Raw genomic sequence first — 72089 nt, 5'->3', positions numbered from 1 at the left:
CGGTGTTTAGGGTCTGATATAATAACATTCGATGTTAGAGAACTTCGATGTTATGAATTCGGTGGGCCATGGCTGTGGCTTTGCTGTTTTTAGCATTTGATATGTTGGAGCGTTACAGGTCGGTTCAGGTAAGTGTGCGATTGTGTGTAGGTTAGGGTTAGGGGGTGGGTTAGGTGAGTTAGGGTTAGGGAACGGGTCAGGTAAGTGTGCGGTTGTGTGGACGTCAGTGTTAGGACATGGGTTCAAGTAAGTGTGCGATTGTGTGTAGGTTAGGGTTAGGGGGCAGGTTAGATGAGTTAGGGTTAGGGCGCGGGTCAGATAAGTGTGTGATTGTGTGTAGGTTAGGGTTAGGGGCCGGGTTAGGTGAGTTAGGGTTAGGGCGCGGGTGAGGTGAGTGTGCGATAGTGACGGACCTTAGGGTTAGGGTTGGGTTAAGGTAAGTGGATAGCTAGTACTGTATGTAAAGTTTAGTTTAGGTGTAGGATTTTAAGTGTATGTGTGTGGATGGCTGTTTTTTGTGTGTGTTTGTGCTGTGTGTATGTTTCTCGGAATAGCAAATTTTTTCCAAGGGAAAAAATTTGCTATTCTGACTTTTCGATGTTTTCACACTTCGGTGTTTAGGGTTCGATATAATAACATTCGATGTTAGAGAACTTCGATGTTATGATATAGACCCATCCGTCACTCCCTACTTGCCATATGCAGGGATGCAATTAATATTGTGATCCCATCAGGAGGGATCAATGGTGGGCCACCACCCATGGCATCCCTTGATCTCTCATACCATTGTAATCTGTTGGCTGCATGGAGGATCATGTCAGAAGAACACCGGTGGCAGGCCTCATGGAATTTATTGTGACCTCCATCTGCATTGGTTATGTTGGTGATGATGGCCTACTCTTCATTCCTCCATCCATCCATGTTGTCACAGAGCACCTATAGTAATCTCTTTTTCCTGTGGAATGAAATTGCTACCTATTGGTCTGTTTTCCAGCTCAAAGTCAGTGATATTCACATCCTCATATTCATGTGGGGGTCCACTTATGGAGATGATTATGTGTATAGCTTATGGCACCATAAACAGTATGCATTCTTGTGCAATGCAAACGTCTATGAAACCCTCACTGCGACAGAGACTAATGTGACATATAAAAACTTACAACTATGCCTGTATACATAACAGTTGTAAAAGCAACATAACTTGTGATATTTTTTCGATTCAAACCCCTTTGCAGTAGCTACACAGAGGTCCAAACAGAACAGCATCATGACACAGGAGCCACAATCTGCATGCATTTCTCATTACAGTACTACAGAAACATATTTGTATAACAGAAATGTGCATTGGTCTAGCTATAATGCAACTGCAGCTGAACAGAGAAGTATTCAAAAGCAATCTGTCATATGACATGTCATACATGATGACCTCAGACCAATTCAATCATTACTGAGCAGTGAATGTCACCCACTTCAGCTCAGAGTATCTGTAATTTATCAATTGAACAACTTATTGAAAGTATCAGAAAACCTCAGGATCTGAAAGCATGCCACAGTTATCATGGATCCTGTTTGTACTCAACCAGTAGGTATTAAGATATGTTTTAAGAACAATCAATGAATACGTATCCATAACAGCAAAAGGAATGCATAGTACATAAAGATACTTTTGGAATCCATGCATTTCCATACATACATCACAGAGTGTTTGGAGTCACCAGCAAGCTAAACAGATAATCCATAAATCCATCTTTATGTACTGTTCACTTTTCCTATACAAATCTGTCTGTGCAACTGCATATGACAAATTACTGCATCTCCTTGATGCAGATGTCAACATTTGTATGCATAAAAGTAAATCACACACCACTCCAGTAAGTTACAAACATTTATCATAATGCATACATTTTCCATAAAAGCATAAATCTAAACAGATACATCTGAGTTAATGTTAACATAGGTGTATAATGAGGTAATATTCCTCAAAACAGAAATGCTAGCAGGTACCAATTTACCATAAATGCTACCTATGACTCAGGTATAACTGAAAGTAAGGACAGCTAATGTGCATCAATCAAGTACCATTTGCCCATATACAATTAATGAGGTTGATTACAATTCCAGGTTTTGGAATCCCATTTGTGCATGCCCAGTTAAGTGCTTGAAATTTAGAGCATTAACCAATTTTCTCAGAGTAATGGGAAGTACCCAATAGGTATTGATAAACAGTGCCATGTGCAGCATGTGCCCATTATCTGTCAATGATCTGATAACATGACATAACTGCCACTTTTAAATAGTGATTTTGATACATTTACAGATCAGACCATTGCTACCTGCGAACTGAGTGGGACCTCAGTGAGTAGTTTTTAGATCTGACTACTTTCTGCATTGGAGTATCAACTTTATCAACGTGGCTACTTCTTATAGGCTTCAACATGACCAGGTTCCTAACTGGACTGAGGAGGGGACTACTCAGATGCTGACCATCTGGAGTGCAGCATTGCTCGAGAAGCAGGTCACAGAACTTTGTGATGATGGACATTTGGAACCGGATAGTGCGGGAGCATCAATAACAAACAGGGATCTTCCGGAGTGGAGTGCAGTTCACCAATGCTATAATGACCTGTATCTGAGGGACACAACCTCATGGCACAAAAAATCTGGACAAACCCAAAATAATGGGGAACAAAGCCTCAAACATAGGGAGAAATTTTAAATATTGCTCTTACAAACTTAGAAAATTGTTAGAATAAAAGATCTGGTGCTACCATACATTTTCTGAAGGATATGAAGTTGTTGTGCCATTCGGCTTTTCCCGGTTAGGGGTCGCCACAGCGGAACTCCGGTCTGCTAATGATTGGCAGTTGATTTTTACATACTGAGTTGCCAGCCCTGATGCACAACCTTCAACAAAGGTAGGCCCATTCACGCATGTCTCCACGCAGAAGATGCTCTAACTGAGAGTCGAACCGGACAGCGTCTTACTGTGAGGTGACAATGCTACTGCAGCACCACCACCGCGGATCTGAAGGATATGAAGTCTGTACCTGAAATGCCTGTCATTATTTATTGAATCCAGTCCTCACTGATTTGCCACAAAAATTTACAAAACCACAAGTTTTATGAGGAACAGACCAAAAATATGAGGTAATTATCTGGACATTCTGTGAACATCTGGACAGTTGAAAGGTTTTACAGAGGAGCTTCTTCAGATGATCACCTAGGTTCATCAATAGCTGGTGGATGTCTACAGTAAGTGTTATAATGCTACGTATACCTAAGCATTCTTATGGAATTTAGAGATATAACTGTGCTCCAAATATATCAGATGCATGGCTTTTATATCCATTAAGTAGCTCTTCTGACAACTGGCTCATCTGGATGATTAAGAAGACATGGTGACTGCTCTCCATTTAGGAATGAGTTCTATTCCCATACTGTTAATTTATTTACTAATATTCATAATGCACATAATACTGAACTTTGCAGATGTACATCTATTTTCCAAAATATAACATCATTTCACACATCCACTATAGCCATGTATTGGGACCCGCGGTCGTGGTGCTGCAGTAGCATTGTCGCCTCACAGTAAGACGCTGTCCGGTTCGATTCTCAGCAAGAGCATCTTCTGCATGGAGACATGCGTGAATGGGCGTACCTTCGTTGAAGGCTGTGCGTCAGGGCTGGTAACTCGGCATGTAAAAATCAACTACCAATCATTAGCGGACCAGAGTTCCACTGTGGCGACCCCTAACCGGGAAAAGCCGAAAGACACAAACAAATTATAGCTATGTATTAATGATGCCTATAACATCTAGACTGCTGATTACCATGCCTTTCATAGGTATCTGTAATACTTTAACAGTATCATCTAGTCTACCCGCCTATGTGTGAATAATAACTCATAAATAACTTCTTTACTTCCTTCCTCTTAATAAAGTGAACACTCTTATTACACTCCTGTTTATTTAAGACACGAGGAATGTCTGCCTAGCTACTTACACATATATTTTCATTAATGTGTTCATAACTGTTATTTCTTTAGATTATAATGGCCAATAGCAGTTATGTGTCCGATGTTCCATATTCATCCATTATCCACAGGAATACAGATACACACATGCAGTTGTTAAGAAGAAACATGCTGGCTGGTAGCTTGGCCTGTAAAGAAACAGGCTGGCATGCCTATATTTTGGCATGCTTTTGGTTCAACTCAACATATCATTATATTGTTATGTATGTGTATTTCACACATTGTCGAATATTCTTTTCTGCATAACTGCTTATTAATATTAATGATAATTTTGTGCATGCTTACAAATAACTTGGTCATTTATGGAATTTGCACAGATATCTTCATTATCCATAATTCTCTGTTAACAGCAACTCTTTAAGTACAAGGTTACATGTAAAGGCTGAACAGACTGTGATATTTCTCTGGAAAAATTTTGTGGAATATGATGGAACTGTCTCTCTCTCTCTCTCTCTTACTCTCATACACATATACACTCTCACACATGCTTTATTTTACACTCACTAAATAGCAAAAATGCTGCTTAATGAGTGTAAAATAATGGCTGGCTCACTCTCATTTTAACTGACATGTACACATACACTCACACAGACATAAACACACACCCAATTTTTAAAATTGTCTTTTTCTTTTCACATTTTACACTCACTAAACAGCAAAACTGTTGCTTAGTGAGCGTAAAATAATAGCAGCCATTCTGTTTTCTGAGCTTCATAGTAGCATCATGGTAGCTTGATATGATGCTGTGAAGCATCAGACTCACTTTTCAGTGGGCATTACTTGTCCATAAATAGCCTACTGGAGAACGTTCCTTCTCCAGTCATGGTGCTGATAGACAGTTTGCCCATTCTCTATAAATATGTTCAAATATTTATTCTATAAATATGTTCAAATTCTCTACCAATATGTTCCACGCATTTATACTGGGAGGCAAAGACATGATTTTTTTCTTGTTTTATCTTAGCACCATATAGCCCCTCTGCTCATCCTACTTTCCATAAACGTTGGGTATTACAGTGGATATCAATACTTTGCCCTCTCAACCTTCAGGGTAAATTCATAGCTGCCTTCTATACTCTGACTAGAAGCTTCCATGTATCTAACCACCTCTCCTCCCACCTCATGCTTATCCTTTCCATTCTTGTCCCCAGTTCACGGACCATTAACTGTCCATTTCCTTCTTCTATCCTTCCCCACTGCCATGCCACAATCTGTCCTACTCATCTCCTTCTTTCTAAGTCTCCCAGCTCAGTTATCTATTTCCATCATACCACTCAGCTGTCCAGAGGTTTGCAGAATGTCCAGATTTTTTGCCTCATATTTTTGGTTTGTTCCTCATAAAATATATAGTATTGTGGAATTCATTGAGGGTTGAAGTTGTTAAATAATGACTGACATTTGAGTTTCAGACTTCAAATCCTTCAGAAAATATATGCCAATGCGAAACCTATTACTCTAGCAACTTTCTAAGTTTATAAGAGCAATATCCCTATTTTTGGACTTTCGTCTTCCCATTATTTTTGTCCAGATGTTTTGAGCTAAGAAGTTGAGAGGTATGATCCCCATTCCAATCCCATTTTATAGATTCTTGTTTTTTTTTTTATTTAATTCTTACTTTGCACTTATACATGGGCTAACCAATACCTGACAAACTCAATATGTTATAGAAAACGCATTCCACTAGTAGGTTCCTATCAGCAGACCTTCATTCCCATCATCCACCTTCCATCCCCCTCTACCAATCCTTCTTTCTAGTGACATCTGGTTTATTTACATCAACCACCCCATCTTGACAATTAATATCTAACAGACTGCAATCTCATTTTCACAGAAAATAACATAGTGCTTGCAAAGATTTATAATAACCCTTTGCAGGAAGAATGGGTGTCTATGATACAGAAAGGGTCTATAAATTGCCTCCGGCTAAGAACATGGGACAGTTCACTACCACAGCAATATGGCCCTTGCAAGTACAGCAAGTGCACTGCCCCAAAACACTAACAAGCAAATACAAAAACAAGAGGCCAGCACGCAGTAGTGTATAAAATGTCCTCCATTTATTGAAACATGACTTTCAGGGCAAAAAACAGACCGATTTCGGCAGAAAATTAACTAAGCCTTCATCAGTGTAAATAAAAATACATTTACCATGCTCTTTTATACAACATATATAGTGGAAGAGCCCTACTGATTGGTTGGCTATAATTGTTTATTAAGTCCAGGTGGAAATAAACCCCCCAGTTTAATAATCCATTTCTTTTCTTTCTTATTGAGTATACTGTGCCAACCAAATTTGTTGACCCTATCATCCATGATTCTATCGATAATAGTGAACCTAGTGTTCACTGTAGTGTGTACCAAAGTATGTTTATAAAGCGCATTAGTTTTTTTTTTAAGTCTTATGTTACTCATATGTTCTGATATTTGTAATCTGTCTGGTCGAGAGGTTTGTCCTATATAAAAGGCTGAGTAGAAATATGTTGCTAGGTATATAACCCAATCCATGCCACAGTTTGCCAAAAATTTTATATCAAAAACGGTTCCTGTATTTTTAGTAGTGAAGTGTTTGGACTTGGCCATCCTTGGACAGTGTACACAATGTCCACACAGTTTGCACCCATATAAGAAATCTCCTGTGGTTGTACATTGAGATTCATGACTGTTCGAGGAAAAAGCATTCTTGTAATGGCTAAAATGGGACCCTAAGATTTTGCCCCTATGAAAGGAAAAGAGACATTTGTCTTTAAAATTTCTGATAGCCTATGGTCAGCTAACAGTATATTCAAGTTTCTGTTAACACTATCCAATAATATATTGGTGTTCCTTCCATAAGTTGTCACTAATCTAATATCTAGATGACTGGGACATGGTTTGTCTTTATAAATAAGTAAATCCTTCCTATCCACCATTACGGCCCAATTGCTTGCTGTCAAAATAGTACCAATTGGATAACCCCTAGTCTTGGGTCCTTTTTAAAATCTTGATATCTATCAGGGTTAGAGCAAATCCGTTTAATACGGAGGAATTGCGATTTAGGGATGTTATGTGTGATGTGTGGAGGGTGAAAACTTGAAGCATGTAGAAGTGAGTTATATTGTGGATATTTACGATCTACCTAAGTATCCAAGGTGTTGTCTGTATTCCTGGTAACTACCTCATCCAAAAACATTATTTGTTCCTTATGATAATTGGCTGTAAATTGTATGCCTCACTTGTTGCCATCCAGGTATTCAACAAACTCCTGCAAGTATACCTCATCAACCCTCCAAACCATCCAACAATCATCAAAAAAGTCTCCATATGTCAATTTCATTAAGATAAATATTATGTGTTGGATCATAAATAAGTTGTTCCTCTAGATAGGCCATGAAAAGGTCAGCATAAATGGGAGTAAAGGAAGCTTCCATGGCCGTGTTCTGGACCTGCCAAGACATTTACCCTGATAATAAAAGGTATTCTTGGTGAGTACCTGTTCAGCAAGACAAATAAGAGAAGTGCTGAACCCTGGTGGATATAGTTCAGCTTGACATAACCAATATTCCAAAGCCCGTAAACCAGCCCAATGAGGGATGTTGGTGTAAAGAGATGAAACACCCAGAGTGCATAACAACCAACCCAGCTCCAATTGCATATCAGAGATAATGTGTAGAAACTCAGTTGTGTCCTGAATATGAGCCCAGACCCACTTCAAAAGAGGTTTTTCGGTGCTCGGGCAGAAATTGGGATAGGGGTTCCGTAAGGGAGCCCTGACTAGACACAATTGGTCTGCCCATGGAATCATGTAAATTTTGGGGTATTTTTGGAAGAAGGTATAAATATTGGTGCCTGGGATCAACCACTGTTAGATGGTGCAACACTGAATCCAAAATAATACCCTTCTCCCTGGCTGACCTAAGAAACTGGTCTATTTGGTGTTTAAATCTGGGGCCGGGATCAAGGGACATGTGCATGTAATACCTCCCATCACTCAATTGTCTTTGGGCTTCAGCATATTTGTCCCAATCCATCACAACAACAGCACCACCCTTGTCAGCTGGTAGAATTGCCTTGAAGGTCGTGTTTCAATAAATAAAGGAAATTTTCTACACTACTGCGTGCTGGCCTCTTAACAGTTCACTACCACAACTTAACAAATGGGAAGGGTAAGAGCAAACCAGCCTTGTGATCCACAGGCATAAATAAACAGAACAATAAAAAGCTCATTAGAATGTATAGCAAAACTAAAGACCCTCAAATCAAGGTCAACATTAAAAGGTTAGCCAATCCACTGAGAAATATCATCAAGAAAACAAAGGTTTCCCATTAACTTAGGTTGGTGTTGCAAGCTAAGGATAATTACCAATCCTTCTTTACTTATGTTATGAAGTAACCAAGTAACACCCATCAGTGCTCTGAGCTTATTCATAATGGCAGTACCTGCTCTGAGCCAGTGGATATCATAAATATATTAACAAACAAAGTAATTGCAAACTTCACTCTAGAGTCATCTATCCAAACCTAACAGTCTTGACAAGCCTCATCTGCAAAGCCATGGAACAGGTGATATCAGACCTGAAAAACTATAATATTAAAAAAATCTTATAATACTGACCCCCAGTTTAATTTTTCTAAGTATATGTAAGTCATTTTTAGGTCATTCAGTCTTGGTATTTCAGGACTCAATAAAGCATGTCACAACATTTCAAATGGCTTCTTCAGAGAACAACAGAGCAGGATATCTGAACCTGCAAATAAACAAGATCATGATGGAGAGACAGATATATAATACAATGACTACCCATTCTCTGGAACAAACTTCCTCTCCAGTCATAAAGCAGTGTAACACACTATCTTCTTTAAAGAAAGAATTAGGCAATTGGAGCAGTATTCAAAAATTCACCCCAGTATGACTACCCTATCAGCCCTAGTCGCCATGTGCATTTTATTATTCTAAGTACAGTGATCTAACTGAAGTACCATGTGGAAAAATGCAAAATAAATGCTACAATAAACAACAGCAGATGTAATGATCAATCATTACTACTCACCTTGCGTTTCAGTATTTATCATGCATCCTTTTTTCTCATTGCAGTTTTATTCCAAATGGTTGTATCCCTGTGATCTAGCAGATCTTCTTTCTCTGACCAGTCCTCTGCTTGTACTCAATATCCTTGTTCATAACAGCTGAATAAGTGAACCCCTCAGGCTTAGTTAAGAAGCAGTTATTTATCCCAAACAACTGATCACTATTCAGGTCCCCAGAACCCGACTGCAGTTCTTTCTTTTTACTTTTATTCCTCAGTTCTTGTTACCTAACACAAAATTATAGCAGGCACCTGATCTGGCTCCATTTTGCTCATAATCTCTCCTGTGAGCTTAACAGGCAGCAATATATTGTCTCTTCCTTCACTTCTACTTTATTACTATGATCACCATTTCTATTGTAGATAACTCAGGACAAGCATTTCCTGGACTTCCCATTAGAACCACTTAAACTGAAGTGTCTCTGCTAGTATAGCCAAGATTCAGTGGCAAACCTTCAAAACTTTCACAAGGAAGTCTAGATACTTAACAAGGACCTTGGTTGCAATTTAAATAAATGCCATAGATATGTAATTATATGCTCATTTCTTTATATTGCCTTATCCTTCATTACGATGAAATTTCATTCAACCTTTAAACAACAGTACAATTACCATAATAGAAACACCATAAACAAAAAAAACAAAAGCTCTTGGTGAAGGCATTTTATAAATATTCTGTACATAATGTAGCTTATGAAACTTACAAGCAACTGTTATTTTGTTAAGTCTGGAGGTATATGTTATATGCATGAGCAACAGCAGCAGCATTGGTTTTCACCAACTGAGAAGAATTTATACAATTTATTCTTCAGAGGTTAATACATTAAATGTGGTAATTCAGAAACACTGTATACATTTGTCCATAAATTTAGACTTTTTTCATCATGTTTTAAATCTGAAGAATTTCCGTGAACTCAAAGCTTTCTTGTTGCTTGCTTATCAGCCCAGTGTTTAATGTAAAATTTGTTAAGAAAATAAAGATTGTGGCACTCATGTTCATCTTGGCATTCAATATATGCATGTTTAGAAAGCAAATGAACCATTTCCACTTTTGAATATGAAATGCCTCATTCTTAAAGCTGGCACATATTGAAGACCAGATAAGCTCTATCCCACAACACTTGCCTGAACACATGAAGTGCATTGTCTATTTGTTTGGAACAAAAGTTACACGTAGAATGAATGTGAGTCCAGGAGTAACCAAGTTTATTGGATGTAATGTAATATATTCATTTTGGGCTATCATGACTTCTTGGTGGATACAGTTTGTGAAAGGTAATAGCTCTAATGTTCATTTCTATAGTACATGTCATTTACTCAATATGCTATCATTCTTTCAGGAAACAAAGTCCAATACCTTAACATGTAGGTTGATGAATCGCACTGTTATAGACTGTAAAAATTGAGAGAGAACATGTAGTTTTAAAAAGTCAGGCTAAACTCTCTGATAAATTCTGGTTGATTATAGAGATTGCTGGAAATAATTTAGCAGCATCAACAAGTAGACATTTTAAGAGCAGAAAATAATGAGATTTGGTTTCCATGTGTCATAAAAATCTAAAGTTGAATACAATTTGTGATCTTTTAAAATGTGAAGATTAACAGCTGACCCAGTAGTTCAGGATTTGGGAACTTATGGGGGCAGTGACCTAACATTTGACCAACATGTCTATTATTGTAAGAAATCCCTTCCATAGTGCACAACTTATAAACAAAGGGATTATGTCTAGATCTAGGAATGCCATTGCTGCTCCCCCCTTAATCATCCCTTATTGAATATAATGCCACCTTTGGCATGTATCTGTTCAGACACATGCAACATTGGGAATGCCCACAGAGATACCTTAACAAAAGGATACAAGGCCTAAACAACATGTCCTACATGGACTAACAAGGTCTTGTTACTATACTTGGCATCCTGCAGACTGCTAAGAGGTAACCTGTGCTGGGCATACAAGGTATCCTCCTGTCCATTACTAATGGATTTATAGCACATCAGCAAGGCAAATGACATAAGACATTCTTGGTCTAGAAACCTAAACCTTTTCTGTAACTTCAACAGAATAGTTTGGAGGTACACCAGGACTGCCCCTTGTACTACTAATGGACAAAGGCAGCTCCGAAATACTTTATCCCATGCACGGGTCCAGTCAAATTATCTGTTATGATCTCAGTTATTCTATTTACGCATAATATATAATTACTGACAAAGAGATTGGTGATGCCAATCTATATCCAAATAGGACAGGTTATTTTGAGCATAAAAGGTAAATTGGCTTGACTTTCTCATGATATTCGTAAAAAATATGCTGTACAAACTTATCAAAAGGAAGATATAGGATGCACTTTGAAGTGTTAAACATCTGTGAACTCACATTCAGGAAGTGCTAACTTCTGTTCTGGGATTAATCAGCTTCAGCTACTGCTCCAACAATGAGAATGGTCCATTTTGGATGAAGAGAATAAAGATGTACAGCTCCCTAAAAGATTTATGTAGTGGTGGTTTCTTCCACTCCCAGTCCAGTAAGAGCTAAAAGAGAGAGAGAGAGAGAGAGAGAGAGAGAGAGATAAGAGCCACCTAAACCAAGATATGTTACTCATAGTTATCTGAATCCACAGTGGGGCAGAGGAAGGATCAGAGAAACATCATAATTGAAAGAACTTTTAGTTTGGACAATGCAAAATTGTTTGTTGAACTACATAATCATCTAGAAGGACAGGAAACTGAACATATTAGTGGTAATGTGGACGTCATTAATTTGTTTAATTTTAATTTGAATACCACTTTTGAATTGAGTTTGTTAAAAGGTTTAAAATTTTCCCCTTTGGTCATACCTCACTAAGGTTGTCTTTGAGAGTGATATATTTAGGCTTATTCATAAGCTGCATCTAAACGTGTATTTTATTAATAAGTCATTTAATAATGTGGTTAAAGATGTAATAAAACATATTTAAGTGAGAATTTAAGTGATAATCAATTGCTAGATTTATCAGTTTATAATGATGTGTGGGAAAATGAACTAACTTTTTATTAGTCAGTGGATGGTTTGCTGTTATTGGATGGTGGATATGCTAGTATTAGAATTCTGAAACAAAACTATATAAGTAAATATTTTGTACCTTTCTCTAATTCTACTTTATAAGTTTTTCTTATAAAGTAGTTTAAAGGAAACATTTGTTGTGTATTCCATGTGTAGAAGAAAGTGTTGTCACCTCATACTAAGAGGTTTCTCAGTTTGATTCTCAACCAAGATGCCTTCTGTGTGCAGTCTGCATGCCCTCCCTATGTTTGCATGGATTTCTTCCGGATGCTGTGGTTTCATCCCATATAACAAAGTCATGCAGTGGGTAGATTGAACACTCTAAATTGGCCATAGGTGTGAGTGTGTGCGAGTGTGTAGTATAAAAGAAATAAGGTGGCAGAGCTATCCACCAGATGGCGTAAATCTTGGCTCCGGAGGAATGTCACTGTTGAACTGATACCCTGACTCCATGTGCAAAAATGTGAAAAAGCGGTTGTGGATGGATGGGTGGATTATATGGAATAAGAAACATAATCTTAGCAGGAAATAATCATTAGCCCTAAAGGAGTTTAAAAGTAATGACAAGATTACAATAAAGCCAGTGAATATAGCTTCAAATATTGTTATAATGAATGTTAACGACTATGAAAGAATGCGTCTTGATTTACTGGAGATAGATGAACAATGTAAGAAATTGAATCATAATCTTTCAGGAACAATTTTTGGAACTTGTTACTAAAGAGATAAAATTAAGTTTTTTAGCACCACAGTAAAATAAATGATTAAAAGTGGAGAAACTGATAATCTTTATGGCTGACAAAGATTCATAAGAACAAATGTAATCCTCCTGGTAGGTCTATAGTTCTAAGACTTAATAATATTTAGAACCAGCTTGGCTAAGCATTAAATAATATACTTTTTCAGTGTGTAAAAAAGTTGTATTATTTTTTATTCAACAGTTTTTACTTACTTTATAAATTACAAGTGGTCAAGTTGTGCTGTTAAGAATTTAAATAGGGTTTCAAGCACCAGCAATGCTTGGAGATGATACATGAGTTATTAGTTGACTCCCTCCAAAGCTCATAATTGAGTTATTGGAATTTGAATTATCACATAATTATTATAGTTTTAATAAACATTTCTCTGCAAATTCTGGGAATAGTGATGAGGGTATGCTTAGCTCCAAAAATACTAATTTGATTAATGGAAAAATTGAGGCTAAGTACATCAATGCTTTTAGGACAAAATTGTAACTTAACAGCTTATCTTAGGTTTATTGATTGTTTATTATTTATAGGTTCATAGATTAGTATTAGGCTAATTGCCCTTGTGAGCCATTTTAAGCCTAGCCAATTATTTCTTGTGAGACTCAAACCCTGCACCTTGCATTTGTAAGGCAAATGCCTTAACCACTAGACCACCCTCCGAACTGAAGCATAACATTATTTTCAAAGTTATATATGCATAGGTTCATAGATTAGCACTAGGCTAACTGCCCTTGCGAGTCATTTTAAGCCTAGCCAATTATCCCTTATGAGACTCAAACCCTGCATCATGTGTTTATAAGGCAAACACCTTAACCATTAGGCCACCCTCCCAACCCAAAATGTATTTTATTTATTGACCAGGAAAGTCCAACTAGGAGCAGAGCCTATTTTCAGTGGAGGCCTGGGAGAAATGCTCCATATACATGTCGTTGGAATGTGGGAGGAAACCGAAGTACCCAGAGGAAACCCATGCGAATGCTGGGAGGACATGCAGATTCCGCACAGAAATCACCCCAGCTAAGAATCGAACCAGAGAACATCTTGCTGTGAGGTGACAACATTAACTGCTCCACTACTGCCCACGAAAAATTGTAAAGGGTAGCAGTAATAAAACACTGCAATCTGTGGAAACCTTATAGAATAATAGGTTTAGCTTTCAGTTTTCTTTTTTAATCACATCTCAATAAATATACTATTTGTACATTATTTTCTTTGAAGATTCTAGCTATAAGATCTGTTCTAAAAATTGTAGAAAGGATATCACATCAACATATTTCCTTCGGACTAGTAAGGAATCATCTTAAGATGTTATTTGGTTTACTGCCTTTTTTAATAAAGAAAAAAATAGCATCAATTCAGTAATGATTCCGCACCAATTTGTGTTTTTACTGGTATATAATTTTATCAGATGAGACATTAAAGATGGTTATTTTAAGTTCTCAAAGCTTTGCAGTTAGAACAGGTTCTAGTATATTTGGCATGATAGTTTGTAGCAATTTTGTAAGGCAAAGACTATTTTATGATAGATAAGGCAATGTTTCATGTAAAAATTGTGACGCTTGTAAATATGTGATGGAAGGGGATGTGTGTTATTTAAATGGAAAACATCACAAGTTAATTGATTTATTATATGGAATTCTGCAGAAGCAATTTACTTATTAATGTGTAGCTGCCCTAAAATATATCTTGGGGAAACAAAAATGATGGATAAAAACAAATTTGGAACATGCCGGTGGAATTAGAAACCAAAGGATGGCCAGTCCGGTGGCTAGGCACTTTATGTAACAGCATCATCAACCTCCTGATCTAAAATGTGTAATTAATATTTAACAACGAACACCAGACTACCACAGGATCAAGGATGCCAATTTTCTGAGCACTTTAGTTCACAGGAATGTGAACTTCTTCAGACTAAAAATATACCCTACTAGACCAGGCTTATAATGAAAGTGGCGTGGGGAAAAAGCTGTCAATCATTAGGTCAGCTTATAATGTCACTTCCTGAGGAGTGGTGCAATGGAAATCATTATTCAACAAAATCTACCAATGCAGGTCCTTACATTGCAGATCTGTTTCCCAAACCCCCTTCAACTTTATCTAAAATAAATTAAAAAAAATCAAAAATGCCTAAATAGATCTGTTCAACCAAAAACTAATAAAGACAAACATATTGAAATAAAAAAGAAAATCTCTTAAACTTATCACAAACAATATAATGTTTAAAAGGGCATTCATCGTATCGAAGACTTGATGCAGTAATAATGTTCCTGTATTCTCTTAAGTTTATGTTGGGTCCTCCCATTATAATATTCGGAGCAGAAATTACATGTAGCTGCATAGATGACACCAAAAGTGTTGCAGTTAAAGTTGCCAGAGCAGGGTAAAATCCTGTGGTACTCTTGAATGACCAGATTTGGACCCTCGTGTATGAATCAACAAAAGCTGCAAGCACCACATTTGAACATATGACTGCATCTTTCATTACCAACTAACTTATGTTCCAGCTGCACCTATGTTAGAAGAAGACTTAAAACCTGGGGCTGAATATCCAACTTGGCCAATTCATGCCAAACATCCCTCTGTAAGCTCCATGTGTTGTCCATGACTGACTGGTCCTTACCAGCTTGATTGGAATGGTATAGAATCACTGATTTAACAAAATCCTTCATTTCTGAACCTCAGGTTTTAATCATATGTTGGGTAAAAAAGGCACAAATCTGGTTCTTCTGTTGCTACAGATATACCCCATCACATGGTCCAGTAATTTCAAAGGATAGCCTCTGGCATGGAACATCTCCTTTAAAATGTAACACTCCTTTAGGAAATTGTCATCAACTAGAAAGCTAGGTAAACTACCCCTTAATGATCCTTTTTTTTTTGGGAAAAACCATGCACATCACCAAAATGTAAGAAGTGATTGAAGTAGGTTGGTTTACCATATATTTCTCAACTGAAACCACATGATGTTTTCACCACATTCGCATCCACAAAAAAGTATACACACAGTCATCCACCTGGACTGTAAAGTCCAAAAATGTGGTGGTCGCCTGACAAATGAAAAAAATTCTTCCAAGGTATCTTTGTTGCCATGCCGAATGATGAAAATGTCATCCAAAAATTGATAAGACATTTTAAGAAATGGAGTGAACCTGCTCCTATGAATACACTGCTGTTCCCAGTAACATAATTCCAAATTAGCACATATAGGAGAACATGGCACCCTCTTAATGACCCAAGAAATCAGCTTGAAAATTTTACCTACAAATGTAAAGAAATTATGTAGAACCAGATTCACAAACAAACAGGCATTGTTGATCTTTGTTGATAAATGACCTGCATTGTCTGTGATGAAATCTCTGAAGCAACGTAAGCCACATCTTGGAATATTACAGTGAATAAATCCTTGATATCACTGCTGACCAGAATATCCTCTGTATCAAATGATGATGAATGCAGCTAATCCAAAAACTCTCATGAGTCCTTAAGAACACTTTGAAACCTACCCAACAATGGTTTCAGCTTACAATCCACATGCATAGACAAGAATTCTGTTATAGATCCATTAGTAGAAATAATCAGTCTCATAGGTGGATCAGTCACACATTTATGGTTCTTTTGTATACTGAAGATGACAGGTAAACAAGGTTTTTGGACTCTTAGGAATTGAAATTACTTGGTGGGTTAATGTGTTATTCATGAAAGAGATCCACTGATCAGTCTATAAAACTGATTCACCTTGCTGAGAGAAGCCACCCCATTTACTTTATCATCCATTGCCATGGGAAACATTCTACCAATATATACTATTATGTTTATTAGCACAATGCCACCTCCCTTGTCAGAGTTCATAATCTGTATGTTTTCGCTGTGTGATAATTTTCTTAGTATCTGAAATTGTCGGTGGGGGGGTAAATAGGTAAATTGTAGCATTTCACACTTGGAGTGTAGAAAGTGGCTGTCCTGATCTCTTTGATTTACATGTTTTCAAATAAATCCAAATTAGGATGAAGGTGGGGTGTTCCATACAAATGTCCTAGTTAAGCCCCTTCCAGTAGGATGTCCCTTATCAGAAGAAGGCATGGCTAGGATGATCTTTCTAAAGACACTTTTAATTCTAAAATTGTATCCACATAATTGATGTGTCTGAATGGAATAATTGCAAAACCCCATCAAAATAACTGTTCATGACAGGGATGAATGTAAAAATCACTAAAGTCGAATATATGAAAGTCAGAAATGGAGGAATTAAGAGGTACCAGTAACTTGATTGCCTCTGTCTGTGGCCTGTCCTCCTGTTGTTCCAATAGCCCCCTTGTGTCCGATGGCTGCTGTTGTTGTTGCTGGTCCAATTCACTATGTAACCCATTCACCACAGCAGTGAATACAGTTAAGAAGACTCCATATCATTCTGCTCTTATTTTGGCTATAGTTTTTTCTGTCCCTAAGTAATTTCTTCTCCTTACCAGTGTGAACCCTTTCAGTCTGATTCTTTTTTTTTTAAACAAGAAATATCTTTATTAAATTATCACTTATGACATAGGCAATCATACTTTTATATAAATGAAAACAAACCACATTGACATAATCGTAGTTGCAAGCATTTGATATCACATACCATACTGACATAATTTTAGTTGTAAATATTATAAATTGCTTATAATCTACCCAATCATTGTCAGTCAGACAACACATAGCTCATTCAAATCCTGCTTTCTTTTAAACCTCATTCCTTCCATGTATGTATTGTTTCCACAGTTTCCATTTTTTTCCTTTGCAATTTGCTCCTACCCTTTTCTAAACATCCCAATTCCAGTTGTTTTATCTCTGTTACTGTATTCACTACTTCTAGTACAGTTGGTTTAGACTCAGATTTCCATTTTCTAGTCACTGCTTTTTTGGCAGCTACCATAATTATTAGAATCAGCAAGGCCTTACAATGCCTAGGCAATTCAGATTCTGTATCATAGCTACAAAAAATAATTTCCCTAGTTACAGCAATTTGCTCTCCCAGTATTGCTGATAGAGTACTCTGCAGGAAATCTTTAAAGTCTGCCAACTCATTACTCTCCCAGAAAATCCTGATATTCTCAAAAACTGCATAATATGATGAACTCTTCATATCAAATAACAGATCCATCTTAATTTTGAGATCTGTTTCCTTAATCGTTTTTAATAAAGCCATCTATTAAAACAGAATTATGCTTGATCAAAATATTGAAGTACTCCAATCTGCCTTTTGGAAGAATGCAACAAGTTCCTTGAACAGTGTTGAGTCATGTGAAACTTCATTAGGGAACTTGTGGAACCTCAGGTCCTCTGGCATAGTGTCTTGTTCCACACTAATACAATTATCTATCTGAATCCAAATATTCAACTAAAGCAAAAGTTGAATATTTGGATTCAGAAAGATAATCTATCATAATATATTAGTTCCAATACAAAATATTCTAATAACGCTACATACTCATATGCAGAAACTTGAAATCCGTAATTATAAATCAGTAAGGTGATTCCTCAGTCTTCAGTGTTTCTGCATCATGTCTTTCCATACTAAACATGTAGCCACTTACTCACTTCTGTTCACCATGGAAAGTGTTTAATGACAGAAGGTATCTGGGGAACTGATGATATATTTAAGGGATTGATGCAAAAACATATGTGGGCAGTAGTTCTTAAAATGCCTCAAATGGAAAACTGCCAAACCAAAGAAGACACATCACTTAGTATCATTGAAGCAAATCAATGCCTGATGTGAGGGGAAGATTATTTGTCACAAATATACTGCAACAATAGCAATGCATAGTAATGTTTGTCATTAAAAATAATATTGTGTATAATGCAGTTCTATTAAAATGAACATGTTTTCCTTGACTCCTACAAAAGCCTTAAGCCTTAAGCACACTGCTTACAGAAGTGTTAGTTTAATGCAGAAATGTTGTCAGAGGAATGGTTTATGCTCTTAAAGAACAGCTGCAGGGCATAATTTTGTGGAGCTCCTTAAAATAATACAGCTGAAACAAGGAGACCAGCTGAGGTCAGAGAACCAAACACATGCATGCTGTGATAGAGAGACTGTTGTGCAGAAGTACTCTTCAGAATGGTCACTGATAAAAACATCATGCAAAACACAGCCCGAGGAACTGAGCAGGTGTTCCTTGTCTCATATCAAAGTTTACTGTTAACTACCCATTGCAGAAATAATATTTCTAAATATTGGATATCTTGCAAAAGCTGATTACCTGTGAATTAATGCCATAAATTCTAAATAAACTGGGAGCAGTCAGTTAAAAAATATGATTTATTAAGACGCATCAATTGGTGTAAAATGAAAGGCAGCATCCTTTAATCTGCCAGAACTAAATAGCATGAATGTGTAATATTTAAATATGAGGGGGTCTGCGTAACTCAGGGTAAAGATTAGTTCACATCTTTCTGTTTTTAGATAAAATTAAACACATGATTGACTGCAGCATTTTAATTAATGATGATATATGTTAAATTCAAAAAAATGTACGTGTTAGCAGTCATTTCAGATCAGTTCAGTTCCCGTTTCTCAGATGGGAAATCAGCATTTGTTCTGGCTGAGACACACCACTTTTACAAAAATCAATGCCATATCTAAATCACCTAAGCCCAAGCTCTTTTTAACTGAATATCAGCCTGAGACTGTTCTTAATGTAAAACAGTTAATTTTGTGTGCCACCTGGTCTGTTATTCATTAAACTGGTAAAGAGTGTCAGTGTTTCAGTTACTTGCAAAAAAAGATAGTCCCATTTCATAAGGGAAACCCAGAATGAAGACCAGTAACTTTAACCAGAAATCATGATATGTATTATGCATTTTTTGAGGGGAGGGGGTCCCCTACATCATCCTTATGGCACTCCTACCCAGTGTGCTACATCAACGCCGGTTCTACCAAATACTCCAACCCCCCACCATGATTTGCTGTTTTAATCCACTAAAGCCAGTTGTGGAACCTAAGAGCATCCTGGAGGTCTGGGCCATTCACATTCAGTTGGGTGGATTTTATTTTTGATTATTCCCTACCCACTCTTATCTCCCTCATGATTCCATGGCTGCATCTTAGGAGTGAGTGTGTAATGGGGATGTTACAGCATATCACCCTGCCTCCACAGCAGCTTAGCCATGTCCACCCCCTGTGTCGTCTTGGACCACACCTCCTGCTATGCAATGTCCCCAGTCTTCATCAGCGATATACACAGGAGGCACCTACATTACTGATCTCCCCCCAGGATGGTAATGCCCATCCCTCCCTGCCACTCCATCAATCACTCAAGCCACTAATCAAACCCAGGTTGCCTGGACAATAGTAAGGGCATTACCTCTCTTTGCTTCCAGAGTGTATTATGCAAAGTAATGGAGAAAATATTTGCACCATGTATTAACAATGGAAAATATGATGTTCTCTTACAGGAGCAAAATTTATAATGGTTTTGTAAAAGGTATGCCATATTCTTCTTGAAACACCCAAGAAGCCTATTCTAAATTGCCTTGGCACTTAGGGTTATCAATTGCCTTGGCATTTAGGGTTATTGTTTCATATAATGTACCTTGACCTAGCAAGTGTGTCATCATGCCACAGTCAAGCGATTAGAAAAAGATCAACAGGGGATTTTATTTTTAATTGTCTTCTACCCACTTCTACCTCTCTTGTGATGCTGATACTTGCATCTGAGGAGCAGTATGGAAAAAAAACTGGGTAAAACACTAAAAGAATCAGATGTTAAAAGTGAGATGCCATAGGGATGAGTTCTTGAATGAATTACTTGAGTATATATTTATACTGGAATAAAATACAGGAATGTACATGGTTAAATAAGGTGTTTGGATTAGTTTTCCCTTACTGATACTGCAATGCAACCTAAGGAGGATGCTTCACTCCTGAGTGTGTTATCCCTCAGATGAGACATTAAACCAAGGCCCCATCTACGTGAGATAGTGGTAACTCAGGTAGATATAAAAGACCCCATGACACTGGTCAAAAAGAGTTGGGAAAGTTCCCTGGTGTCCTGACCAAATTTTCCGTGGTCAGTGTGAATATCACCTCTGGCATAGTGGGTCTAACCTGGTTGACAAAGGATGAAAATAAAAATAAGAATTTCATCCCTCATCATTTTGACCATTGCTGACCACTCAAAATACAACCTGAGGTTGATACAAATGTATGCATTTATGTACTGTAAATATTCAGTTATATAATATGTTTTACTAACTTCTGTATCTATATATACACCTAGGAGTGGTTCCCTTGACTCTGATGGTGGTCTCACATAGGATTGGTTCCCTGTTATGATGTTGTCTTACTCCCTGATTGCTTAGACATCTATTTTCATATATGCAACATTTTCTGTCCTTTTTGAACAGTTTCACTGTGTTTATGGCATGCTGGTGCTTGGCGTATGTTCGCCTTTTGATCTGTATTGGACAGTTTGATACTGTTAGAATTTTAACAAAAATTTTTTAATTCCCTAATGTTTTTATACACTACTCAGGATTCTGAGACTAGTCTCAGTTTAGCTTTTTACTATTTTATATGCATTTATTGTCACTCCCATATTCTATCACACAGTATTTTTTACTTATTTTTTACTCACTTATTACGTATATGTTTTGGCCAGGTCTTTTGGACCTTTAAGCTTTGTCTGGGCGTTGACCTTTTACAGATTTTGCTTCTGCTAGGTCTTTTGTGAAACAGTAGTAGTCAGAACCACCGTTTTGGTAGTTCGCTGAATTATCCAAATGCTTAACACTACTATAGGTGAGTGGGCTGTCGTCAGTATTCTGATTGCAGATTTTTGTCATATATGTTTTTATATTTTTTGTCACAGTTTTTCCTTGACAATTTTCCATTATGGGTGTGTAGGTTTATGAAGCCAGATGAGGTTGTTCTCCATCAGGTTAGACTTGAACTATGAGTACTTCAGTATGCTAGCATTTGGTTGCTAGATCATGCGTTTATGTCTGTTAACAGTTGTTGCCATTAGGACACCATTTACTGCCGGACTGGAGTCTGTTGTTTCAGTTGCGTCAGCGAATTTTCATGGTTCAGTTAATGGGAGCGATATACTTTTGATTGTGATCGCCATGGATTGATTGTGTTCTTGGGGGTTTTGTGAATGGTAATGGCGCCTTCCATCCGAGATATGAGGCAAGTTCAGGCCACATATGCAGCTGCTGTTTAGGCCAGTATTTTTAGATTTTTGGCTGCCGCGATTGTTATGAATATGTCATGAAATGTATCAGTAAGATCATGTTTTGCACCTGCTAACAGTAGCAACTTATTGGTGCTTTTTATTTTTAGATTGTTAGTTATTGCATGAGATATACTAATCAACAGTATTGTCTGTGTAGTATATCCTTTCCATACTACATTATACACTTGGTATGCTTTGATGCATATGGTCTGTTTACAGACCGGAGGTCATACACTAAGGAGTTTAGTACATGCTCAGTTGAGCGACTTCGAAAATTGAGTTGGTGCATACACTTCAGTTGTATCTGTGAATTGTTGCTTTGCATACTTTCACTTAGAAAACATCGATTTCTGTTTTATGACTCATGTTTTGTGTTTTGTGTTCCGGTCATGATTCTCTACAGTTTTGTAGTGATGCAAGCTTGGTTCGCCAGCAGGCTTGTATTGTTAGTTTGATAGGTAGGCTTGTTTTATTCATGTACGATAGTTTGCCTAAGGCATTTGTTGCTATCCTTGTCATTTTTTAAAATTTTTCAAGGGATTTTTAATTTGTTTTATAAAATTTGTCAACATTGTTTCTTTAAACCAGCCAACACTGATTGTTAGTAATCATTTAATTAGTGTTTTAATTGGTTAGTTTGAGCGCCAAAAGGCTTTGTATAAAAAGCTGCTTGAATTCATGTTACATTACACCTGAAGAAGCATAGTACAGCTACGTGAAAGCGCTTGTGTGTTCCTGTTCCAAATAAAGAAGCTTTTCACATCAGTGGTTATCTCCGTGTGGTGTCTCCAGTGGATTTTGTGTGTTCTAACTTCTGTATATAGTATAAGTAGTGTCTTACACAATCTCTTATACTAACAACATTTGATAACCTCTTCGTACGTCACATCCTGTTATACTTACTATCATTCGTTGCATTACCAGCCTTTCCTCCCATTTCCCCAACTACTAAACATTCTAACACAACAATACATATGTCCTTATGCATTATTACTCCCTAACAAATGCCCACTAATGATGTTGTGAATACCGATGAACTCCTTAAATAATACTCGACTGTACTTAACTTGACAATGATGAGAAACACCCTTGTGTTTTTACCAAACCAACTGCATATTTTGTCATTGTTTTGGTTCCTTGATTATCAAAATCATTGTATGAATGTTGCCACAAGTGATGCCTGAAAAGGGTACTGGACCAGTGAGCTTACCCAGTAAATAAAATAAATAACCTAAATAGCAATTTTAATAAATATGTTCTAGCACCACTCAAAAGAGGAGCACAAGAATGACTGTACAAATATTAACTTCACAAGACAAATGCCTAACCCTTTATTCCAAGGTATGTTGTGATGTTACAAAAGCATTTTGGAATAGCAGATATAACTCAGAAGTATAAACTGGGTGCAACAACTACATGTAGTTTTTAAACCATACTATGGCACTTTCACCAAAACTGAATCTGTAAAGTTTCTGAAGTAAGTTGTGGGTAAATATTTCAAAGTTAATAAAGGAGCCTTGAGAGATGAGACCACTATTCTTCTTATTATTATAGATGGAGTTAGCTGTTGATTGGAATGGTATATTAGTTAATAAAGGAGCCTTGAGAGATGAGACCACTATTCTTATTATTATTATAGATGGAGTTAGCTGAGGAGAGCAAGGCTATTGCAGTGCTAAAGGCATTTTTGAAGCCATGTTATTAGTCGCACAGAAGACAGTACCTATGTATGTATGTTAGGAGTTGTTTGTACAGGAGCTTTTCAAAGATCTTAGTAAATGGACCTTGGTTGCATATGAGCTGGAAGTATTTAAGTAGAGAAGGAAAGGACACTTTAGAGAGGGGAAGGAGGGAGTGTTTGATGGCTGGGGAGACTAATCCAGATGGAATAGGTGTATAAGTGGGGCATATTTCAGCTGTTAATTTAAGGAAAAAAATGCATAGCTTGAAGATTTGGCAATGGAAGTTTTTAATTCTATCTTTGTTTTGCTTAGCTGTAATAGCTTTGACAAGGAAAGAGGCTGAGTAGGATGCAAGATGATACAAAGCAGGTGGATTATCTGCCTCATTAATAATGAGGTTTTGTGGGGATATTGAAAAGTTGTTTATTTGTTCTGCTGAAGTAAGAAGAACATATTTGAAGTTAGTGGTAAGACTGGAAGATAAGTTTGGGCTTTTTTTTGTAGTAGTATCTATGATGTGCCCATTAAGGTGTTTTATTTATTGCCAGAACAATTTGGCCTGGAGGGTATAGGTTTATTGTCTATGCCTTAAGTAAAAGGCTTTAATACTATTAGTGATAACTCTTGTGTATTTTCCATACTTAAAGAGTATTAGATTGGAGACAATTGGGGAATGATCAGTAATAGTGTTTGAAAGAATGGTGACGAGTTCACATCTGTGCACAATGTTTGCACATATAAGGCCCACAGTAGAATGGTTACCTGTTTGGGATTGGGTCGGTCCATGTCACTGAACTAATTGCTTGAGGTTAAAAGAGGTAACATATTGATCAGTTGCAGCTTTTCTGGTACTATGACACTTCAACTGAATTCACCTGTAATAATAATATCGTTATTAGCTATCTATTTTAGGAACATGGTATTAGAGTGCTGTATAATGGTAAAAGAGGATGAGGGGTATAAATATCTCTTATATGAAGATGTTTGTGCCCTTCAAGTGATATAGGCAGTAATCTAATTTCTGCATCCTATTATACAGGGAGCTTGTGGTCTTATATTCAATATGTGAGATGCAGTGATATTGTTTAAGCAAAAGCATCACACCTCCATTGAACCCGAGTCCTGTACTGTGGTCCAACAATAGGTGATAGTTGCTATGAATGGATTGTGAAGAGCAAAAGTCATTCTTGGACTTCATTTCAGTGACTGACAAGATGTAAGGGTCTTCCAGAGACCGATAGCTTTCCAGATAATTACTTTTCTTGTTTATACTTCCTGCATTAATGCAAACTATTTTAAAGTATCTGTTGCCATGAATGCTGCCTGGTAATATCGAGTGAATCTTAGATTAGGATTCTGGGCCTGGGTTGATTTGAATGTCCTGTGAAGTTGAAACTTTGTGTGACAAAGAAATGCACAATTAGTTAATGTTTTTTAATAGAGACTCATTGGCTTGCAGAAGGCGTATAAGTATAATATATTGATTTATAGTTATAAAAGTTAAACATTTAGTATGTCACAGATTTAGAGAGGTGGCTTGGTAGAATAGTGTTGGAGGTTATCTTTGCAAAAGGTAGTTATTGTAGGGGCGGGTGTAAGATAGATTTTCTATGATATAGAGAATGGAGATTAAAGTAAGGAGGAGTGATAGTGAGAATGTGGCAGGGTGCATTGTTAACAGATGACAGATGGAGTAACCTAATTGCCACTCAGTCTCAGACAGAATGCGTACAGAATGGGGTAACAGATGCCACCTAGGTTATGAAAGAATGTGCAGTGTATAGTCTGGGAATGCAGGAGGAGAGAAAGAAGGCAGCGATAAGCAAAGAGTATGGAAGCATAGCTGCAGTTGATACAATGATAGAAGGAAGAGACATGAGAGAAGCCCACATGGAGAAGTATAGGAGTGGACTATCTGCCACCTAGACTAATATTAGAATAAGAGGGAATAGAAAAAAGAGGGGTGAGCTCCAAGAGATTTGTCTGTCTGCCATTTAGACTAATATTGGGATAAAGGGGATAACAGATTAGAGGAATGATAGAAAAATGGAGCAAACTATCTGCTACCTAGGCTAAAATAGGCAAGAGAGATGAGGGTGCATGAAGGAGAGTAGCCTATCTGCCACCGAGGGTAACACTAGAATAAAATGGATGAGAGCAAAGAGGCATGAGTGATAAGGGAGTAGCCTTTCTGACACCTAACCTAAAAGAGAAATAAGAAGGATAAGGATGAGAGAAAGAAAAGATTAAATACAGGAAGGCTGAGGAGAAAGAAAAGGAGTAATTTACATGCTGGCATTTGGCACAGGGAGCTAACGTGTCAGCTATAACCCTGACGTACCTGCTGTGTGACCTTGAGCAAGTCACTTAACCAGACAGTGCTTGCAGGCAATACAAGAATTTAGGCTAGACTTCTTAATGGTCCATTGTACTGCAAGCATAGTAATAATCCAAGATCTATGAACTGCCACCTAGGCAAAATAGATGTATTTATTCATTTTATTTGCAGTTTGTTAACTGGGAAAGTCCATTGGGCCTAAAAGAGCCTTTTTTCAATAGAGGCCCAGGGAGAAAAGCAACAGAAACAATCTTACAAAAATTAAAAAGTATAAAATCTCACAAAAATATTACATTATATGAGACATAGAAATACTGAAAAATATAAAAGCTCACAAAAATATTACATTACATAAAACACAGATATATTGAAAAATAACAACTTGTGCTAAATGGCATGACATACTTTTCAGTGGGTACATGGGATAAAGCATTTTGTAGTTCAAGGTATGCTATTGCCTACAGTAAGTAGACAAATGAGGAGCTGTTATAGTGAGAAAAGTAGTAAGGAGGAGGTAAGGGGAGTGTAGCAGGTATTAGATTTAGATGAGAAAGATACAGGAAAGAGTGAGCAAAGGATAAGAAAGTATAACTAGAATGAGTTGCAAAGATGAAGGTGGGTAAGGGAGTGTTCTTCAACTTAATTGTCTACAATACTTAAAGTGAGAATGAGAAATAAGGAAGGAATTATAAGTGATAATTATCAATTCTCTATGAGACAGAAGAAAGATTGGTCTTAGAAAAGAAGCAGTGGGGTAACAGAAAAAATGTAGTGGAACAACAACAATGATGTATACAAAGTATGAGAGTATTATGCTTGATTACCTATTTTAAAATTATAAGGAGAATGAAGAGGATTATTAATAAAATAATTTGAAAAATTATTTTTAAGGGGATTGCTCTAATGTTAAGAGATATAATGACAATTTAGGAAGGGGGTTTGATTTAGCAGAATATTTAGCTATAAAATGACTAAGTTAAGAGATTACAGTAATTTTAACATGAGTAAAATTAGTTCCAAAAGGATTTTGGATATTGTTAAGGACGCAAACTTGGGTTTGGTTTATTGGAGTTATTTGTGTGAGAGGAATGGAACAGCAAAATGCTTATGTGAGAAGGGCAGCACTGAAGTGAAGCCAGATGAGAAGAAAGTAAGATGGAAGTAGATGAGAGAAATATGTTACTAACTTGTGTGGGTGTGGTCTATATCTGTGATTGTTTGCTGAGTGGGGGGAGGGAATTGAGTAAGAATCTATATTTAAGGATATGAGGGGTGGGAATGGGGTAGGGTGGATGTTGAATTGCAGCTTCACCAAGCATGGTGGAATAGAGAAATGATCTCTCCATTGTGACTGGAGACCTTCAAAAACAAACAGGTATGTGGCAGTGATGGGGCAAGATGGATATTGGATTATGTGCAGTGATGAAATAAAATGAAAAAAGGGTTAATGTGAAGTCAATTAATAACTTGAAAAGAAGAATGAAAAATGAATACTGCCAGGAGCCTGACCAGGCTGAAGGGGGTAACTCCTCAGTAGAAAATGATAGGGACTACCAGTCACTGGCTCATAAAAATTAAATGACAAAGCAAACAGACCCAGTAGCCATCAAGAACTGTATTGTTTATTACATACGTTAAGCACTTTCGTCCTAGTCACCAGACAAACAGTCAAAAGTTTACTCAATCAATTTAAAATAACATGACTATTTATTTAATCAATTAAAATTCAATTGCATCCATTTGAACAAATAAAAGTAAAATTAAAACGTTATATCACCCTTATTCAAGCACTTTCAAAAAAGGCTATAATCTTAAGTAAAACAAAAATATAAAAACAATAAATGTCAACAGCAAATGTAAAGCACCATTAAGAACATCACATAAAAATGCTGCTTACAATTGCAAAACACTAGCGATAGATGTCACATAATACAGCCCTTACACAAAGTAGAATTAGTTCTAAGCTGCCATTTGAGTTCCTTGTGTTCTAGGGCATCATCTTCTAGACCCCCCCTGTTACCCATACTGACATGATCAATGATATAAAATTTAAAGCTATGACTAATATTAGTACTTATATGTTTATATAATGCATTATGATCATCATGTTTCCTAATATCATACAGGTGCCAATAAATCCTTACCTATGTAAAAACGTAGACATCGCTGGCACTGTGCAACAAATATTACTCCTGGACTGGAGCAATAATATTTTTCTTTCAGTCTTACCATTCCATAACTATTAATTAAAAAATGGGCCCCTGTATTATATACTTGCATTGGCCACATTGGCCATATTTTCTCATGTTACCAATGTTCTCCAGGGAACTTGTTCTCTCTAAAAGGGACTTAAAACAAATATATTTTTGTAAACCACCTTTGGTAAAGTCCCAACCATATTTAAGTTAACTAGCTCAGGGTGAAAAAAGATATCAGTGATCCTCTTACCTAGGAAGTGAGGGCAAGCTGTGCAATAATTTTTTTAGGTTAACTGGCAAACAGAAGACACAAGAACTGTGTGAAGGGGAGGGAAAGCTAGCAGTGTTGGAATGAAGGTAGATTTAGTTGAAAAGTTAAAGTAACAAGCACAGTAATGCACTGAAAAGATAACGTCCATGGCACATGGCTACTAAAGGCAGAGAGAAGTAAAACAGGTAATGGACAGGAGATTAAAGATAAACACTGCAATCGTGTAAGGGCTCACAACTGTCCTGAAATAGCTGCTCGGCACTTAGAGCAGGCAGATTACATGGGAGTGAGTCTTTAGCTTGGAGAACCCAAACCACATTCTGGTGTGTTTATTGAGCTTCAGCCACACAAATTTTAAAGGGGGGCCTTGAAATTCAAATTCCCTGCTTACTCTTTAAAGAGCAGGGTGCTAGGTTCAGATGGCCACAGAGTGAGAAGCTTTTAAGAAATATGGGGAAAGATTTTCTGGTAAGAGGAAATGAACTTACTAAGGGACTAGTTTTGTCTTACATTTAACATCGTACCTGATCATGTTCTCCCTGAGACTTTATACCTAACCCAGCATGCAGTTACTATTAGGTCAGGCAAGTTATTGCTAGAATTAGGTCCCAGTGCATACAATGTGTCATGAATTAAACAACAAACTCTTATTAGACATATGAGGTAATAAATTAAAATGGAAGAATTAGAATGGGCCATGCCACCAGATACAAAAACTCAGTGCATAATCACAAACAGGACAATTGTATAATAACCCCAGTATGCAGTTCAGGAAGAGTATGATTTATAAGAAGCAGGAGCATCTGCTCCAACATGTATGGAAGAGTGCGTATGACTGTAAATCTCTCACCATTTCAGACCTGTCACTACACTGTGGTATGCTGTGTCATAGCTTAAATATTCCTAGTAACACTGCATGTAGAAAGCTAAATACTGCACTGGGATACTCTATATGCATGTGCATTAGAGTGTAGCCTACAGCATCATGCTTACTGCTGTACCAGTACTACTATGCTGTTATAGATGTTGTATCAGAGCCTGGCCTGCAGCATCATTGCTGTACCAGTAGTACTGTGTTGTTATAGATGTTGTACCAAAGCCTAACCTGTAGCATCACACTTACTGTTTTACCAGTAGTACTGCATTGCTATAGTTGTTGTACTATAGTTTGGTTTGTAGAATCATACTTGCTACTGTACTAGTAATAATGTGTTGTTATAGATGTTGTACCAGACCCAAAGCTATAACATCATGGTTACTACTGTACCAATAATATTGTGTTTTATAGGTGTTGTATTAGAGCCTGTCCTGTAACATCAAGCTAACTGCTGTTGCAGTAGTACTGTGTTGTTATAGATGGTTTAACACAGCCTAGCCATGCTTTCTGCTGTACCAGTAATACTGTGCTGTCATAGATGTTGTACCAGAGCCTGGACTGTAACATCATGTTTACTGCTGTACCAGTAGTACTGTGTTGTTATAGGTGTTGTATCAGAGCCTGGGCTGTAACATCAAGTTTACTGCTGTACCAGTAGTACTGTGTTGTTATAGGTGTTGTATCAGAGCCTGGGCTGTAACATCATGTTTACTGCTGTACCAGTAGTACTGTGTTGTTATAGGTGTTGTATCAGAGCCTGGGCTGTAACATCATGTTTACTGCTGTACCAGTAGTACTGTGCTGTTATAGGTGTTGTACCAGAGCCTAACCCATAGCAGTAGTACTGTGCTGTTATAGGTGTTGTACCAGAGCCTAACCTGTAGCAGTAGTATTGTACTGTTATAGGTGCTGTACCACAGCCTAACCAGTACCTGTAGTACTGTGATGTTATAGGTGTTATATCAGAGCCTGGGCTGTAACATGAAGCTTACTGCTGTACCAGTAATACTGTGTTTTGATAGGTGTTGTATCAGAGCCTAGCCTGTTATCATCATACTTACAGTTGTACCAGTAATACTGTGCTGTTGTAGATGTTGTACCAGAGCCTGGGGTGTAACATCATGCTTACGGCTGTACCAGTAGTACTGTGCTGTTATAGGGGTTTTGCCATAGCCTAACCTGTAGCAGTAGCACTGTGCTGTTATAGGTGTTGTACCAAAGCCTAACCTGTAGCAGTAGTACTATGCTGTTAAAGTTGTTGTACCAGACCCTAATCTGTAGCAGTAGTACTGTGCTGTTAAAGTTGTTGTACCAGAGCTTAACCTGTAGCAGTAGTATTATGCTGTTATAGGTGTTGTACCAGAGCCTAACCTATAGCAGTAGTACTGCACTGTAATAGATGTTGTACCAGAACCTAACCTGTAGCAGTAGTATTGTGCTGTTATAGTGTTGTACCAGAGCCTAACCTGTAGCAGTAGTATTATGCTGTTATAGGTGTTGTACCAGACCCTAACCCATAGCAGTAGTACTGTGCTGTTATAGGTGTTGTACCAGAACCTAACCTGTAGCAGTAGTATTGTACTGTTATAGGTGTTGTACCAGAGCCTAACCTGTAGCAGTAGTACTATGCTGTTATATGTGTTGTACCAGAGCCTAACCTGTAGCAGTAGTATTGTACTGTTATAGGTGTTGTACCAGAGCCTAACCTGTAGCAGTAGTACTATGCTGTTATATGTGTTGTACCAGAACCTAACCTGTAGCAGTAGTATTGTACTGTTATAGGTGTTGTACCAGAGCCTAACCTGTAGCAGTAGTACTATGCTGTTATATGTGTTGTACCAGAGCCTAACCTGTAGCAGTAGTACTGTGCTGTTATAGGTGTTGTACCAGAGCCTAACCTGTAGCAGTAGTACTATGCTGTTATAGGTGTTGTACCAGAGCCTAACCTGTAGCAGTAGCACTGTGCTGTTATAGGTGTTGTACCAGAGCCTAACTTGTAGCAGTAGTACTATGCTGTTATATGTGTTGTACCAGAGCCTAACCTGTAGCAGTAGTACTATGCTGTTATAGGTGTTGTACCAGAGCCTAACCTGTAGCAGTAGTATTGTGCTGTTATAGGTGTTGTACCAGAGCCTAACCTGTAGCAGTAGTATTGTGCTGTTATAGGTGTTGTACCAGAGCCTAACCTGTAGCAGTAGTATTGTGCTGTTATAGGTGTTGTACCAGAGCCTAACCTGTAGCAGTAGTATTGTACTGTTATAGGTGTTGTACCAGAGCCTAACCTGTAGCAGTAGTATTGTGCTGTTATAGGTGTTGTACCAGAGCTTAACCTGTAGCAATAGTACTATGCTGTTATATGTGCTGTGTCACATTCCACCATAGTTCGCTGTTATTGACATGCGATTCAGAAACATTTTAGGCTCACTGACCATGACTATGGAGTACTGGACATTTGCATATATTTGAATGAAAGGATCTATTCCTGTTGTTATATCCACTGATGGTTGCTGCATGTCACTGAAGCAGTACCACATGTGGGTGTCACTCAGCATTTGTCTGTAAGACACTGCACTACAATATGCGACTGCATTAAATTATTAGTTTTTGCAGTCACCACACTATATCATGTGGATGTGTAAAATTAATAATTTTTTCAGTCACTCCACTGCAGTAGGCTATTTTAAGTTATAACTTTTTGATGTGTACTTCAGTGTATGTACATGAAATGTGATGTTGTTACACAGCAATGTTTCACGGCACACAACATCACTGGCCATGGCACATTGGTGGGTCTCTTCCTGCTCTAGGAATATGATAGCCCAAAGCTGGACTCCCATAAAAATTCCATTCACCTGAGGATGCTGACAACCTGTGCTTTTGTGAATTAGGCATCCTGACCTTGCTTTGTTTTTGATGAACTAAGATCCTGAAACAATGCAAATTATAACAAAGTATGCAGTTGTACAACATGTTTATTCTGTCTCCTTATATATTTTGTAAATACTGTAAATATACTCTAATGTGTACTAATCTTAGCAAATACCTCACTACAGCTTTTAACAATTGTATTACATCCTGTATAGCATATAGCAATCTTCCTTTATTTTCATAATATTATGTTATGTCTTAATCAATGCTGCATGCTTCTTTATTAAGTTTATACCTTTTGTATATGTGTTGTGACTGAAAATGGTCTTTGCACCAGCTCATCCACCTGGAAACCAAATTGTAATGTAATTAAAATTCTAATGACATGCTATGAAACCACAATTCTGAACTGGTTTGCAAGTACCTACCAAAGAAATTTTATTTTTGCTAAGGGCTGCATCCTCTAAAGTTTAAGCTGTTGATGGGTATATTGTCAATCTAGTAACAGAGATGTTTAAAATACACCTGCTTAGAGAGGAGATTTTTGAGGACCACAACTTGCAAATATACTGCAATTCTATATGGATGATGTAGAAAATCATTTAATTAACTAATGACTTGTGAGTAAAACCTTAATAGAAGGCAAAAATCATTGAAAACGGTGAGTTGGAAGACTGGATACGTTTTGGGCAACAGTTCCCAGGACACAAAGATCATGTAAAACAGAACCTCTCTGTGAATGGATCTTACCAGAAGTAGACAGCATCCAAGTGGACAAATCTACATAAATTTACTTTTTTTTAATTCTCTGTCACATAGAAGGGTCATAAGCAAAATGAAGGGATGGGACAGAAAAAAACTAGTGAAAATGGTGGAAAGATGGCCAGGGTGCAGGACACAGAGGGCAGCAATGAAGAAGATGTTGTCAAAGATAGGAAAGTAGATAGTGGATTGGTACAATGTTTGATCCTGTTACCTGTCATTTTCAATATATTTCACAATGACATCACACAGAGCATTCAAAATCGGAGAAAATTCCTATATGTGTTCATAGGTAAGTACTAGGTTAGCTGCCCTTGTAGACCAGTTTAAGCCTAGGCAACATCCTTTTTGTGCTCAGAATAACCTATCCCATTTGGTTATAGAATAGCCTTACCCATCCCATGGTCACTAATTATATATTATCCCTAATAAGAATAAATGGGATCATACCATAGATAATGTAAGGGAGGACCTATGCATGGGATAAAGCATTTAGAAACCGAGTATGTCCATCAGTTGTAAAGGGGACAGTCCTGTGGTAAATTTTCAGTTTCCCATCCATAGATCTAAGTTGTACTTGAAAATAGATAGGGATGAACTTTTTTTTATGGATGAAATGAAACTTGTGGTAGCCTTGGGGAATATTTAAAGACTTTAAGAGAAACCTGTGAAACTATTAGCATGAGCTGGCAGATGGCAGCTGAGGGCCAGGAATGCACGGTGACCTGAGGAGCGGATAACAAGATTGAAAATTCAGCAGCCAGGTCCAGCAGACACTTACATGTAGCTCCAGGGGCTGTAAATTCCAGGGACACAAAAGTAATTATCCTAATATGTAGGTGATTAGATAAGCCTGAGAATAATGAATCCATTGGTGGATACCATACAGGGAAAAGTAAACAAGAGTGCTAAATGAAGTACAAATGAAGGCCATAAGGATTATAAGAGAGATATTAGAAAATTCATGCAGAGAGAAGACAGATATGTGTGAGATGTTATTCCTGGATGATCAAAGTGAAAAATTATAACTGGGGGGTCTACAAAATCCTTACAGGTAATTGTAAGAATCTGAACAGGAAGAAAGGGAGCATTAGGAGAGGTTCGGAATTCTAACTGCAAGCTCAAGTCTCAGCCAGAATATATGGCCCAATTATTTCACTAGGAGTTTGGTGGACAAATAGAATGGGCTACAAGGCAGAGTAATGAAGATCAAAACAAATGAATCATTTAAAAGGTTGTGAGATGATTTGAAAAGAGGGAAGGGCAGGAGAGAAGGGGCAACAGAAGGGTAAGATCTACAACACATTTGCAGATTAGACATGCCTGTGAATTTGTATGGAATCAGAAGAACTCTGCAAGGCATTCAATGCTCCCCTATTCACGGTCTCCGTTTTTTTGTTTTTTGATCGGGGGGCCAGGAGATATGAGGACCAAAAGTGTTCATACTAAATAGGCTATTCATAATATATCTCCCTGAGACAGTGCATATTTTATTCATATGCTAGTTTATGGTATTTTATTGTATTCTACAAATAAGGTGTATAATGACAGCTGGGAACATATGTCGTATAGGTGAAGATCTTTGAAATGGGTTGTACCCATTGCCATGTGTGCCAGATGACAATCATTTGAAATGTTGGGACCCACTAGATTGAGTCTAGCAAAAAGAAATTTTAAGCAGAAGAGCAACTTTCAAGATTCACTTTTCTCCAGAGTTGCTTTAACCATTTTATGGCTTTTCCTCACTTGGCATTTTGAGTGCAGAGATTTCAATAAGGAAGCATACTAGATAGAAATGTACAGATGGTTAGGAAGAAAGACACTGTTACACAGCAATGCAGCTGCTGGCGATGAAGGTGGTGATGAGTTAATAATTCCTTTCATGCTTTCCTGAGGTCAGTGCTGAAAAGCACTTTCTGCAAGACTTTTTGCATAGGTAGGTATTGATATATAACAGCAGACATTGGAGAGAGGGGTTATACGGAGTATGACTTAGTGCATGCAATGAAAATGGCAGACAACTGAACTGAATAGTACTCATAACCAGCATGAAGTTATGTTCTTTACTTTGAAGGAATAAATTAAAAAAAGGGTATAAGAGATAGGGTGGGTTAAGTATATGGCCGGAGACTAGTGGAGCTGGGGTCTTTAACAGCACAGAAAAGAAAAGAACTGACAGGAGAGACATATTAGTATACAAGGTCTTGTCAGGATAACATAAAAATGAGCTGGGGACACAGATGCAGGTAGCCAACTGTATGGGTTAACTACTGTCTGGATATCCAAAATTATTCTTTCATTGAGTGGGATGTGCTCCTGTGAAATAGACTACATGAATAGCAGGTACAGAAAAAATTCATATAGGTATTCAAGAGGGATGATACATATAAGAAGATATACAGGAGAAGGGATCCTGCAGAAGGTAACCTAGACACATACTCAATGAGGGATGAGAGATGAAAGTGGTCACCCAGAAAATGAAATATCTGAGAAGCAAGCATTACGCAACAGCTGTAGTGTACCCACATCTCAACAATAATCTTAAACACATCAATAAGACTTAGCAATGTAGGAAAAGCTAAACTTTTTATACCCTAACAAGGGTCTTCTTTATCAAAATTAATGAGCTCTCTAAAAGTTTCCTTATCCTCAACAGCTCTTTCTCTAATAGTAATTCAACTCATTTCTAGAAAATGCAAGATGCAGTACCTAACTTCTGGCTAAAAGTATTAACATCTTTACATGAAGATTTATCCATAAGTAGGAACTATTTATATGGGCACCCTGAACAGTCACTAGCATGGTTAACAACAGGAAAAACAATGTTCCTACTTAAGGGTGAACCTGCAAGCTATCTTATAAACTATAGACCAATAACCTGCCTTCTGACAAGGTATAAACTATACACTGGAACCGATGCCAACATAGTTTACAGTCATTTAGAATAAAACTTAATCATGGCAATAGAACAAAAGGATAACAAAAGAAAGTCATATGGAACAAAGGATCATTTGTTGTTAAATAAAGTCATAATGGAGAACTGTAAAAATGTGAAGAATCTAAGTATGGCATGGATAGACTACAAAAAAGCATTTGACAGTATCCCACATTCATGGATAAAATAGTGCTTAAAATGTATAAGATACATCCTGCACTGACTGATTATATTACAGCAACCATGAAACAGTGGCAAACCACTTTGCAGTTAAGCCTGATAAAGGACAAATTATTATTCCAGAGATAAAAATTCAAAAGAGGATATTCCAGAGTGCCTCACTATCACCGCTGGTCTTTTGTCTTCTCCATAACCTATTAAGCTGTCCACTTAACAGATTAGGTCATGTCAACAATTTGGCTTCTAGAAAAGAACATAGTGTAAAGACTTTTCTTTTTCTGTTTGTAGATGATTTAAAATTGTATAGTTCACCAGCTGATGGACTGAAAGCAAAGCTGCAAGTGGTCAAAACTTTTTTAGATGATATAAGAATGTCATTTGGCCTTGATAAATGTGCAAAACCAACCTTTAAAGCAGGAAAACTGTAGCACCAGGAAAATACCATCCTGGGACAGGAATGTGATGTAAAGAACTTGAGCAGGAGGGAGTATATAAATGTTTGGGAATTGATGAAGGATCAACAATAAAACATGAACAAATGTGAACAAAACTTAGTAAGGAATATTTTAGAAGATTAAAATTAATACTGAAAACAGTGCTGACATCTAGGAACAAAGTCAGCATTGACATCTAGGAACATAGTCAAAGCTATAAACCAATTTGCTCTTCCTGTCCTAAGTTACAGTTTTGAGGTGACTGACTAGCCTCAAAAGGTGTTGGATAGGTTGGACAGGAAAATAAGAAGGATGCTTCATGCCCATTTAATGATTTATAAAAATCGGTGTATACCAAGACTATATATTCCCTGTTGTGAAGAAGGTATGGGCCTCCTGAAAATGGATTACATGTATAGATCTGCAATCGTGGGACTGCATACGTGCCTGCTGACCTCACAACACCCTAGTTTAGTGAAAGTTTTGAAACATGAGGAGGACAAGTCTAACATGACTTCCCTGCTTAGTTTACTAGAAGCATATCTGCATCAAGTGGGAAGGGAAATCAAACTAGAAGTAGATAAAAATCAGGTAGCAATGATACAATGGGAGAAAAAGTTCTATTTTAATGCCTCTTTTTTGCATCATGTAGATTCTACACTTACTTTTTGGATGATATTTTCATCCTGTGAGATGGTGAAACTCCTGACATCCCCAATTTTTGCCATATATTAATCAAACAACAGAGTTTCGTGCATTCACCTATGAGAGTAATGATGTGAACATAGATTACCTGCATATATGATTGGCCAAGGACAACACAAACAGAAGATTCATCTCCAAAATTTATAGGATACCCAAGTATTTGAACAGTTGTCTATATTTTGACAGTTTGCACCCTATAACACAGAAAAGGGCAGAGGTCAAGAGATAGCTTGTGAGGACAGCCCAAATGACCATAGAAGATACTGCTTTTTGGGATGAGTGCATATTGCTGAAAAACATGTTTTTAAAATGTGGCTGTCCTACAAAATGTGTAGACAACTTGATGCTAGAGATGATCAATAAATGTGAGTCTCATCATTTTTTGCCAATTCTGGGAGACCCTTTTGTGACCAACAATGGAAGTCAGGAAGTCCTAGATGATGGGGATACTACTTCAATGCCACCCATGCCTGAGACCACAAACACAAAACAGAGACCTTCAGGAATTATTTTATTACAACCTATTCTACTGAAGGTCTCTCTGTAAAAATCAATTCTGGAAAAGAATTGGTGTCTTCTCCTGCAAGAGAATACCATTCTTGATTATGTGGGGCCAGGTCCATGAGTGGTGTTCAAAAGGGGCAGGAATTTCAAAACAATATTAGATCACACTTGGTCCAAATGCCAACATAAGCACAATTCTGAATTTATGGGGATGAAAAGCTGTGGTTGTTGCCCCTACTGCCCCAATATTCTGGTGTGCCATGAAATTGCTTTGAACAACCGGGTGGTTGCTATAAGAAACAGATTAAATTGTTGTACAACAAAGGTGGTATATTGTGCACTCTGTATGTTCTGCCCCTGTTTCTACAAGAGAAAAAGGGGGAGGAGACTGAGGGACAGAATATATGAACATTTATATGAATTCAGAATGAGAAAAGAGACTAATGCCCTCTACAAACACACAAAATGTTACCCACATCACATGTTCAAATTTTGTATTTTGGAACAAATGCCTTCCAACAGTAATGAAAGTCCATGGAACTTATTACTGGAAAAATGTGAATTATTTTGACACCTGCATTTGAATGCCAATAATTGGCCTGACATGTTTCAATAGCATGTTTGCTGAAGTTAAAAGCACTGGAAAGATGAGCCCTAATTACAGGGCTTATATTTTACATATTTTTGCATACTTTTCATTTTCCTGATTTTATACTACACACACACACACACACACACACACACATATATATATATATATATATATATATATATATATATATATATATATACATATATGTATATTTTTATTTTTATTTTTTTTTTCCTTTTCCTTGTTTGCAAATGTTGTCAATTGAATTGACTCAGTGCTACACACTGTGAATTTCCTTGTGGTGCCTCCTTTAAGATGATGCTTCATTTCATGGGGGCCTGGCGGTCATGTGATTGAACACAACAGTTACAAATTTTGTGTGTACTTTCAGGAATATTTATCTGATGAAGTTATTGTATTTTTGTGAATTAAAATTTTAAACAAGATTTTATTTCAAAAAGTTTCTAGATTAACGTTCTTCTGGATTTTACCTGCAGCAGTTTGGTTCCTTGGGCCTTCCATTTGTGCTTTGCCTCGCAAGACCCAAATGTAGTGAACATTTTGTAACATGAGGAGAATAAGTCTATGATGACTTCCCTGTTTACTTTAAGAAAACCATATCGTTGTCAAGTGAGAATGGAAATCAAACCATAAGTAGATAAAAATTAGGCAGTAATTGAATGTACCAACAAACAAAGAAAGAATATGAGGTGAAGGGTCAGATGACAAGGCAAGAAATGTGGAAAATACATAAATACTGTTGTGAGTATAGAAAACTTGAATGGTTAAGGAGAGGTAAATGTAAACCAAAAGACAAAAGTTTAATACTGGCAGTCCAAGATAGTGGAATGCGTACACTTTGGCTTACAAAATCCATTGAACGTGTGGGAAAAACAGACAAATATAGGTTTTTTAGAACAGAATTGCAAACAGTCACATCTTGTGGTTTGTGATATACTAATGAGAGAAGGACTGTATACTGAAAGGCATAATAATGTGGCAAGACTGTTGCATTGGTGATTGTGCTAACATTAAACTGAAGTAGCCAAAAAACACTGAAATATGAGCCACAAAACACTATAGAAAATTATGAAGTTTATATGACATGGGATCACCCACTGTCAACAGTTCAAAAAATAGATGCAAGAAAAACAGATATAGTAGTCCATGAAAAGAAGACAAAAGTAGCATTGATCATTGAAATAGCTACACACAGTGACTACAGTGTCTTATTACAGAGACACACAAAGTCATAAAATACCACAATTTTCAGGGAGAAATGAGGGCAGTGTACAATCCTATTTAGATATGTTACCGATACATGTAACTCCATATGAACTGCAGAAGGAGTCATTACTGGGCACATTGTGGGTGCTGTGAAGAGTACTTCTGGCTAACATCAAAGATTAAAACAATACTAATTTCATAAACTTGAACTGTACTTTGACTTAGGAATGGGGTCCATTCCCATCATGGTATTAGAAACCCAAAAGACTTGGAAAAATTAAAAAGGAAGTATGCCCGGATACATGCCACAATCCCCTCTACCACCAAACAAAGGTAAGCTGACTTAGCCCTGTCTTTCCTCTCCTCCCTGCACCAACTCCAACAGGTGCCAGAGGACTCAGATCACATGAGTCATAATAAGGCCTTTTTTCCACCATACCAAATGGGCTGACGCAAAAATCTCTAGGAATTTGGCTTCACCAAGCTACTGTGCAGTACCATGGATTATCAGGTTTTTGTAGAGTGACAATAAAACATGGATGCAAATGTGCTATTACCAAGCATGAGTTTTTCACTGGCCAACAGCTGCATAATCTATGAATGTCTCCTTGTATTCCTATATTGCTATCTTATGACCTTTCAGAAGAATCAGATCATCCACATGAAGTCTTGTAGTTTGGAGAAACAAATAGAATAGTTAATAAATACAGAGAATATTAAGCAAGTAAGGATTGAATCCTGGGGTGCATTTCTCCTAAACTTACCTAAATCAGACCAAGCATCACCACAAGCAGTCTTAAAGTACAATCAAGACAGCTCTTGAACCACATAAGTGGTCCCACCCCTAGCTTTAAGCTCACCAGTTTAAAAGCCCTCTTCACATCCACAAAATATGGCATCTGTGAGAGGGACCTTCTCCATGTTAACATGTATACACTTTGTTATGAACTTAAAATATTATACTGTTTCCACAAAACTGTACTTAGTCCAATGCAATAGATCATAAGTGGGAAGCGCGACAATTGAAAGAGAATTTCATCAAATCCACTTACGATAAAACAGTTTCTATAAAAACTGCTTTCAGGAAACTTCTGTCTTTACCCCTTTTTACAGTGTTCTGCAACCATTGATGTAGTATATGCTGTCTAAAGTGTGTGTGCAATTTTCTGTCAGATGCTAGTACAGAGGTCTTCACACACAAAAAAGTTTTGTTTGTTGTTTGTGGCAAGTATTTTTCATAGTAGCAGTTTACATTTGTTGGTACTCATTGAGCTTGTCTTGGTCAAGTCAATATGATGTTTATACATATTAATATAATCAGGAAATTCAGAGTGCAGAAGCTTGTTAGTGGGGCTAATTTCAAGATGAGCCAAATATCATTAAAATATCATTAAAACAAGAAGGACTAGTAACTTTAAGTAGAGGGAAATTAAACCAAGTTTGAATGGTGTATTAATGTGGCTCATCTAATTACTAAAGGGTTCGCATCTAGAAATAAAGCAATTATATTGCCCCTGTACTCATCACTCATTAGACCCATCATAGAGTACCTCACAAGACACTTCCAACAGCTGGAAAGACCACAAAAGCACCTCACCAAGAGGATTACTGGCCTCAAACATATGTCCTATGCAGCCCGACTGAAAAAACTCCTGCTGTACTCAGTGGCATATCGCTTACTCAGAGGTGATATCTGCCTGACTTACAAAGCCATGTCCAACTCAAAATTGATAGATATGCTCCACCTAAAGAAATCCAAGTCACTGCGAGCCACATGCTCTAGTGAGCTAAACCTCACCACAACAATAAATAGAACATGCTGGAGGAATAGATTCCTTTCACAGAGACTCCCCATGCTTTGGAACAAAATTCCAAATTACATCAGGCAGAGCATCTCACTCACACTCTTCAATAGAAACCTTGATGAGTGGATGGGTAACAGAAAATACACCCCTGGGATCACTTCATTGGCTCTGCTTGACAGAGGATCAGTTAACTAATCAATGGGGCAGCAAAAGCCGACATAATCTGGCTAGGCTTATAAATGCCCTTGGGCAGATAGCCTAGTACCTACCTATGAACCTATGAACCTATAATAAGTTGATTAGTGAGCAAAGGTTCAATACTTGTTTTTCTGCTATAACATTGAATAGAATCCTAAATGAGTCCATTGTATTGCTCACACAATACAGTTTGATATCTGCCAGTTTGTCTCTGCTGTACATGTTATAGAGAGGTTCTGCACATAGTCTTAGATAGCCAAAGGTAATTCAACTGTGGTATGGATTCTGAGTAAGTGTTTGTAAGGTAATTCAACTATAGTGTGTATTCTGAGGGTTTTAAGGGATATATGGGCACCTTGTAGTATATCTAACTATAGTCACTTTTACCGGAGTCTCTTACATGCACTTGGTAGCGTCTGTTTAAACCTTTTTGTGTTTTTTTTACTGTTGTATTAGTGCGGAACAGGTACAGATCTTGCTACTAGACCCTCGAGCTTAGTATTCTCCCAAAATAGAGGCTTAAACTGTTTGCATGCTTTTTTACTGTTGCATTAGCGTGGAATGGGTAAAGAACTTGTTACTAGACCCTCAGGCTTTGTATCCTCCCAGAACAGAGGTTTAAACCGTTCGCGCACTTTTTACTGTTACATTAACGTGGAACAGGTAAAGAATTTGCTACTAGACCCTCGGGCTTTTTATTTTCCCAGAATAGAGGTTTAGTGTGCTCTTACTTACACATCTGTAGATAGCTTTGTGTAAGTTTAAAGATTGTTAATTACATACATTTATTAGGTAGCGAACAGAATTCCTTAACCTATGAGTTCTTATTTATGCATACTAGACTTCCTAGGCTTAGTCTTGTAACCCTTCTTGTGCCCTTTAAATTATCAAGTGTAAAGCTTGCTGGGCACTGCGAAGGCACACAATCCTTACCACTTTGTACTTGCAGATGATCAGCTAGGAGATATACTTCCTTGCTTCTAAAACCCTCAGGATACTTTGAACTTGTGGCATCAAGCTGTAGGTCTGCCAAGCATTTACTCACATTAGCGTTTACTTTGTTCTTAGATTAGCACTGTTTCAATGTTTTTTAAGTTCGTGTTTTGCTGAAAAAAGGGAATTAGTCTGTTTGTTCACAAATGTTATAGTCTCATAACTGAGGGTTACTGTCTACAGTTATTTACCATTGATTATAATATGGGTCTGGGAACTGATTTAGACTCGTTTGTCTTATTCTTATGTCTGTTAGATATTTGTACTGCAATTTTTATATAAATGTTAGCCTGCATTAATTATAGCAGTGCATGTTAAACTGTTGGAAGTTTCTATATGTGTGCCTCTGCATTTTATTTCCTTTGACATTCCTCTCTGTCCGTATTTTCTCTATGCTAGACACTATCTGGCCAATGTAAACTTCCCAGTGATTGTCTCCATCTGGTTTCCCAAGATCTAGAGAAATTACCAGACATTAAAAACAGTGTCTACCCACTCATCCCAGTGCAGGAAAGAGCCTATATTTCCCCTGTGCTGTTCTGACCCAAGGAAGCAAGAATAGGATAGTAAAGTATGTGTAACCTGTGTCTCACCTCCTATAAATGTGTAACTATTTCCTGAAAATTGGTTCTAGTGTGCACGCCCTGCCAGGACAAGCAGCAGCCATAGACTCCCACTCTGTATCCCCTATATATATATCAGTAGCCTAGCCTCCAGACTCTCCCCCCTGTTCTTTTAATCTCTCCTCTCCCCTACAGCTCTCGTTTCTCCCCTCCTTATATTATAGGGATTGACCACTAGAGGGCAACATAGGACATCCACTACCTAGCAGCTCTACTGTTTCTTAGAAACTAGGTTTTAACCAGGTAATTACCTGTATCTTATTCCACCTTTACCTATCCACACTCTCTCTGTTACCTTTTATTCATCTCACCCTCTTCATCTCTGTTAAGTCCTTTACCTCCTTGCATACCCCACTTTGAACCTACCTTCCACTTTCTCTGATTGTTTTCCTCACTACCTGCCTGTTTCCTTTCCTTCTTGCTCTACCCGCTCCATTCGCCCTGTGGCCTCACTCCGCTCCCCTATCCTACCTCCAATTCCCTACCACCTCCAGTGCATCTAGCCATATACCTCTCTAGCCACTCCCACTTCCCCATTATCCAATCCCATCCCACAACCCATTAACAGTATTCCATCATCCATCACTCCTCCCACTTCATTTCATACTTCACTTATTCACTCTCCACCTTCAACTTCTTCAGCACAATGCCTATTTCATCCATATCAAATTACCTCAAACCCCTACTCCTGATCTCAATTATTAATTTCCTTTTCCTTCCCTATATCCTGTCTATGAACATCTTAGCTACTCTAATTTCCACCAGCCCACTAAACAAACATCCTTACCAGCTTTATCAGCCACCCTTAAACATATCAACATTACATCTATAACCTACTATCTCCTCCCAAAGTATCATAGAGTCATCCATATTACCTATAAACACTACAATGTCAAGAGAATACATAACATATTGTATCTTTCTCTAATTCACACATATAGACTACACTACACCTCCTACTGGATGGTGACATTCATTCAAATCTTTGCCCTACCAATAATAGTCCTGCTAACCTAGTTAGACCCTCTCCCTCTTCCTTTCACACCCCTACAAGGCCTCTTAACTCCATCTTCATAGCTCACTTAAATATACGAAGTGTTAATAATAAAGTGACTCACCTTCATGCCATACTGGATGTACATAACTTTGACATTCTATGCCTAACCGAAACATGGCTAAAACCAGCAACCCAAGACTATGATATAATTCTTCCAGGATATAGTATTTAAAGAATAGATCACCTTAACATAAATGGCGGGGGTGTAGCCTTACTGTACAAAGCAGGGCTCCAATTTACATTACTTGATACTCACCCACCATCAGATACCAATACTGAAATTCTTATCACTAAGCTACAACTAAATACTTGCAAGTCCATCAACATTATATGCTCATATTTTCCTCCAGGTAATAACATCACCTCCCTAGAAAATATCCTTAGCTGGATTTCCACTGACTATCCACAAGAAATCATTCTGCTAGGTGACTTTAATATAGACTGGAATACCTGTAATTCCAATAACCCAACTAACCACATAAACCTACATGGCTTCTCCCAAGCTATCAGCTCACCCACTCGAATCCATAAACCTACCAACAAAGAAACCACCCTAGAATGGATTCTAATAAATACTCAGTCCCCAACATATATGGCAGGCATCCTGCCAGATGACATTAGTGATCACTCACTAACTATTATAATTCGACAAAAGAGTAATATTACCAGCCCTTCATCTTTTAGAACTACTCGCTCCAATAAACATTTTAACACCGAACACTTCCAAAATGAACTGAGTCTATGCAACTGGTCACCCTTAAAACACCTCCAACTAGAGGAAGCAGTGGCATACTTCAATTCTAAGTTCCTAGAAATCTTGGACTACCATGCCCCTTGTTGTACTTTTAGGAACAATACTAAAACTGCTCCATGGCTTACAAAAGAAACTAAGCAAAAAATTCTAATTAGAAACAAATTTTGGGCCAAATGGCATACTTCTAAAGACCCATCTGATCATTTAAAATTTAAACAGCTTAGAAATTCTACTAAAGCATCATTACTATTGGACAAACAAACTTCTACTTTCAACTTCAACAAACCAATAAACAAAGTCCACAGAAATTCTGGTCAGGTATCAATAGACTCCTTCATCCAGGCAACTCTAAGACACCAACCCCATCTGGAATTACCCAAGAGACTCCCAAACAAATTGCTGAGTCCTTTAATATCTACTTTATGGAAGCTATCAAGTCACTTGCTAACTCACTACCTCCTGTATCCTCTAATCTGCCCTCCTCCTCAAATAACTCACCACCTACTTTCCATCTCCAACCTGTGCCTACATCCCTCATCTGTACCCGCCTTCACAAACTCAAACCCTCTACCCCCTCTGCTGACTTCTTACCTGCTAAATATCTTCAGATAGCAGCTTAAGTTATTGCTTACCCTATCTCTATCCTAATAAACAGAACCATAACAGAAGGTACCATCCCATCCATCGGAAAAGTTTCACATATAACACCCCTACACAAAGGTGGCAATTCAACAGAACTTTCTAACTTTCATCCAATTTCCCTACTCTCTCCCATAGCTGAAATCATGGAAAAATGCATCCACCGTCAACTATTAGACCACCTTCTCCAAAATAGCCTATTAGCCATCTCTCAGCATGGCGTTTGACCTTTCCATAGTACCACTACTGCCCTTCTATCATTTTCTGACCACATTAACAAAAAACGTAACAATAACACCCTGTCCTCTGCTATCTTTATTGATCTTTCAAAAGCATTCAGCATGGTAAACCATCAGCTACTGTTGAATATTCTTAAGTCCCTCTCACTTGATACTTAAGCACTACAGTGGTTCAAGTCTTACTTAGATAACAGGCAACAGGTAGTGCTTTGGGATAACACTATCCTCCCACCTTCCTGTCTCCCTTGGTGTGCCCCAAGGTTCTATTTTGGGCCCTCTTCTATTCTCCATTTTTATAAATGATCTGTCTATTAGTATCCCCCAAGCTATATCCATACAATATGCAAATGACTCCACATTAATATCCTCAGCTACATGGCTTTCTGAACTGCAGTCCCTCACCCAAAATGTCTTCAAGCTAGTAGAAGAATGTTTTTTACAGTGTTGTCTCCTCCTTAACCCTAAAAAGACTAAACTACTGCTGTTTACTCCTACACAAAAGTCTGCTCCTTTTGACTTCACTATCAAATCTAAAAATGGCACAGTTATATCTCCTGACACTACTACTAAACTCTTAGGAGTAACTATTGATCACAGCCTTAATTATGATACTCATATCAACACCACAATAAAATCAGTTAACCAAAAACTAGGCTCCCTCTATAAAATTAAACCCTTCCTTACTCCCAATGCTAGAACTACTATTGCTCACACCCACCTTATCTCAACTCTCTTTTATGCCTCTCCTATATATACAACTCTGTCTAAAAGCAACCTCAACAAGCTGGCAATCTCCTACAATAATATTGCCAACTTTGCTACCGGCTCCCATTACAGAACCCACCACTACCAAAATCTGAATCAACTGGGTTGGCTGGAATTGCATAATCAAATTTTATTTCACCAACTGATTATTACCCATAAAACCTTTTATCATCCAGGTAACACACCAGTTCTCACAAATATAATCAGCCCATATAAAAATCTTACAAACCTGTGCTCAGCAAATAAACTATTGGTATCTAGACAAAAACGTAACAATAAAGCAGGAGATTCCCTTTTTTCTAACACTGTGGGAAAAACCTGGAACATACTTCCCGGTGAACTCACATCTCTTTCTTCAACTACACTTTTCAAAAATAAACTCAAATTATACCTTACAACCCAATGGCTATGTCCCTGTACTAACCCTGACTAAGATTTTTCTCTTCCTGTTATCCTAGGCTATAGCACCATTTACTACTCACTTTATAGCCACTTTAAGACCCCTACCTTCTAAGTTGGACTTATTGTACCCAGGAAAGACTGTAGTGACATCTATCTGACTTATTGTTGAGTTACTGCCCTTCAACTAATTCTCCCAATCTTGTTTTTAACTAGTCTGTTCTCCTGTGCCTTACTTATAACTTTGATTTGGAATCCCCCGTATCCTTCTGAATACTTTTTTCTTCTTGCAGTGTTTGGTTAAAAAAAAAAAGAAAAAAAATTATACAAGGGGGGGATTATATTATTTGTTTTATTTTTATCTATCATGAATGCTAAGTTACCATGTAACACCTAGTTTGTCTGAAAAGAAATCTGTAACTGAAGTTTAATGTTCTGTTTGCTAGTGTCTTTTATGTGGAGCTTTTCTCCCCAGGCCTCTACTGAAAATGGACATATATCCAGTTAGACTAGCCCGATCAACAAATGTAAAATAAATAATAAAAAGGTTAAGATATAGACTATGGGCCAGCTCTATGGTGTAGAGAGGCTAAAGCTCTAACTATGGCTCAGGTGACACAGATTTGATTAGCAGCTTGGGTGTCTGAGGTACTAGCAGGGAGGGAGGGGTAATTGTGTCTGTCCCAGGGAGGACAGAGTTTGTCTACATGATCCCTGTGGGAAAGTGTGATCCATAGAGGGAGTTGCTCTCGGATGCAACTGATGAGTGCAAGGAGAGCATACTTCTCAACTGTACAGATTTTCACCTCATATTTTTGGTCTGTGTTCATAAAATTGTGGTTTTCTGGCAAATTAGTAGCAAATCAGTAAAGACTGAAATTAGAAAATAACGACAAATATTTGAGTTTCAGACTTCATACCCTTCAGAAAATTCATGCTAATGCAAAACCTGTTATTCTATCAACTTTCCAAGTTTGTAAGCGCAGCACTTAAAATTGTCCCTATTTTTGGGCCTTTGCCACACTTTTATTTATGACTCTGTCCAGATTTCTTGCTCTAAGAGGTTGAGAGGTATGAAGGAGAGATATCCAAGGGTAGGCCATATGTGAAAAAAATCTCCCAGTGGAAACAATCAATGGCACAACCACCCATAATGCTCTTAGTTTCCATGCTAGTTCCAACATTAGTAGAGAGATAGTCTAGGGGCAGTAGGAGAGGCTGGTAGCCTGGCAGTGGATGAGAGCACTTGGTTAGCTGGAAAGAATGAAGAAGAACGTGAACAGAAAAAATATAAATATATATATATAGAGAGAGAGAGACTAGGAGATTATCTGATACAGATGGCCATTTCAGAAAGGCTGTATTGGAAATTGTCATCTCTTTTCAAGGAAACTATATACTTCTTTAACAGGTGAAGCTTTAAGATAAAATTCTGGCTATTAGAGTTAATCATCACAATATCTGCAGAGATGTCCACATAGCTGATCTGTGTTTGGATATGTGAGTATATAGTAGACTTATCCAGTCAGTTTCAGAACATTGGTTTTGCAGTGGTGTTTATTTCCAGGGGAAAGCATCATGAATCTGCATAAGCTTTTTGAGATAGATTGAATAGTGGAGGTATATCTTTTAGAGAGTGAAGCAATTAGAGGGAAGCCATCTTCTAGCTGAGCCAGTAAGATGCATTTGCTTATGGCATTCCTCCAGGGTCTGGAAAGAAAAGGGGAGAACTTGTCATCTCAAAATAGGAGAGTTGATTAGTATGTGTGCAGTCCAAGTGGAAATCAGAATTTAGGAAGTGGCTCTAACAAACCCCTAGGAATTTGAAAGAAGTAACATTTTCAATAGTGTTATTCTGATGACTGAGGATTTGTGAAAGTCTGGAGCTAGAAGTAAGCTTTTCACCTAGTACCAAAAGGCATTGTTTTTGTTTTAGAGGAAATAATCTGTCATTGTTTAGAACTGACCTATTGAAAAGGGTGTGAAAATCATCCTGAAGTTCAAGTTCAGGAGAAGAGACATAGTGGTTGGAGTAGAACAGGACCATGTCATCAGCATAAAGCAGGAGAGTAAGTTGGGATAAGTCAAAAGAGAGTTTCTTACTGTAGATAAAAGGGCTGATGAAGAGGTTGATGAACTGGCATTCACTGAGAAGTGGTGGTTAGAAAGGTAGTTTTTTATCCAGGGCAATGCATCATTGCTAGTGCCTATTTCAGTGAAATGGTGTAGGAGAACGGAGTGACCAACAATATCAAAGACTCTGGTAAGGTCACTAAAATGGCTCCAGTAATTAGGCCTTTGTTCTTCTAAGAAGAAGGTTGTCACTGAGTGTCCAGATAGCTGTGGATGCACTGCAACCAAACCAAAAGCTTTTCAGGGAGAAAGATCTGAGAATTCAGATTGACAGATGCATCTCCTTTGCCCATTACATGGTGACTTTAGTCAGGAAATCCTTATACATTTTACATTTCATGTTAAAAACTCAACACACACACACACACACACACACACACACACACACACACACACACACACACACACACACAAAATGTAAACAAAAAGTACAGCTAGTCTCAAAGACTTTAACTATAAGGAGAGACTGAAGTCATTGACCTTGTATTCAGTGTTACACAGGCTGTTGAAAGGAGACATGTGCCTAGCATACTATGCCCTTGGGGATCAAATTATTTTCTACCTCATTATCCTCGACAGATGATTTTATGCAGCCAGTACCAGAACAAAAGATCTCAACCTTCCTCAGTAAATGAATAAAACTAGATGGAGAGATACAGAAACTGTAAGGGTAAATCCAACGGCTTGAAAATACGGACACCAAAAATTAGCGCTTTCATTCACTTTTATTTCCTTGTAAACTTCTTCAGAAATGATAACACTCCACTCACATCCTTTTTTATATACAAGTTAATTAATCACATGGTAAATGATCTCATAAAATAGATGAGTTAATTGATTCTCTTAAAAAACACTACAATAAGATATAATTATATCTGAAACAAGAAACTTGATATAAGAAATTATTGTAAAAATAAATATATGTATATACTTATTAAATTTAATACTGTTTCATTTGTAAAAAAAACACTTTAAATTGATTGTTTCATTTAAACCAGGAGCAAATTCTGCTCCTAAATGCAGTTGCCAAAGGGATTCTTTACATTCTAAAATGACTTTAACATCACCAATAAATGATGGAACACAATCCATTACAGAAAAAATAAATTTCTTGAAATCTTTACAAAGCAAAGAGTGTTTAGCCAAAGCATTAACTAAATCTTTTTTCTTTATGGCTAAAAGTTGTTCACTAATCCTTTTTCTAAGGCATCTTGTAGTCATGCCTATATAGAAACTAGAACACGTTGAACACTGAGCAATGTAAACCACCTTCTGGGTACTACATGTATAATAACTATTGGACCAATATGTTTTGTTTAGATGTGAAACATATATTGAAGAGGAATTGCTTATAAACCTGCACTGTCTGCAGGCATTACATGCATAGGTACCCTTAGCTAAAATTCTTGGACCTTTATTTTCATTTCCTACTTTATTTGTCCATTCTAACATGTTTTTAATATTTTTTTGTTTTTTTGAAAACAAATTTAGGTCCTTCACCTATAATATTTGTCAATTCCTGATTTCCTAACAAAATTTTCCAATTATCCACTATTATCTTTTTTATGCACCACATTTCATTTGTAATAGGCAAAACAAAAGCAGAAAAAAATTCTTTGACAGGGCAATTGACTCTTCCATTGTCAGTTGTCCCAAAATTGGATGAATGAAAAACAAAATAGGGCAAGCTTTGTCTTTTCTGAGTGCTATTACTTCATTGGCTATAATTTGTAACCACCCTGAGCCATAGCCTCTGGAAATAAAAAAACTTTTTAATAATCTTCAGTTCTTGAAAAAACATAGCATCCTGTGATCTCAACCTTCCTCAGTAAATGAATAAAACTAGATGGAGAGATAGGTTCATTGCCCAGCACATCCTTTACCCTGGAACAGACTGCCCCTGCATCCCAAGTAGTGCTATTCAAACTCAGTTTGCACAGTTGGATGAATTACCTTAAATTCACCCCTGGATTTACAGGTGCTATCCTCCTTGGAAAAGATGGTAGAGCCTGAGGGTGGCTGTTGGGAAGATGCCCATGGCCTCTGGTTAAACTTGTCTTGTATATCCTATGATCCTATATTTTAGAAGGCTGGTTGAATTCCCCTATGGTAATATAAATTGACTTGCAAAGACTGACTTTAAGATAGTAATTGATTAGGGCTGACTTGCAAAAGGGTGGTTATAAATTACAGTGATGCATTTATGGTTGAGGTGGGTTAGGTTTAGTGTCTTTGCTTATAATTCTCTCTCAACAAGGCAGCACCTCAGGCAACATATTTACTGCTGCATATCTACTGGATTTCAATTAAATATTTACCAATATATGTGTCTACATATATCTATATCTATCTATCTATCTATCTATCTGTCTATCTATTTATCTATCTATATGTATGTATATATATATAGAGAGAGAGAGAGGGAGATACAGAGATATACATTTAACAGTTTTGCCTTAAGAGATGATATCCACAGTAATCATGATAGTAGTTGGAGTGACCCTTTTATAACAAAAGGTAATGCAGGACATGCATATTCTAAGTTGGGTGTCTCTTGTCAAAATATTTTAGAGTACAGCACAAACTACAAAGTAGTACTAGACTAATTACCTCGTGGATCTTTTTTAAGCCTAGCCATACTTCACTAGGTGAGAATCAAACCCCTATCTTGAGTCTGTGAGGTAAATACTTAAATCATTAAGCCAATCCATTAATACTCAACTGTCTTGTCTGCACAAATATTTGCATTTAGAATTGGTGGCAGCCAATTACACAGCAACTGTTATTTTAGGCAGCAGGATGGATTCTGAACTGGAGTTGAGCATGGACTACGAAGCTTACTGTTGTTGCAGGGATATTTATGTAAGGGTGAAAGGTACCCAACCACTAGGCATGTGTTATACTTCAGGCATTGTGACACATCTGAATACAGAGAGAAAAAATAAATAAATTTGACTTGCTCAGTCCTTCATCACAAAATACCACATTGAATCCATTATGGAAAGATTTCCAAACCAACTCACTAACTAATAATGCTACCTACATTTGCTCTATAAATATGGTGAAGCCAGAAAAGTCTTAGTTGTTAATTCCCCAATTCCACAACTAAAATATGTTTTACTAATAATTTCTCTCAGCTCATCCCAAACTACAAACATAATTCAGAGTATAATTAACAAATTAACCATTTATATTTCTAGTAGATGCAATGGAATTTGACTACTGCTACACAAGCCTACAAGATTACCCTTCTGGGGAGATCCATCACAATGTTAACAGCCTTAACTTTTAAGTTAATTAATATAAATTACTGTGCCCCCATGAGTTAGTACATTAGTAATGAAAGATATTAAGAGAAATTGGAGGCTTATACGTTATGCCTCTCCTCTGGCTTCATTGTGAGGAACATATGTTTGCTCTACACCTCCCTAGGATTGCTGGAATCTTCTTCCAACAGAAATCAGAAACAGGCAAATGTTTTCAATTCTCAAAGCAAACTCAAAGAATGCTTCATATGACTGTAGATGTTTCATGTATGTAGAGTAAAGGAACCTTTTGACTTCAATGACTGGGTAAAATATATACTTCATCTACTGGGAGTGGCAAAACAATCCCAATTAAAAATACTCCCCAGCTAAAGAACATTTGGAATCAGATTACACAAACTGCACCAAGCTGCTGCAATGAATCAAACTACAGATATGGGAGTCCATAGGTTAAACAACTGTAGAAGTCTGGTGTCCATTGTTAGTAAATGATTCTAATAATGCTCAGTTTGCATAAGGAAACAAAGGATGGTATCTAGAACTAAAAAACAAACCTGGGAGTCTGTTGTATTAACATTTCATGTAACATAAGGAATAACAGCCGCCACTGTTTAGCACTAAAAACATCTAACAAAACATCTAAATGACTTGAGCCTCCTCACCATCTATTTTATATTCAGCTCACCTTAACCCATAAAATAATCCATACCCCATCTGCCTGCCCAGCAATTAGATCCCTACTCCAATACTATCTTATAAATTGTCCCCTGCAATCAAGTAATAAAGAACTGATTACCATCTACATGCCACAAAGTGCTGCTGGAGTCAGTCTCAATTTAAATAATGCAGTTAGAATTTGGAATAAATTTCCTATATCAGTTAGGTCTATCACATACCTTCATCTTTTCAAACCATTATTAAAAGACTTTTCCTCTGCCTTCTGGCTTTATCCCTACTCCTCATTGAGGATGTAACTCTCTAACACCCTTCATTATTTTTCTTATACCTCCCTTTAAAGTACTAAATCACTTATCTTGCTAATCTCCATCTAATATCTCATTGTATTGTACTTCTTAAACTATTATACCTATTTCTAATTAGCACAACTAAATTACTATTCCATCACTACTTCTCTGTTAACACTCAAACTTGCATATCTCCTCCAATACTTCACTGTATTGCATTTCTTAACTTACTCCTACTTATGTTATACACCACTCTTCTATCTGTAAAGTCTGAATACAAAGTTTATAAATTTAAAGTTTTTGAATATCAACACAAATATTATTATACTGACTATTATGGTATTTAATCACTGAAACTGCATTATAAAATGTGTTATTCTAAATAAATATGATACCTTATAATAATGTTGGAAATAGATGAGTTGATGTGGCAGATTAAAACTAGAGCCCATACTTTTCCAGGTATTAATGATAGCCTTTCTATTAAGTCTGTTTTGAGACTGCTTTCTTTGAAAATATGACTTTGTTGTCAATTTTTGAATAAAGGGTATGTTCGTTTTGTTTTACTATATATTTGTTTATAATAGTATAAGTTATATTTTTTTGTAGTTTGATTTGACTACAGTTTGGGTCTGTAAGCAATGTTTTTCATGTTTATTGAGAACCTATTTAACACACTTTTAACTTAAAAAGGCATAGCGCATTTTTAAATTTTTAGGATGTTTAATCTGTATTTTTAAAACTCCAAACCTTACACCTTTTATTGTTCTTTATTGTGTTTTAATAAGAAATAAACGCAACATCATGCGTTTTTAATAGTTTATTGTTGGCAGGTTGTTGCTACTATGTTGCCAAGGTAACAAATAACCCACGTTAAATGGTGTATTAGGCTTAATTGAATAAAAGGAAGTTTATTGATGGTTTTATCTGTTTGTCTGAAGAAGGCAAGGTAACGTCCTAGCCGAAAGTGTTTATCTTAAATAAATATCACTAACTTTATTTTTTTGCCGGCTCTTATAGCGTTCCTTTCGCTAATTTAGTTGTTTGTGGCCTTTTTTCGTGTTTGGGACTTGTTTAGAATGGCGAATGGAACCGGAGCAGCATCTCAAAGTTTGTTTACACAAGAAGAGAATAACCAAGCAGTACATGACAACGCTATTGGTAATCTTACCACCCTAGTGCAGGTTCTCTTAGGGCGAGTGGATTCTTTATCCCAGAAGATTGAAGCTTCTGGGATTAGTACAATGTCTGAAATAAACATTGCACTAAGAAGACCTACTGAGGAAAGTAGTACTACACCGAATGGAGTAAGGTGTAGAGACTTGAATACAAGGAATATGGCTGATGGCAGGGATGCTAATATAGTAACCAACAATTCAGCCACCAATGGTGACAACCAGCGGGGAGAAAACGGCCATCTAGCTCCATCGAGTTCTTCCAATAATGGTCCACAAAGGCACGAGGAGACTATTCCTTCTATGGTGACCTTTCTGGGCAATAACAACTTTTTTAGCAGTTTAAATAGTCAGAATGGTCCTGTAAACGACTCTAATGAACAAGCAGAGAATGTTTTGCTTCAAAATATTAGCGACTTTGATGTCAAGTTGTATAAGTGCAGGAAACTGCAGCTCAAAGTTTCATATTTACATGGGTGTATTCAGAAGAAAATAATACCTAAAGGACTGCGCCAATGGCGATATCCAGCAGGGTTAGTCGAAAATTCAGCATTCCATCGTGAACTTGTTGAACTTTTCGATCGACAAGGGTATGAATTTTTACAAGCCCTCATTAATTTTTACAGTAAAGGCATTGATATTCTTAAAGCTGAATTAGAGGTGTTAGAGCATGTTATTAAAACACATGATTTTTTAAGATATAAATATGAATACTGTAGGATTTATACAAACATAGAGGCAGCTATGAATAAATTGCTTGTTACAAAAAAGAAGAAAATAGCGAGGGACATCAATGATTATGCTAATAACAGAGCATACCCTAAGCCTCCACCTAACACAATGATAAGTTCCACTGAAAATTTTGACAATAACCACGATGTAAATGACCAAACAAACTTATTGCATAATAATAATTCAGAAAACATTGATGGCCAAGTTCAACCATTAAGAAGAAGTGAGAGGCTTATTAATAACAGCAATAACAATGGAGGAAATAATATTCACAATAATAACAGAGAAAGTGGGCATTCGTACAATACAGATAGGGCAGAAGGACAGACCCAACAGGGTTTTCGGTCTGCCACCAACATTCGACAGACCAATCGGCAAATAAACCAGAATCAACCCCAAACAAGGAACAGGAGAAGAGCACAGAGGAGATAGCCCTTATTAATGACATTGGTGAGATGCCCCGTTTGCATATAAGTGGGGAAGGTGATTTTAACATTTATAATTACACCTCCTTAGAAGTTCAACAGGAGATGGTTGACTTTTTATCTAAAGGCCTAACCTTTGTTCCTGGAAAGAATATGGACATAGTTAAAATCATTATTGACTTGAAACTTTTTGTTCGGAAGCTTAATTTTAAACTTACTAATGGGTTCTATGTCTAGCTTTGTTAATTCTTTAAAAGTTTCAAGCTTGTTTAACCCACCATTACACCCAAGGTTGAACATATTTGAAAAAATGTGTGAAATTGATCTTTGGGCTATTAAAGACAAGAAAATTCATACGACTAACACTGTTAAATCTAACATGTCTACAACTGAACACAACTTTCTTATTCTGTTAAATGACTGTAACATCACAGTCATGAAGCCAGATAAGGGGGGAGGTTTAGTGTTTATGGACCATAGTACATATGTTGATAGTATGATGGAACATCTTAACACCCCTACCTACATCCAGGTAACTCTGAATGAAGTTAATGTAGCGCATAAGAAGATTGTCTACTTTGGAAGATTTGTTTTTGGAAAGTCTTATAGATATAGACCTTTACCAATATTTATCTATGATAGCGCCTAAAACACCAGCCTTGTTTGGTACCCCAAAAATTCACAAGGACATGAGAGCCCCCCCCTTTAGACCCATAGTAGATGGTTGCGGTTCAATCACATATGCATGTGCTAAATAGTGTGTGATAGTGTGTTGAAACCGCTAATTGAGAGTGAACCGCAGATCTGCAAAGATTCGTAGAGTTTTCTGACTAACATTAATGACTTGGAATATCAGGCGAATGTGCAGTTTTTAACCATTGATGTTAAAGACTTATACACAGTTATCCCTCAAAGTATAGGCCTACAATGGGTAAGAGAATATTTACACTGTAAAAAGGTCAAGGATGACACCATTTATTTAATTGAAACTTTGCTTGAAATAGTTTTGACCAATAACTTTATGGTGTTTGAAGGCCTGTTTTACCTGCAGAAATCTGGCGTAGCCATGGGTTCTCCCTGTGGCAGAAGTTTTGCCAATGCCACTATGGCCTTTTGGGAGAACAATATGTTGTTTAAGGAGCCACTATTCCAAGCGAATGTCACCTGGTACACTAGGTACCAGGATGACATGTTTTGTGTTTGGAAAGGAGAACCATCTTTAATACCAACTTTTATTAACAACATTACACAGTCTACTAATTTCCTGGAATTTACCTATAATGTAGGAGAAACTTCAGTTAACTACTTAGATGTTCTACTGTCCAATGATAGAACTAATGGCAGATATAAAAGTACAATTTACAGGAAACCGACTTATTCGAACAGTTTCTTACATTTTACCAGTAACCATCCGTACCATCAGAAAAGGGTGGTGGTTAATGGGCAAATGGTTAGAGCTGCTCGAATGATATCAGAAGACTCAGATTTTGAGGGAGAATGCGACCATCTTTTGACGTTTATAAAAAGAGGCTACCCGAATATTTTAGTTAATAATATTAAAACTGAGGTATCAGATAAGAGAAGTGGTGGTTACTTTATACCTTTATTAAAAGGTCAAACACATGTTTTAGTTGAGACTTTGGCTGACCATTTTTCTAGCCCAGAATATGAACCCACTAATCGAAATAACAACTGTGGTGTTTACCAAACTAGTTTCCTGTATACATTTTCTTTGGACTACTGGCTTATTAGGGAGGCTTTAAATAAAAATTGGGACATTATTAAAAATGACAAAACATTGTCAAAAGTTCTCAGAGTAAGTCCTAAAATCACTTACAGATGAGGTCAAAATCTTAAGTCCCTCCTAGAGAAGAAGAAGCAATATCCCAGTAGAATTAATGGGATGTCCAAGTGTGGTTCGTGTTCTCAATGTAAACATATAATGGTTAATAATCATGTTATTATAAACCATAAAACATATAAATTGAATGGTAAATACAACTGTGAGACAAAAAGTGTTACTTATGCTGCATTGTGTAATTTATGTAACGCATTTTACACTGGGAAAACTGAGCGGAAAATAAGACAAAGAATATATGAACACTGTTATGCCATAAGTAGAAAGGATTTTAGTAATGCTCTGGCCAAGCACTGTTCAGAAAACACTGGGCATTCCTTTAAATTCATAGTTTTACAACATAGGTCTGAAGATGCCCGAGGGGGAACATGGCAAATAATGTTGGAAATAGATGAGTTGATGTGGCAGATTAAAACTAGAGCCCATACTTTTCCAGGTATTAATGATAGCCTTTCTATTAAGTCTGTTTTGAGACTAATTTCTTTGAAAAGATGACTTTGTCGTGTCGTCAATTTTTGAATAAAGGGTATATTCGTTTTGTTTTTACTATATATTTGTTTATAATAGTATAAGTTATATTTTTTTGTAGTTTGATTTGACTACAGTTTGGGTCTGTAAGCAATGTTTTTTCATGTTTATTGAGAACCTATTTAACACACTTTTAACTTAAAAAGGCTTAGCACATTTTAAAAAAATTTTAGAATGTTTAATCTGTATTTTTAAAACTCCAAACCTTACACCTTTTATTGTTCTTTCTTGTGTTTTAATAAGAAATAAACGCAACATCATGCGTTTTTAATAGTTTATTGTTGGTGGGTTGTTGCTACTATGTTGCCAAGGTAACAAATAACCCATGTTAAATTGTGTATTAGGCTTAATTGAATAAAAGGAAGTTTGTTGATGGTTTTATCTGCTTGTCTGAAGAAGGCAAGGCAACGTCCTAGCCAAAAGTGTTTATCTTAAATAAATATCATTAACTTTATTATTTTTTTGCCGGCTCTTATAGTGTTCCTTTCACTAATTTAGTTGTTTGTGGTCTTTTTTCGTGTTTGAAATATGATACCTTGCAGCTTTTCTCCCCAGGCCTCCACTGAAAAAGGGCACCTGTGCCCAGTCAACCTCTCCTGGTAAACAAATGCCATAAATTAATTAATTAAAAACAACTGTAATACAACTGTCTGCGAATAAGTGAAGACGGTTTGTCTTTGTGTGCATTTTTGACTTTTAATGGGAACAACATCTATCTTTAGTGAAGAATATCTGTAAATGAAAGAAGGAACTGAAATATCTAACATAATTAATATTTCTTGGTAACAGTGCTAGCTCTGTGAAAAACAATATTACGAACTGAAAGTGTCTATTTAGCACTTAAACCACTACCATTCAAAATAAGTAAAACCAAACCACATGTTCTTTTGTTCCTTTTCTGTCAGCAACAATTATTTGTCAAAAAACAGACCATGAAAAATCTGTAATTATTTTATTATGACTGCTATGTAAAACTTTATAATAGCCTTCCATACTTTATTATATGAATGCCTATTATAAGTGCAAGAACCATATTTGTGATTGAATGCCACTGAGGTGTTATATATTAACTTAATGACTGCCTTATCAAAGTGTATTTCCTCTGCTTTGAAGGAGAGTGAAAAAAATGACCTAGGATTGGTCGGTGAGCTCAGAGTTTGTATATTTACATTTGGGTGTATAAGGTGCAAAACACTCCCAATGACTAGGGAAGTCATTAATTTGATTTACATTTGTTAAAGAAATGTTAAAAATGCAATTCCATTTTTTAAGTAATCCTACACTATTATTAAAAGAGTAAAAGACAAAGCTGTTAAAGCTAGTATTATTTATTTTATTTTTTAAAATTGTATTAGCATTAGGGTATGGCCCTCTTAAAGTCACTTCCCTTTCATTTCTTCAAGGTGATTCTCACTGAAGCTTCAACATGACAAAACAAACTAGTAACAGCAAAAACAATGTGATTTTGCAGGGCTGTAGCAAGCCACCTTACAGCTGCCTTACTTATATGTACTAATTCCTTGATCTAACAACCAATGATCAAAATGAAAAACAAACACTTCAAATCACTGTCACTGTACAAAGAGAAACCACAATGGCAGAGATTTCCTATGAAAAAGAAATGAGATAATTATGAATCAAAATATAGACACTAACAAGTTTAAACTTGGAAACTTTACATGCAATAAAATGTGGGGAAAACAAAGTTTCAAAGATGATACCAACTTTAAGCATGCAAAAATAGAATGTTAGAAGTGTCGACATATTTTCTGATTTATGTTGGCTGACAGGTATAGTAAACTAGTCCATATGGACTCACTCCAGCCACTTTCCAAGGACTTCACAACCTGGTACTGTAAAAATGTACAAAGTGGCTATTTTCATTAACATCCACGCTAAGTGCTGCTTTTGTGTTGGCAGTGTGCCACAGTGTCAACACAATAGTGAGCTATTTGGTACCCATTAAACAGCACTACATATCATGTAAAGTCTTACATAAAAGGGAAATAGTAGAATATGCTAATGACAGCATAAAGAGCTGAATTACATTGCTAATTAACTAATCCAGAATGGCAGATCTATTTAGGAAGCTATGAAGAGTCATGTATACTCAGTGCACACTACTGTCATGAACTCAAAAACTCTTGGAATACAGGCACAATTACACTTAAAAAAATGTTAGGGCTGGCTGCTGATATCATTATGCTGTATGTGCAACAAGCTTTAAATCATGATGCTGCTGCTGTTGCTGCTGCCAGACCTTGGGCAAGAAAAGGTATTTAGACCCCGCCTGACTTATTATAGACTGCATGACAAGTGAGCATGCAGGGAAATACTAGAAAAACTATGCAACCTCTGCCACCCCCACCTCATACCACCAGGAAATTGTGGAATCCTAGTGGAGACAAAGGTATGTCTACAATTATGTATACTACCTAATGGTACTTTCCAAAGACCCATGGGGGGATATATCATGGGTGTCACAGACCTCAGGCTATAGAATAGTACATACGTTTCTAAATGCAATGCTACAATATGCAAGGAATCACATTAGTTCTCCAAGCATCCCACAGGAAACAGTAAGAACCATGCAGGAGTTTTATGCAATAGCACACATACCTGAAGTGTTGGGGGCCATAGACCATATGCACATACAAGTAAAAACACCACCCAGTGAACAGGGAAGGAGGTACGATAACAGAAAAGGATAATATTCTATAAACTGTCAGGTTGTCTGTAATACCCAAGGCATCACCTACAATGTCTGTGTAGATAACCCAGGCAGTTTTCATGACTCATGCATATCACACACCTGTGAGCCATACTCAAGGTTTGCTAGAGATGACTTGCCACAAGATAATCTAGTGGGGGATGCAGGTTATGCACTGCAGCCCTGGCTCATGACACCCATGTGAAACCCACACAACCCTACAGAGCAAGAGTCCAATGAGGTGCAACAGTCAAAGCAAGGAATATCATAGAACATATGTTTGGTTTGCTCTAATCAAGGTGTTGGTGTCTAGACACATCAGGGGTATCCTGCAGTATGACCCAGGCACCTCTGCACAAATGCTCACAGTTTGTGGCATGTTACAAAATTTAATTCTCAGGAAACAGCTTTAGTGAGGACAGTAAGGGGCAGGACCACAGTTTCAAGAAGCTCAGCAGCAGATACATTTGAAGAGTCTGAGGGAGAACCAATGTCTGCAGATGATACTAGCAGAAAAATGCATGCACAGTATGCCATGGCTCTGCTGAGGGGAAGAGGGAAGCAGAGGGCAGAGGGAAGCACACACACTCACTACCTAGGTCAAAGTCTAAGATTGCATGCACATACAAATCAGAAAACCGTTGCCTAACGAACTCCACAGCCTTTACATAACCACCTAATGGCTGTGTTCTGATAGCATTAGACAATAAAAACTCTCAAGGACACAATTTGTGCCTGCAGTAAGGTAAATGTTGAATCTGTAAGGGAAAAAAGTGTTATATAACTGAGTACTGTCATATGGAAATGTGTATATGCCTCTAAGCCTAGCATTTTTCCTATTTGTAGAATTATGCCAGTGATAGCTTATATGACTGATGTTTGCAGTATACATCTATGCATTTTACTCAGTACTGTGTATCAAGCATCTCACTTGACCACTGCTATAAACAATGGACTGGGTCAAGTAAGCCATCATTTGCACAAGTATAGCAATAAGCAAGACTTAAATGCATATTGCTTAGACTGCTTTACTTACAATACTAACTGAAGTACAATGAGGTTTAATAATTATATAAAGAAATCATTCATAAATGAGTAGGAACAAGAAATAGAAACCTTTTCTTCTGCGATACACATTGATAAATTCAAGCTTGTAAGTAAACAACATATACTCATATAAAGATATCCAGAATGACACTTAAATTATTTTTGTTTTGCATACTTGGAAGTTCTGCTTGAGACACTCTGGGTCTGTCATTTACATCAGCACCGACATCAAGGATTCTGTGTGAACCCTCTTCTGAGCTATCTGAATCTCTGTTAGCGAACAGGAACTCTTCTGTTTCAGTCAGTGGTGGTTTGGTAGCAGGACCATCCCCTGTAGCCAACTACTCCCATGCAACTGCCACCATCCTATGGTGGGCAGAGGTGATCATATCAGTTGCCCTGCATAATATCTGGGTGTAAGTTGTCCTATGCCCTCCAACAGCATTGATTTTTTTGACCACCTGCTGCCATATCCTGTCTTAGGCAGATTTGCCTCCTCTACTCTTCCTAAGAGGAAACACTCCAAGGCAACAGAAGGCCTAGATAATGACCTAATTTTCTGCATCAGTGAATGGTGACTTGCAGGGTACAGTTGTCTTGGGTGCCATAACACTGTATGACATAAAATGGAAAATAGACACAAATTTAAATTTTTAATAGGCAGGATGGCTGTGAACTCAAATATGCACAAATGTATGCATCCATCATGCACACACTTGAAAAGGTAATGCTCCCTATGACTACATACAAGTTAAGACATCCTCTCTTCCACAAAATTCATAAGATAATTATAACAGTTCTGTAATGCAGACAACAATTGTGCAACTGTTTAATGAATAGCAACATTAACAATACAAATACATAATGTACTAGTAGAATTGGAGAAAACTATTATAGTGCCCTCTCCACTGGTGTGAAGGGAAGCCATGTAGATATCACAACCATAACACATTCTTTGGGCTACATATTTAAAAATACTGTTCATATTCCCAGAAAAATCAAACCTACAAAATTACGTCAGGTAACATTCTTTAACCATGGTTGTAATGCAGACTATAACTGATATGCATGGGCTATGCCAACATCAAATGATAAAGAAAATGCAGACAGATAAATCAGTGCTTGTTTTGGGCACTAAAATCCACCCTAAATGTTAAACTAAAACCATTCTGTAAAACATAGCAAGAAAGCAGTTTAAAAAGTAGATACATCTTCTCAAAGTATAGAGCTGTACAGAGCTCTATAGATTGAAGCCGTTTCCCCACTATGATATAAATTCCTTAGCTACATGCTTACCTTTATATAATGCAGATTCAGCCCTCTGAGAATTGTTAGTATGCAAATAATATCTTAAATCATTAACATTCCTGAATGCCACAATTGGCACTAAGTGCAGGGAAGGCAAACATGGTATAAGGTGCTACATGATTGCATGCACATGCCCAATACTGCAAGGATGAGCACTGAAAATGTTACCTGTTAATTGGCAGGTGTCAATGATTGCTCTGACTGCAGGAGCAAACAGTGTTTCACAGTCTCATCTTTTTGATGTACACTTATTAAGGGTATGTCAGGGAGAAGAGACTTAACTAAAAAGTCTGAAAGCCCATTGACTAAATCAGGAGAGCAACATTTCTAACATTCAAATGTTATTTTAATGATCACAGTTATTTTCTCTTACTAAAAAGTTGTGCATATTCAAGGAAGTATGTTACATATTGATACAGATGCCATATACAATAAAAATGAGATAACATTGTTCTTAAGAAAACATAGAGACGGGAATAAGGCACTCGAAATAAAGAGAGGAAACAACTTCATTGTTTTTACTTTTTGTTTAATATTCAGTGAGTACATTGGCATCCTAACTATTTCCAGTATCCCACTCATCCAGACATTTACTGGCGAATGAGAAAGGACAACTTTTGTAACTTGTTTCTATTGCACTTTCAATGTGACTTGATACAATGTCACATTTTGAGTACATCGAAACATTTTTTCTCCTTGCTAATATATGTCTTTGTCTGTGGCAAATATAGAAATTAATCTGAAATGATTGCCCTTAATACCCTGGTTTGATAGTTCAAATCCATACAGGTTACTGCTGCAAAATAGCATTGAGAAAACATTAGAAATGTATACTTAAAGTACTCATTTCAAAATGTGTCCTTTTTTTCTTTACCCTCCATGCATGGACCATTTTGCATTGAGCTCTATTGACTGGCAACAGACAGTGGTGGTGAATGGTAGTTCAGTTCCTAAAGTAAAAACTGACAAATTTAATTTGGAATTTCATTTGTAGTGCAATTAAAACTGGCATTTTTGCACTTTTGTCAGCAGTCTGGACAGTACTGAGTGAAGAAATTCAAGCTGAAAGCTACCCTTTTTGGTGGCATACAGTTTAAATAAAGTGAACTTAGAAAAACAATGTAGGTGATGCAGGGTTTGAACTCTGTTTGCAGTTTATTTTACTGAAGGAAGGCATAAAAATATTGACACTCATTTTGGTGTAGGGATGTGTTGAGGAAGGAAACTCAAGTAATCTCAGTAGTGAATAAACATGACAGACAGGTATGTCATTTGAAATGTTGTCACTATTACTTGAGTGTGTGTGTGTGTGTGTGTGTGTGTGTGTGTGTGTGTGTGTGTGTGTGTGCTGTGTGAAGAACGATAGTATTCCTGCTGTTCCCTATCCCTTTTTTCCATTCTCATGTCATTACCTAAAGTCCTGATATTGTGAGATATAAATAATAGTAGTGGTGCTGCAAGGAGATGTGAGAAGGTTGAATGTGTCACTTGAATGCACTACTTGCTCTGGTAATTGCTAGATATGCCCATTGATTGAATTTATTTTGCTGTCAGTTTTTTTCTCTCTATTATATATTTTTCTCCTAGTGTCTTTTCCATTTGCTCTCTGCTTGGCAGCATACTAACAAAGTTCACTTCCTAAGGAAGTAAATGAAAAATGTAGTTAAGGCTGCCTTCTGTAGTGCAAGCACACCTGGCAATGATGCACTTTCATCAGCACTCTGGACAGTACTGACAGTTGTATGTCCCCTTAAATATTATGCTCCAGTACCTACAGTCCTTATGTGTGCCAGAAAGTGAAGTTCAGATGTGTCAAGGAGATAGGAGAAGGTTGTAATGCTCTTCTTCCACTGGTCATCACTAGGTATTCCCTATGTTGAATTAAGTTTTCCTTTTAGCTTTTTTCTCTGTTACATTTTTTCTATCTCATGTGTTTTGCATTTGCTCTCTGCTCAGCAATTAACCAAATTAGGTTTACTCCCTAAGGAAAAAGTGAAAAGTTTAATTTAGGCTGCCTTCTGTATCAAACAAGCCTGATGCCAGTGTGTGGGAGTCAGCATTCTGGATAGTGCTTAGTCAATAAATCCCACCTCTCAGATAATTATCCCTGTGGCACAAGGTATAAATGAAGTGAATTGAACTAAATAAGACAAGTAATGCAAGGTTCAAATCCATTTAATTTATTAATTTTACAGAAGGGGATCTGAATACATCTTTACATATATTTTAGATCACTGTGTTGTTGCATAAAGCTGAGGTATTCTCAGCATTGCTAATAACATATGAGCTGCTATCTGTCCACTTTCACATTATTTGTCATTAACTATAAGCCTGATAATGTGTTCCACAAAGTACATTGCTGATGTTACAAGGAGGTGTGAGATGGCCAAATGTGTCACTTAAATGCACTTCTTCCTCTGGTCATTGCTAGATATACTCACTGATTGAATTCATTTTACTGTCAACTTTTTCCCCTGTCATATTTTATTTCAGATCCCTTTTACATTTGCAGTCCACTCAGGAGCTCATAAACATGGTTCACTGCCTAAGGAAAACAGTGAAAAGTTTAGTTTAGTTTGCCATCTGTAGTGCAAACACACCTGGTAACAGTGCACTTTCATCAGTACTCTGGAAAGTACTGAGTGGAGAAACTTCACCTGCCAGTTGCCTATCTCTGTCGTACAATGTGTAAGTACAGTTAGTGTAGATAAACAACAGGTGGTTAATGGTTCAAATCCAACAAAAAGATATCCTTACAAATGGTGACAGAATCCCATTTCTCACAACATTTTGATTAGGAATGCAAAACTGAAGACAAATAAAACATATTTATTGCAAGCAATGTATCAGTAATACTTGCATATATAAATGTTTCCATTTAGCATATATCATTAATGCTTCACATATAACCTCAAACTAATGTGTGTACAATTACTTAAATATGACAATGATGATATTTAATTTAAAATACACTTGTATATGTATGATGGGCACAATAGTTTTGTTATAATCATCATAATTCATCACATACCCTAACTATGTGTTTAGGACAGTATGTTTTATGAAACATGTATGTAACATACCCTAACCTGTATTACTCAAGTCATGCAACTCCATCCATCTGAAATATAATTGCAAACATATATGCTGCTTTTACACAGGAATACATTCCCAGGACATCTTAAATCAGGCACATTACAGGCATCTATGAAGTATATATATATATATATATATATATATATATATTATATATATATATATATAGATAGATATATACATATATATATATATATATATATATATATATATATATATATACATACATATATATATATATATATATATATATATATATATATATATATATATATATATTCTAATTATATATACATTCATTCTAATTGTGATGCTCAAAAATAAGTTCTCCTGTGGCAATAAGAATTAATAAGCTAAGTTTCAATTTTTGCATTCTTTAACCCATGGGTAAATTCCCTTATGGTAAAATACAATTTTAACAGTGTGTAAGTCCTAACAGCAACATAAGTCATAATACATCCTATTTATTTTTCTAAACAGCAAGGATTACAAGCCAATCCATTAAGCATTTCACTGTTGAACACTGCAACATGTGTCAGTAGTTTCAGCATCACACATGGTAACTCTCACTGCCATGTTTCACACCTTTAGTGCCATTTGATATAAGTAATGCCAATGGGTATGCCAAGGAATTTACTTGCTTACAATTCTACAAAAGCAGTTGGCAAGGCTGTGTATCCTTGTGCACAATGTGTTACACATGAGATTTGAGTTGGGTGCCAGTTCAGACATATATTGTTGGCTTGATGTCTGCAGTCATGGCTGCCAATGGAGAGAATGGTCTTACATTTAGTTAGGGTGTTGAGGAGTCCAGGATTTTTGTGGCACTCTTCATGAAGCACTATAGCTGTAGGCTGTTGTAGGGGGATTATACTAGATCTCAGTATAAGGCTGAGGCTTGGAATAGCTTGTCTGAGGCTGTTTCCAGTGTAACTGGCATTTCACACAGTGAGGAATGTCATCACCACTATAGTGTCCTGAAGAAGCACAAGCAGAACTACCTAAGCTGATACGAGGATGATTTTGAGGCAGCAAACACCCCTAATTTGTGTAAGCATACTGATCCATAACTTGTCTAAGATATGGCATTAATTATCTAGCCAGCCAATGCAGTTATTCATTGGGCATTCATATATATGTTGTTTTATGTTGTACTGTACAGCTGCAGATGAAATAGCATCAAACTGTGAGGTACACCAGAAGTAGCTAACCTGCCTCAGAGAAGCACAGAGTAAGTATGCCTCAGGTCCAAATGCAAGCCAGATAAGTATTTTCAGTCCCTCACTCCTTGACATCTTCAGCAGGCACATCTCCATCTTGATAGCAAGCATGCATGCCTCCTCCAATACCTCTTGCAGCTTGCATTAGACAATAACAATATCAGCTTAAACTGTGTGTGGGCTCAATAACCAGAAGCAACAGTTAGGTTTTAATACAAGATAGTATTTCTAAAATATTAACAGAATAATGAATGTCAGGAACAATTCAATTATAGTAAGTGCAATTATTACATTTGAGTCTTGATATCCTATATGACATAGGGAAATAAATGCTGCTATTTCATATATACTGGTTTATTTTGTGCTATATTAATACGTTCCCATCATATATGGATGTAGCAAAGGTGTGCAATAAACAATTATGTTATTTGTTTATGTATTGCAAAAAAGTGTATTAAAAATAAAATATTGTGACATATTATTCTAATTATCTCTATGTTTTTTTCTTTCCCCTGTGAAGAAAAATTAAAGCACTGTGATCTGTGTTAGCATGTCTGGCAGGAGATGTGTGTATATTTTCAGATTAACTTGCATTTTATGCCAGCATGCCTAATTGTGAAAGTGAAAATAAGTTTTTAAAATGTTGAGTATCTCCCTGTTTATACAAAATGTTTAAAGAATCTGTCAGTGTTTTGATACATTTCTAATTGCACATATTTGTGATGAAGATTCTAAGGTATAAACTGTGAAGAATCAGCTGAACAGTAGGAGATGTCATTAGAATGTTTCTGGTTACTAGGTGATTATTTGAACAGCTGACTGATAGGAAAAATAACGTCTTCAAACAGCTGACTTATTTTTAAAATAAGACAGTTGAGACTGTTAACCTGGAATATAAAAGAGATTGCTGAAGTCAGTTGATAAACAGTTCGTTGAGAGTTTCAGTCAGTTGCAGTGCTGTGCAGAAGATACCCTGAAAAGGGACTCACCAAAAACTGTAAGCCTGCCTTTGCCTTGTTGTTATGTTTTAGATTAGATGAGGGACAGTATTCTCTAGTTAAATTAGAAAAGTTTAGTCATTTAGATTTTCTAAGATGATGGACTTCTATCCTACAGTTTAATTTTACATTTCTGGTAATTGAATTCTGGTGTTTATTGAAAGTTTTTGATTTACATTCTAGCAACCATTTTATTTATTTTTAAATGTTTTTCATTACTTTATACTGTGGCTGGACAATCAGTATGTTCTTTGGAGATTACACAGCACAGTGCTTATACCTGTTTGATATTCCCCAGGTCAGCTCAAATGCCTGGGTGCGTCTGGTCATCTCTATCATTTATTTTGTGATCATTCTTTGAAGGACTCGCAGACCTGTCTAAATCTGGTGGCAGCATTACCATTTGTATTGGAGAGGAGACACAGCTGGAAGTCTGTGTTAGGCTTACCATAATTGTTTGTGTATGAGATTTGAATTTATTTTGAGTGTGAGTGAGTCAGACATCCTAAACTGGAACACATTGTTCTGAACTGCATAAGATATTACATTTGGGATGGACAGAGGTATATAGTCCAGTCCTATGCAATATATTGTGTTCCTGTTGTGCTATTAAGGGAATTGTTGAACTTTACTCTTGTGTGCTCTGTGCTCTGGTGTTTTCTGTGATGCTCTAACACTGGAGTCAGTAGTGAGGAGTGAGGGTCTTTAATTACTGACCTGAGTTTTAAGTGGGGGACGTCACATTTATTATTAGCAGTCTGGTGGGATATTGGCTAGATGTTGCATTCAATTGGTGGCAATGATGGGATTTTTAATTAAATTCCAGTAGCCCTTGGGTAGTTGTCATTAAGGTGGGCACTCTTGACAGCTACAAGGCAAATATTCAGAATTTCAATCCACCACAATTTTATTTATTTTTTTAGTTAGATAATGAAGGATAGCAGGCAAGGATGTCAGCAGAAATTTTTAGCAAGCTGACAAAGATCCAGTTGGCTAAGGACTGTGAAATCAGAGGCTCGGTTAATGGCCACCTGACCAAAGAAGCAATGATTTCAGCCTTGGTTGAAGCCACAGCTCAGACCAGCTGTTCAGAGGATATCCAGTTTGGTGTTGGTGATGTGCACCCTGCTGAGATGGGACAGTCCGCATTTTCTTCAGAAGACCTGAGAATCCATCTGGAGTCAAGAAATTGGAACTGGAAGCTAAGAAGAAGCAGCACCAATATGAACTGGAGACCAAGGAGCGAATGTGATGTTTGGAGGCTGAGGAGGGAATGCAACATCTAGAGATGGAGGAGAAACTGCACCTGGAGACCGAACATCTGTAGGGTTAGGAGAAACAGTGTCAACTTGAATTGGAAACCAAATGTCTTGAACTGTAGACCCAACAGCTGGAGACTGAAGAGAGACTAAGGTGTTTAGAAGTTGAGGACAATGAGAGACAGCTTTGGCATGAAATGGAGCTTCAAACCCTTTGAGAAGGTCATGGATGTAATGGGAAGGGACTAACTAGACCCCAGAAGCTGTAAAGGTCATTAAACTTTTTCATCAGTGCAGGGATGGCAATGACTTTGATAGTTTTATTCATATCTTTAAGAGGATATGTAGACAATATGATGTTGACCGTAAGCTCTGGGTTTGGCTGCTGACTCCCTTACTCCATGGTAAAGCTGCTTAGGCTGTAGCAAAATTAAATTATGTAGATTGTTTGAATTATGACAAAATGAAATGTTGCTTGCTTGACTGTTTCAAACTTACATCTGAGGCATATAGAAAAAAGTTTTGTAAACATAGACGCTGGCAGATGAAAGTGTACGTGGTTATATTGCTGATTTAATTACTTTCTTTCATAGATGGGTGAGTTGGTGTCAGGTCACCACTTTTGAGGGACTGTCAGACCTTTTGGTGAGGGAACAAGCCCACAGTACTTTGCCTGATGACATGAGAGTATGGTTAGCAGACCATGAATGTAACTATGCAGAAGAGCTGGGGAGAAAAGGGGATTTCTACTTGGCAAACAGATCACCACTGCATAAGAAAGGGATACCCACTGCTGCACATGAGCATAAGAGAACCCATGGCAGGGCAATCTAAACAAATCCAACAAAGTACACCAGTAATGGGGAAAACTACTAATCCAAGTGCACGGTCAGGGATTAGATGTTTCAAGTGTAATCAGAGGGGAGACATAGCAGCCAAATGTTCATCAAGGCAAGGTGAGAAGCAGAATCTGAGGGAGCCAGTAAGTGTGGATGACAAACTGCCAGTGGTAAGTTGCTTAGAAACAACTGGGGTGCCAAATTATCACCAACATGTATATCCTATCTTAGTAGATGGTAAACAGATAACTGCTAAAAGCTACACAACTTCTGATATAACCATTGTGAGGTTTGTAGTGGTTAGAGAAGAGCAGTTTTTGCTTGGGCAGTCCACTACAGTCAGAGTGTTGGGAGAGGCCCCATTCCAAATACTTTTGGCTAGGGTTTATCTTGACTAGAAGAGTAGAAGAGGAAGCAAACAAGTAGGTGTGTTTGAGGATATTCCTGCAGATGTCCTGATAGGGAATGACTTTCATGATGCAGTACCTTGTGTACATGCAGTGGCATGCAGCCAAGCTTGGAGAAAGGCGTGTAGGTCCAGTAGTCTGGGAAAGACCCAGAAAGATCTCATACCTGAAGCTGGGACTGGTGTTGTGGATGTTTCAGAGAAGGTGCTATCTGGCAGCAGTAAGCTTGAATGTGAGCCACAGCTGCTTGTGAGTATTGAAGTTCCCTTGGACACGGTGACTGCGAGGACGGGGGTGAGTGGTGGCACCCAGAGTGACAGTAAGTTGCAGCTGTCAGAAGTGAATAGGATTCCTGCAGAAGGGGAGCTGGGTAAGGTCAAAGGTCAGAAAGGTAGAGTTGAGACAGGCTCAACTTACAGATCTTATGTTGCAAAGCTTGAGGGAGAAGGCTAAGGAGGCACCTGTGGCTCAAGGAATAGGGGAGTTGGTATACTGGAACAAAGGTTTGTTGCATAGAAAGTGGACTTCTGAAAGTGGAATAGAATGTGAAGTAATACAGGAGTTGGTAGTGCCTAGAACTTACAGTCTGGCACTTTTAAACATAGCATATGACATTCCTTTCTCAGGTCATATGGGCATAAGACGTACTAAGAGACATATTATGCAAAATTTCTATTGGCCTGGGATTGCAAGGGATGTGATAAGATATTGTAGGAATTGTGAACAGTGCCAAAAAGTTGGTAAAGCAGGGGACAAGGCTAAGACTCCATCCATGCCTTTGCTTATTATTGAAGAGACATTTCAGAGAATGGCCCTGGATACTGTGGGACCCCTGAGTACTCCAAGTTTTACAGGAAAGAAATACATTTTGGTGATAGCAGATTATGCTACCAGATATCCTGAGGTGGTGGCTCTGTCATCTATTGAGGCCGAGAAGGTGGAAAATGTTTTGCTAGGAATATTCAGCAGAGTAG

The sequence above is a fragment of the Protopterus annectens genome, chromosome 4.part0 (genome assembly GCF_019279795.1).
Source record: "Protopterus annectens isolate FY-2018-M chromosome 4.part0, PAN1.0, whole genome shotgun sequence".
In the NCBI taxonomy this organism is placed as follows: Eukaryota; Metazoa; Chordata; order Ceratodontiformes; family Protopteridae; genus Protopterus; species Protopterus annectens.
Note: the sequence above shows the minus strand (reverse complement) of the source record.